Source organism: Musa acuminata, chromosome BXJ1-1 (assembly GCF_036884655.1).
Source record: "Musa acuminata AAA Group cultivar baxijiao chromosome BXJ1-1, Cavendish_Baxijiao_AAA, whole genome shotgun sequence".
Classification (NCBI taxonomy): Eukaryota; Viridiplantae; Streptophyta; class Magnoliopsida; order Zingiberales; family Musaceae; genus Musa; species Musa acuminata.
The window spans coordinates 16,839,890-16,911,978 of NC_088327.1; the positions used below are offsets into that span (position 1 = coordinate 16,839,890).

The window sequence follows — 72,089 nt, forward strand, 5'->3', positions numbered from 1 at the left end:
GGAGCTTGCCGGGAGTCCGCAAAATGGTTTCCGAGAGTTCGTCGGAAGACCACCGGAAATTCACCGGAAGCTCGCGCGAAAAAAGTCTTGACTTGCGAGCTTTGTAATAGCTTAGGAAATGTCTTTAAATTTGTAGTTAGCATATTAATTAGAGTTAGGATTAGGTGTTAATCCTATAACCAAAGTAGGGGCCAATTGGGCCTGAGTTCGGACTGATTTGGGCCAAGTTCGGAGCCCAACCAGTGAGCTGAAATAGTGTAGGCGGTGGCACCGCCCAGAACCCGAGAACTGAGTGGTGGCACCGCCCAGCACCCGAGAGGTCGGGCGGTGGCACCGCCAGCCTCGGGAACCTAAGAGAATTCAAATTTTGGAGCCCAAATTTGAATCCTCTTGGGGCCTATAAATACCCCTCAATTCTCAGTAGAGAACACAACCTTTGAGAAAGCAATAGATTGAGATAAAAGTCTTAGAGAAGTCTTTAGCAAGTCTTGTTCTCAATTGCTTGAGTGTTCACCTCCTTCTTTCTTTTCAAAAATTTGTAAGAGTGTGAACCATTTGTAAAAGGTTGTAAGAGGGGTATTTGTCCTTCCCCTTCAAAGAGATTTGTTAGTGGAAGTTGGGAGCCTCATTGAAGAAGGCTTCACATGTGGATGTAGGTCATTTGACCAAACCACTTTAAATTGGCGTGTTCTCTGGTTTGCATTTACTTATTACTATTTACCTTACTGCAAACCTTCATACGTGCTTTACTTTCTCATTACTTTTGCTGCACACCTTTATGAATACGCTTTCAAGTTAAGCACTTCCGAGTTCGATTTTTTATCGTACGAAAGATTTTCCAAAACCGACGTTTTAATCCGCTTCACTAATTCACCCCCCTGTTAGGACCCTTTTTCTAAGCTTTTGAATAATGTTTATTGAGTCTATTTAGTCCAGTTGTTTATTGAGTCGATTTGGTTTAGTTAGAGTCAAGTAGAGGTTTATTTAATATTTATTTATTATTAGAGTTCAAGTCTTGAGGGACTTTGGGTGGAACTCTATAAATAGGGATGTAACTGCTTCTTTTCGGTAATCTATGAAAAATACTATTGTCTTTGGACAAACCCTAGGAGGTCGATCCCCTCGAAGTGATCAAGGAGGGCCGATCCCCTCGAAGAGATCAAGGAGGGCCGATCCCCTCGAAGCGATCAAGGAGGCCGATCCCCTCGAAGCGATCATTATCATCCACATTTCTCCCTTTTCTTCCACGATAAGACTTTAGGGTCTTATCATTTGGTATTAGAGCCTACGATAAGACTTTAGGGTCTTATCATTTGGTATCAGAGCGACGATCCTCGGCGTTCTCGTTGCAGTTCATCATCTCAAAAAAAAAAAAAAAAAAAAGCAAAGAAAGAAAGAAAGAAAGAAGAAAAAAAGAAAGAAAGAAAGAAGAAGCAGCAACCGCAGCAACGCACCCCTGTTTCCCTTGCTTCCGGCCAGCCCGCCCGCCACCCGTCGCTGCTCTCCTGCCAGCAACCGACTCTGCCCCACTTCCGGCCAGAGTCCACCGCCGCCTCCCACCAGAGCCACCACCGCTGCCAGGAGATGACGCTGCCAGCGTCCCACTCCGCCGCAGCCCTCCTCCTCTTCTCTACCACCGCTGCAGGGCAACTCCTTCTCCACCGCCGCCGCTGCTTCCCGGTCGATCGATCACCGTCGCCCGCCTCCCAGCCGCAACCCTAGCCGTGCCCCCCCCCTTGGGTCGCAGCCCCTCGTTGCAACAGTTGCAGAAACAGAGTTCCTCTGTTGCCGCAGCCCTCGTCGATCGCGGCCGCGCCTCCACCAACTGCGTCGCCTCCAGCACTCCTCTTCCCCTCCAGCGCCGTCGCCGCCCAGCCGACTCATCACCGCTGCGGGCCACCATGCGACGACCGTCGCACGCCTCCCAGCAGCCGATCCTCCTTGCTCTGCATCCTTAGTGCCAAAAATAGGGCAACTCACCGGTTGCCCTTGTTCCCAACCGTGACACCGCCGACTCCTCCTTCTCCACCGCTACCGCTGCTTCTCGGCCGCACGATCACCGCCGCACTGCTGTTGCCAGCATCACCAGCGGCTCAGGCTATGGTGCGATAGAAACAGAGCACCCTATTTCCCATCTCCAGCATCGTAACTTCCCGGCCAGTGACGATGCTCGCTGCCTTTTTCTCCACCGCCAATGCTGCGCTCCGGCCAGCGACCACCGCTGCTGCCAGCCACCGCAGCCTTCTCCTCACTTCTCCTCAACCGCACGTGATCCTTCTAGCCAACTCCTTCAGTGGTGCGATAAAAACAAGTATGCTGTCTTACCTCAACCCCAGCTGCAGCCACATCAACGCAGTCGCCTTCTAACCCAGGCGCTCTTACCCCACGCAGTGATAGAAACAGGGCAACTACTCTTCCTCCAACACAACGACCGCAGCACTGCCCTTGGCGTCCACCTCCTCGGCAACTTCGCATTGACAGTGTTGATGCCCTTGACCGACACCAAAAATAGAAGTTGAGATTACAGATTTGCAGTCTTATGCAATGGCCACTGATAACTCGGTGAAAGCACAAATGGAAGCATTGGAAATCAGAATTGAGAACCGACTGCAAGAAACACTTAATAATTTCAAAAAGAGCCTACTGGAGAGCCTTAGCAAATTTCAACAAAATGGAGGCTCAAGTTCTACATTGCACAGATCTGAAAATACAGGAAAATGGCCCCAAGATTGTGACACAAATTACTCATACATGAAGATAGAATTTCCAAGATGGAAAGATGCAGATCTGACCAATTGGATCTCTAAGGCAGAAAATTTTTTTCATTTTCACAGAACCTCAGAAGAATCCAAGGTAGAAGTGGCCTTAATCCAGCTCGAGGGAGATGCACTCCAGTGGTACGATTGGTATGAAACTTTCCACAGAGTTCCTTCGTGGGAGCAGTTCAAAAGAGGGCTTCTTGTTCGCTTTGGCCCATCCAAATATGAGAATGTTGATTGCCAGCTCGCCAAAATTCATCAAACTTCTACAGTGTTAGAATATCAGAGTAGGTTTGAAAGATTATCAAATCAAGCTAGAGATTGGTCGAACCGACAACTTCTGGATACATTTATTGAAGGGCTTATTCCAGAGATCCGATGTGAAGTTAAGGCTCGTCAACCCCGTACTATAATAGCTGCGATCTCATTTGCAAATCTACATGAGAAAAAAATTAGCAAGGAAAGATCAGCAAGGGGTTTGTATTATGATGAAAAATGGAGTATGGAGCACCGATGTAAACAAGGGCAACTTTTGATGATTGAACCAATGGGAGAGGAATCGAAAGCTAAGAATGTGGACTCCGATCATGAAGGTATAAATTCTAATGAAGATGATGGACCTACCATATATACAATGCATGCATTAGCAGGCTACTCTAACCCGCAAACTATGGAAGTTGGCGAAACTCTGGAACATCAGCCTGTTATAGTTTTGATTGATATTGGTAGCGCTAACAATTCTATGGACAGTGAGACTGTTGACCGATTGGCCCATCACATTGAAGACTATGATAGATTCGAAGTAAAGATCGTTGATAGATGGATTTTCACTTGTGATAGCAAAGGTTCAAAGATAAAATTGATTATACAGGGCTAGAAGTTTCATGCAACGATTGCTACATTGAAAGACTGACTTGTTGCTTACACTATTAAAAAGTGGAGATCATACTTACTTGATCAATAGGTTGTGATGCGTTACAGATAGTCTATGGCTAAAGTGCTGAAAGAGAAGCTCCCAGAGATTAATGCTGCTCAGCCTTGAGGACAAGGCTGATTTGAAGAGGGAGGAACTGTTAGGACCTTTTTTCTGAGATTTTGAATAATGTTTATTGAGTCTGTTTAGTCCAGTTGTTTATTGAGTCGATTTGGTTCAGTTAGAGTTAAGTAGAGGTTTATTTAATATTTATTTATTATTAGAGTTCAAGTCCTGAGGGACTTTGGGTGGAACTCTATAAATAGGGATGTAACTGCTTCTTTTCGGTAATCTATGAAAAATACTATTGTCTTTGGACAAACCCTAGGAGGCCGATCCCCTCGAAGTGATCAAGGAAGGCCGATCCCCTCGAAGAGATCAAGGAGGCTGATCCCCTCGAAGCGATCATTATCATCCACATTTCTCCCCTTTCTTCCACGATAAGACTTTAGGGTCTTATCATTTGGTATAAGAGCCTACGATAAGACTTTAGGGTCTTATCACCCCCCTCTCTTAGTACCGCTCCGATCCTAACAGGTACCGCCTAGGTCAGTAGTAGTACTGCCCAGCAAGGCGATTATACCACTAGAGCCTAGGTTCCCAAGTTCCATTAGGTGGTGGTACCTCCTGACGTAGGTGGTAATATCGCTAGTACATAGAAAACCTAGGGATTTAAATTTTTAGCTCCACTATTGAAGCCATTTGGGATCTATAAATATTCATGCTTGCTTGATGAAGCAAGAAAAGACCAAGAATTCTTGAGGATAAAAGAAAAACAGCTAGCAACAAAGCTTTTTTTATCAGAAAACTTGTGAACCTAAAATATAGAGAGGGTGTTTCTATTACTGAGCATTTGAATGAAATGTAGAATATCACTAACCAGTTATCCTCTATGAAAATGTTTCTTGATGATGAGTTGCAGGCATTGTTACTTTTTAGTTCATTACCAGAAAGTTAGGAGACACTGGTAGTTTCCCTCAGTAATTCTGCGCTAGATGGTGTTGTCACCATGAGTCAAGTAACTAGCAGTTTGTTGAATGAGGAGTTGAGAATAAAGAATTCAACAACATCTCAGAATAATTCGCAGACACTTATCTCAGAGAATAGAGGAAGGTCAAAGTCTAGAAATAGTTCACACATGGGTAGGAGCAAGTTAAGATTAAGAAAAGATATTGTTTGCTATAACTATGGTGAGAAAGGACATTACAAGAACCAATGTAAGCAACCTAAGAAGAGCAAGAAAAAGGGAAAAGAAGTGGAGTCTATAGAGTCAAAAGATAATATCACAACTACAGGGTGGTGATTATTTGATTTTGTCTCCTTCTAATGATATTTTTTCTTGTGTGTGTCAGGATCTTGAGTGGGTGATTGACACAAGTGCTTCTTATCATACTACACCACGGAGGGAGTTTTTTGCTACATACAGGTCTGAAAATTTTGGTGTTGTCAAGATGGGCAACTATAACACAACAAATATCATTGGCATGAGTGATATCCATTTAAAGACTAACCTTAGCTGCAACTTGGTGCTTAAGGATGTGAGGTATGTGGTTGACTTGAGGCTAAATTTAATTTCGGTTGGAAGACTAGATGATGAAGACTGTGATAGCAGATTTCATTAAGGGCAATGGAAATTCAATAAGGGTTCTCTTATTGTGGCTAGTGGAAAGAAATGTCACACTTTGTACAGGTTGTAGGCTAAAGTTTATGGTGAGCAGTTAAATGCTACAGAGAAATACTTCAGCATGGAGTTGTGGCATAGGCGACTATGACATATGAGCGAGAAGGGGCTGCAAGCTCTTTCTAAGAAAGAGGTATTACCAAATCTCAAAGGTATACATTTGAACCATTGTTTGGTTGGTAAACAATATAAAGTTCCATTTGCTAGTACTGCTATGTTTAGAAAAATGCATGCCTTAGACCGTATCTATATAGATGTATATGGTCCTTTGAGGACAAAAACTCCTAGTGGATCTGTTGATGTTTCTGGTATAAGTGGTGCACTTTATTTTATTACTTTCACATATGATTTTTTTAGGAAAGTTTGGGCCTATGCTTTGAAGACCAAAGATCAAGTGATTAATGTCTTTAAAGAATTTCATGACAGGGTTGAAAGAGAGATAAAAAGATGATTGAAATGCATTAGATCAAATAGGTGGTGAGTATACAAGATTGTTTAATGATTATTGCAGGTCACATGTGATCCAACATGAGATGACAATTCTTGGTACACCTCAGCATAATGCAATTATAGAAAGGATGAACCGCACCATCATGGAAAAGATCAGATATATGCTTTCATAGGCCAAGTTACCCAAAAGGTTTTGGGATGAGACTTCGAGGACTGCAATTGATGTGATCAACTTATCACTATGTACAGCTCTAGATGGTGATGTTGCAGGGCATTTATAGTCAGGGAAAGATGTTTCCTACAAGCATTTTAGATTGTTTGATTATCGTGCATTTGCACATGTTCCAAATAATGAGAGGTCTAAGTTGGATGATAAGACTAAAGAATGTATTTTTCTTGGTTACTCACATGATCAGTTTAGTTACAGGCTTTGGGATCCAGAAAAGCAGAAGGTGTTCAGAAGCAGAGATGTAATCTTCTTTGAAAATCAAACCATTAAAGATTTGAAGAAGAAGGCACCAGGTAAGTCTTCTGCAGAAGGATTAGCAGATTGTGACCCAGTTATTCCTCCAATATATCAAGGTGATGGGGGAGATATGCAGGAAGATGGTGTAGAGCCTGATATTGATCTACCTACAGAACATGTTGAGCAAGAAAAAGTTGGAGAGAAACTTCCTACCGAACCTCAATTGAGAAGATCTTCTAGACAATGTAAACCTACTAGAAGGTACTCTAAAGATGAGTATGTGATGCTTACTGATGCAGGTGAACCAGAGAGTTACTAGGAAGCAGTTGAAAGTAAGTAGAAAAATAAGTGATTAGTTGCTATGCATGAAGAGATGGATGCTCTTCAGAAGAACCACACTTATGATTTGGTGCTACTACCAAATGGAATGAAGGCCTTGAAGAACAAGTGGGTATTCTAAGTTGAAGACTCAAAAATATTGTTCTCAACCAAAATACAAAACTAGATTGATTGTGAAAGGCTTTGGTCAAAAGAAATGTATTAACTTTGAAGAGATTTTTTCTCCTATTGTTAAAATATCTTCTATTCATATTGCTCTTGGTATTGCTGCTAGCCAGGACTTGGAGGTTGAGCAGTTAGATGTGAAGACAACTTTCCTTCATGATGATTTGGAGGAGGAAATTTATATGGAGCAACTAGAAGGCTCCAAAGTCAAAGGTAAAGAGAACTTTATCTACAAGTTAAAGAACAGCTTGTATGGGCTAAAGTAAGCTCCAAGACAGTGGTACAGAAAGTTTGATTCATTTATGACAGAAAATGGATATAAAAGAATGGCTTCAGATCATTATGTGTTCATCAAATAGTTTGGTGAGAATTTTATTATTCTCTTACTTTATGTTGATGACATGCTTATTCTTAGGAACGATATGTCTAAAATTGACAGGTTGAAAAAGAAATTAAGTAAGTCTTTTGTAATGAAGGACATGGGACCAGCAAAGTAAATATTGGGTATGCAGATTTTCCATGATAGGAAAAACAAGAAGATTTGATTATCATAGTAGAAGTACATCGAGAAGGTATTGGAAAGATTCAATATGAGCAATGCAAAACCAATTGGTTCTCCTCTTGCGGGTCACTTCAAGTTATGCTCAGAATAGAGTTTGTCAAGTGATGAGGAGAAGGAGAAAATGCAAAAGGTTCCTTATACTTCAGTAGTTAGAAGTTTAATGTATGCAATGGTATGTACGAGACTGGACATCACATATGCAGTGGGTGTTACTAGTAGATTTCTTACAAATCCAAGCAAAGAGCATTGGGCAGTAGTGAAGTGGATTTTTAGATATCTCAAAGGGAGCTCTAAGGTTTGTTTAAGCTTTGGAGGTAGACCACTTGTGTTGACAGATTATATAGATGCAGATATGGCAAGAGATATAGATACGAGGAAGTCCATATCAGGTTATGTACTTATTTTTGCAGGAGGAGCTATGTCATGGCAATCCAGGTTTTAAAAGTGTATTGCTCTCTCCACCACAAAGGCAGAATATATTGCTGCTATAGAGGTATGCAAAGAAATGTTATGGATGAAAGAATTCTTACAAGAATTGGGGCTGAAATAGAAAAATTATGTGGTGCATTATGACAGCTAGAGTGACATCCATTTGTATAAGAACTCAATGTTTCATTCTAAGTCAAAGCATATAGATGTCAGATACCACTAGATTCGAAATATATTTTAAGAGATACAGTTGCAGCTTCAGAAAATTCACATAAATGACAACAGAGCAGATATATTGATAAAGACCTTACCAAAAGAAAGACATGAGATATGCTGACAGATGGTCGGCATGGCTTCACATTGAGGAGTCTTGGGATAGCCTCCCTTATGGGCTAAAGGGGGAGGTTATTGGGCTGACAGCCCACATTCAGCCCATGGTGAGCTTTATTAGCCCACAGCTCACACCCCTAGATCTAATCCTAGATTAAAAGTTAGGGGTGTGTGGTGGCTGCGTTTTTTGACCGAGAAAGAGGTAGAAAAAAGACAACAGCGAGGGAGAAGGCTGCAACCACATGATTCCAAAGAAAATGAGGAGAACAAGGTAGAAAAATAAGAGAAAGAAATGGAAGAAGACAATAACAACATAGAGAGACTGTTCTCAATCATCTAGTAGTGCTTTCATCTCAGGTTAGATCAGATCTATAATAGATTCTTACTATGATTACTTGGGGAGAATTAGAGAGGATTTAGATATTATGCGCAGTGACGTGATCCTTGTATCACAGTTATTCTCTTGTGATTGTTTCTAGGGTTTTGGGCAAGAGATTAAGATTTGTATATTCATTATTATTATAGTGGATTATCTCTAGTTTGTCCCATGGTTTTTACCCTTCACATTGAAGAAGTTTTCCACGTATATCTTGGTATTCTATTTGATTGTGGTTTCATTTAATTCCGCTGTATATTATGGCCTGCTAGTATTTGTTTATATACAAAAGTTATTTCTCTTTATATCCCATCAAATCAATAGTATATAAGTAAGTTTTAGAGTTTTAAAGGTAGAGCAAAGATCTTATTTAGTCTTCAATAGTTCTAAGGTCAGCTTGGTGTTTCCCACTCACATCATAAACTATTGCTGAGACAATAAAGTCTAGAGATATCTAAGTATTTGTTTTCAATCTATGACTTCTCTTAATCTAAATGTGATAAATTATGAATGATAAGTTTACCTATATAGCCCATAAGGCTCTCATTAATCAAATAACAGCATACCTATGTCAAATCTACATTACAGCTCCCCACATAGAAGCTGAGAAAAGACACTAAAAAAATAGGTGTTGAACACTTTCATCTCCTTGGTAGAAAGAATAATTTATGCATATTCCCCATTTTATCAATTTATCTAAAACGGTCGACTTGTTTAAGCAAACAAGTAAAGAAATGAAAGAATATCATTTAGAGTAAAGACACAAGTGATGGAAGGCTTCCAAACTTGTAATCTTTCTAAGGAAGAGGAAGACTATAATATTGTTAAGTGCCATCCAAACTAGATTTAAGGTTAGGCAACAAGGGTTATCAACGACCCATAAACTATCCTTACGAATTTTAGAAACCTAGGCTAATGGGTTTGGAGAAATTTCATATTCAATATAACTCCTATTGGTAGACTTTAAAACTTCTTTTGGGTTATAAGTATCAAAGCCAAGAAAAAGTATCTTTTCGATTCCCAATTAGATGGAAGATCATGAATATAATAAGGATCCATGTTTGAAGTATATTTCTGAAGTTATAAGAGAATATACTTGCAGTATAAGCAGCCCAAATAGAGTTTCAGGTCAGATACCTCCCTTCCATCAGACCTAAAGAGGATCTCTTTTAGAAGCTACTACCCATATGATACATAACAAGGAGGCTCAAGTAAAAGTATAGATTATAAAAATTGAAACGATCTTCTTGTAGTGGTTTATAAATATTATGCCAAGCATCTTTGTGAAGACCTTTAAAATCCTCCCATTTCTCTAAGAAATAATTCCAATCAACGTAATATCCACGTTTGAAACACAACTAGTATACTAATAGAAACACAAATAACATGTATATATTGTCATTACTTAAGGATATGATTTGTGATATTCATACTTCATAAATATTATATATGATATGTTTATGATAAGTTATCAACTGTTAAAGTTTAAAATATATATTTTTAAAAATGTTATACACAGTTCTTTAAAATATTAGTTAAAAGTATATATAAGCATTGATGTCTATTTTTATACATGTTTTGAAGCAAAATGACACAATCCTCCTATGCAGTAAGTCAACGTATGTTAGTAGACTTGAGTATAAGGTTAAGTTATAGTAATATGTATACACACAATGATTAGAAGAGGAGATTATATTACAATAGCCATAAGTGATTCTAAGGGATTATATTTAAAATAAGTGACTTTAAGATTTAAAGATTATATGTGTGGAGGATAGCAAATTACTTTGCTTATGCATGGATGGAGTTGGGGTGTTCAAATTAAATTAAAAAGCTGAACCGAACCAAAATTGAACTTGAACCAAATCGGTCTAAAATCAATTCAGTCTTCACTAGTTCTATTTTGAAGGCTATAAACAGTTTCAGTTTGAGAGACTCTACTTTGATTCAGTTAACCAATTTGAACTGAATCAAATTAATTTAGTTAAAAAGATATCAATCTGATTATGTTTACTATTTTAAACTCTTAATTGGTTCAAACTGATTAGTAAAACTAGTTAAAAGGCCTAATTTTACAGATATCATAGGCTTAATTTCATAAATCTTATCATGCTAGCCCAATTGGATCAAGATTCTGATTTGGTTGAACTGAAATAAATCATTTCATTTAAAAATATTTTTTTAAAATTATAAACTGATTAACTGAATCTGATTAATTAGTTTTGAATTAGTTCAGTTAGGTAAGTTCAAACTCATTCCAATTCAAACTATCTTACTTTAGTCGAACTAAATCGAATCAAATAACTAGTTTAATTTGGCTCGACCTTAATAGTTTGGTTTGAGCTAGTTTGAACACCCCTAGATAGAGTAGTGAATGATTAAGTGGAGATAAGAAATCAAAGAAGAGTGCAATACTAAAAATATTAAGATTCCTAAGTGAGATTGAATGATAAAATTAGATTATTTTTTTATTTTTTTCAATCCAAATTAAGTTCACATTAAGCTATTTCAACACAAAATATGTTAAGAAAAAAAAACTGCATATGGGGCATAAAAGGATTGAACCCAACACTTTATGACCATCTCTTAAGCAACTCTAAAATTAGCTCATTTTTATTTTGGCTTTATCCTCCTCGGAAGCATGATCCTTCCCTAATTTTTCACGACTTCTCTCTCCTTTTCTCAACTTCTTCTTTGTTGAAGCCCAAAGACCCTAGTTCTAAGGATAATTAAAGTAAAAAAAGCCTAACCCTTCCATAGCTATACCTAAGGTTATAGTTTAGGACCTTATAGGTTGTTATTTTTTATTAATTTTGAGTAAGTTAAGGTTTAAATTAGGATCTAATTTTTTTATATGTTGTGTATGATTATGTTAGGATTCTATAGCTTATTGAATGACTTAATCTAAGTTTTATAGTTAAAGTTATAAATTTATTAATCTAAAGTACATAGAATCTCTTATTTTCTATGAGAGGATTGTTCTCTTCAAGTTGATTTGACACAAGAGTACTAAATTTACTATAATATACTCATATGAACCTTGTTGATGCTATGATATTATTTTCAACCCAAAATATTGACTCTTAATTTCCAACTCAGCCTGCTCAAATATAACAGCTCACTAGCACATTCCTTAGATAAAGTTACAGTTGTTTTAATGTACTTTTATTCATAACTAAGGAATGCATTAAAAAAATTGGTTACCAGTTGTAAAACACTTAATTTCGAAATTACCTAGACATGAAGGGTTATTTTATGCACTAGTATTTATTTGGTTGTTTAGGGCTTAAAAATAACTTTAGAAACTAATAATATTTTGGTAGAAGCTCTCTAGGAATGCTCCCTTAAACTCTGTATATCTTGGATGCTTCTTTGAGTGGTGAATTTTTTATTTTCAGTTCTATATCCTTGTTTATTATCCTTGGGGTGGTGATCTTTTTGTATCCCTTTGTGATTTTAAACTTTGTGGTGAGTTATTTTTCGATCTTATTGAAGTATTCTAGTGAGTTCGTTCATTTTCTATCCGAAAAATTATTTTATCGATTTTCTATCAAAATCTATCTTGCTTTACCCCCCCTAAATTCTATATCACCCCCTGTATCAATTTGGTATTAGAGCTAAAGGCCAAAGATCATGGCAAGGCGGAATGGAAAAGATATAGTTGGTGAAAGTAATGACTATGAAGATGATGATGAGTCATTGAGGCTGTAGCTATGAAGATTGCTATGTAGTCTACAAGAAAAAAAATAGAATAATTGAAGAACTTCGAAGTAGACACAACCAGCATAAAAATGGTGTCCAAGAATTTACTTCTGATGATGATACACCTTCTCATCCAAGGGAGTTGAGAAGATTTTGGGCAAGACATGCAGTCCAAGATGAGTGGTAGAATAAATATAACCCAAGATTGGATATTTCATAGTATAAAGGTAAAATTAATGTTGATGACTTTATTGATTGGCTTAATACAATGGAAAGAATTTTAGATTTTCATGAACCAACAGAATAAAAGAAGTAAAACTTGTGGCACTTAAACTTAGACGGAATGCATCTTTTTGGTGGGCAAATCTGAATAAACAAAAAAAATGTGAGAGGAAGAGTAAGATCGTAACATGAGAGAAAATGAAAAGGGAGTCGAAGAGAAAAGATTTACCTTATAATTATAAGTAAGAGATCTTTCTCAAAATCCATAATTTCAAGTAAAAAGATCTTAGTGTGGAGGAGTACACTGTAGAATTCGATAATCTCATATTAAAATGAGAGCTTGTGGAACCAGAAGAGCAAACCATTGCAAGATACTTCGAAGGTCTGAAATATAAAATTGGTAAAGTGGTTTAACTTGTGGAATCAGAAGAGCAAACCGTTGCAAGATACTTAGAAGGTCTAAAATATGAGATTGGTAAAGTGTTTCAACTGTAGCCATATTGGTCTTTAAATGATATGAGCAAGTTGGATTTAAAAGTTGAAAAGCAACAGAAATTTGAAAAGAGTTTTCAGTATGGGTCAAAAGAAGGCTATACAAAAGGAGGAAATTCCAAGCCTACTATCCAGAGCAAGGTATCAAAGGTGTAAGATAAGGGTGAAGGATCTGCTGGCAATAAACAAACACCAAATTCTTCTACCTCAAGTGGCCAAAAATATTTTAAATGTCACGGTTTTCGGCATATTGTTTTAAATTGTCCAAATAGAAGGATTGTTACTATGATTGGATATCATAGTGATGGAGGAGAAGATGAAGCCGATGAAGAATCTAAATACGATGATAATGAGGAAGAGATTACTTATACTGATCATGATTTGTCTATTGTATTTCAACATAGCTTACAAGTATCCTATATGGCCAAGGATGAAAGTTGGGTGAGAAAGAACCTGTTTTATACTAAATGTACTTCTCATAGCAAAGTGTGCTTAGTGATCGTTGATAGTGGTAGTTTTGAAAATGTGGTGTCTTTGGAGATGGCACAAAAGCTAAAGTTGAACACAATCTCTCATCCACATCCGTACCAATTATGTTGGTTGCAAAAAGGAAATGACATCAAGGTAACTAAAAATTATTTAGTTTTAGTTTCTATTGGAAAGTATTATAAAAATGAAGTATGGTGTGATGTTGCTCCTATGGACACTTGTCATTTGTTGTTGGAAAGACCTTAGCATTATGATAGAAGGGTGTTATATGAAGGCTACAAACACATTTATTCTTTTAAGGTGGATGAAAAGAAGATTATTTTGGCTCAATTACAACCTTCTAAAATCAGTGCACTAAAGAAGGAATTTAGTGCTTTCATGTCCTATGGTGAATGCAAGGGTGAATTAGATAGGGGTGGTCATATTTTGGCTCTAGTGGTAGTAGAGAAGAATGAACAATACAAGGAGACACCAGCAATCATGAAACCAATTCTAGAAGAGTTTCAAGATGTTATACTAGAAGAGATTCCATATGGCCTTCCACCTTTGAGAGATATCCAGCATCATATTGATCTTATTCCGAGGGCTATTCTACCTAATAAGGTAGCATACAGAATGAGTCCCGAGTATGAAGAACTTCAAGGGCAAGTAAATAAATTGATGAAAATGGGGTTAATTCAGGAGAGTATGAGTCCTTGAGCAGTTCCTACTAGTCATATATATCCAGCAAGCCAATCATATGAGTGATGACATGTATGACTTGACACAGTCTTTTTGCTTATTATATTTTAATATTTATCATTTTATATTGACTATTGTATATATACATGTATATATTGTGATGTCCTTAGATCTGTGCAATGAGAATCGGATCGTGATGAGATCATAATAATGAGACCGATTCACCCTTAAGCATAGATCCTAAATAATCCCAGTCTTAGGTTACTCAAGAGGGACATCGAGATAACTAGACAGACATGTGTATTGTATACCCATCCATATGATAGATGCAGCTGATCTCATAGCTACTCGTGTGGGGACACTAGAGATACAATACAGGTGCTCATTGGAGAATGAGTTCACTGATTGATCCGCTAACGGAATGTTGGATGGTTGATGATGCCTTATTATCAAACATCGATTCCGTAGTCTCAATGGTGTATCTAGTCCTTAGAATTGAGACACCAAGGATGTCTTGTGTGAGTGCTCCACTATTTGATACCAGACTTATAGGTTTAGATGTCCTATATTTAGTACAATCGATCATCGGGAGTGGTAGTCAACCTTATGAGGGTTATTGAGTGTTAATAGAGGATCATTCACTCTCGGTGTCATGAGAGAAATATTCCATGTGTTCTTGCTCAAACAAATCTTTGGCCAGAGTCATTCGTATTGAGAGAGAAATAGTTCTCCAAGAGAATCCGATTAGAGCGAGACTCGAGAAGAAATTGTATGGGTCTGACAACAACATGCTTAGTATATGGTCTTTGAGATATTAGATGGATAAGGGACTATAGGTACATAGTAACTAAGGACAAACAGGTCCAATGGATTAGATTCCCCTGTATCGTTTGGGGACTACGGCGTAGTGGCCTAATACGTCCGTAGTCGATAAGTTAGTAAATTATTATGGAGATAATAATTCATTGAGCCAGAAGGAGTTCTGATAGGTATGACTCACGGCCAGCTCGATATTGGGCCTAGAGGGTCACACACGTATGGTAAGCGTTGCGATGAGTAGAGGTTCGGATATGAGATATCCGCCAGAGCCCCTATCTTATTAGATATCCAATAAGCCCCTGAATTATTGGATCATATGAATGAGATCCAATAAGAGCCCTTGAGATATTATTGGATAGAGATATACTAATCTAAGAGGCTTGGGTAGTTGGATAGAGATCCAATACCCAATAGGGTAGGATCTATTAGGGTTAAGTTGACATGTGACCTCTATAAATATGAGGGATTCAGTGGTTCATAGGCTAGAGTCTTTGCTTTCCTCTCCTATTCTCCTCCCCCTCTCCACCTTAGAGCATGCTTGGAGTTTTGGGAAGCTTCATAGTAGACCTGCTGTGTGGATCACTGCTAGAGAGGAGGGCGCTTGACCTCCTTCACCCTCTCCTAGAGATATGTAAGGATTCAGGGATATACGATCTCCCTAGGTAACACATTCTTTACTATACATAGTTTTTTGTTTTGCGGATTTTACATATCAATCTTTGCACTATGATAAATAAATCTTTGGAAAATTGAAGATTTTATTTTTTATTTTTTCGTTATACATGTGATATCACCCCTAAGATTCCCAACAGTTCCAACCTTGTTGGTACCTAAGAAGGATGGTTCTTGGAGAATATGCATAGATAGTCGCACCATCAACAAAATCATAATGGACTATCATTTTCATATTCTAAGTTTAGATGATTTATTTGATCAATTGCGTGGTGCTTCTATTTTCTCTAAAATTGATTTGAGAAGTGGCTATCACCAAATAAGAATGAGGCCTGGAGATGAGTGGAAAACAGACTTTAAAAGTAGAGAAGGCTTATATGAATGGTTGGTTATGCCATTTTGACTATCTAATGCTCCTAGTACTTTCATGAGATTCATGAATCACATACTTAAACCATGCATTGGAACTTTTGTTGTGGTTTACTTTGATGACATATTAGTATATAGCAAGAGTGAAGAGGAGCATATGAATCATCTTAAAGAGACTTTTCTTATTTTGAGGCAACAGAAACCTTATGCTAATTTAAAGAAGTGTGATTTCTTTGCTCCTAATCTTATGTTTTTGGGGTATGTTGTTTCAAAAGATGGAATAATGATGGATTAAAGTAAGGTAGAGGCCATTTTTAATTGGCCAGCACCTACTTCATTACTTGGCATGTGAAGTTTCCATGGTTTAACTTCCTTTTATAGAAGATTCATCAAGGGGTTTAGCTTTATTGTTGCTCAAATCATAGAATGCTTGAAAGGTGACAAATTCAAGTGGATTAGTGAGGCTAATGATGCCTTTGAACATTGAAAAGAAATGTGACTGAAACTCCTATCTTAATACTACCTAATTTTGATAATGTGTTTGAAGTTGAATGTAATACATCTAATATGGGAATTAGTACATTTTTAAGTCAAGACAGAAAGCCCATTGCCTTTTTTAGTGAGAAGCTAAATGATACAAAAAAGAAATATTCTACTTATGATAAGGAGTTCTATGTCATTTTTATCGAGTTCTATCTCATTGGAGTTAGTATCTTCTTGCCAAGTCATTTGTCCTATATTTTGATCATGAAGTATTAAAGTTCATTAATCAACAACACAAGCTAAACAAAAGGCATGTAGCTTGGATGGAGTTCTTACAATCTTATAACTTTACAATCAAGCACAAATCTAGTATTCAAAATATAATTGCTGACGCATTAAGCAAAAAATATTCTTTATTATCAGTAATAGAAGTCAAAGTGGTTGGATTTAAGACATTCAAATATCTCTATAAGAATAATGTGGATTTCGGCTCAATATGACAGAATTGCAAATCAGGTTCTTTTCAATAATTTTCTATCTTTAATGGATTTTTTTCGAGTAAATGTTTTATGTATTCCATCTTGTTCTTTGAGATAAGTAATTCTAGCTGAAGCTCATGGTGGTGTTTTGGGAGGACATTTCAGTAGGAGCAAGACTATGGCTCTTGTTTAATCAAATTTCTATTGGCCTAAGATGTTATGAGATATGGAGAGACATGTAAAGCAATGCTGAGTGTATCATTTGGCAAAAACAAGAACTCAAAATTCTGGTTTGTACACTACATTCCTAGTGTCAAATGCTTCATAGGAGGATATAAATCTTGATTTCATTTTGGGACTATCAAGAACTCAAAGGAATAAGGATTCTATCATTGTTGTTATCGATAGATTTAAAAAATATCTCACTTTATTCCTTGCAATAAATCGAATGATGCATCTCATATTGCTAATTTATTTTTTAAGGAGATTGTTAAATTACATGGTATTCCAAGAACTATGGTATCTAATCGAGATTCAAAATTTTTTAGTCATTTTTAGAGAACTCTTTGGAGGAAGTTGGGTACTTCTTTGAATTTCAACATCTCTCATCATCTACAAACCAATGGGTAAACTAAGGTAATGAACAAAAGCTTGAGTTTAGAAGTTATGTTGGCAAGAACATTCAGAAATAAGATCTCATTCTTCCACAAATTGAGTTTGCCTATAATCATTCCATGCATCATAGCATTAGTAAGAGTCATTTTGATGTTGTTTATGGTGCTAATCTTACTGATTCTTTGGACTTAATTCTCCATTCTACAACTAAGCAATTTAGTGGGGATGCTGATGAAAGAACTAAGCAGATAAAGAAGTTGCATGAGGGTGTTAAAGCAACCATTGAGAAGCAAAATGAGAGGTGCATGCAAGCTGCCAACAAACAAAGAAAATATGTGGAGTTTAATGCAGGTGATTTGGTCTGGATTCATCTAAGGAAGGAGTGGTTTCCATCGAGAAAATTTAGAAAATTGAAACTAAAGGCAGATGGTCCATTCAGGGTGCTTAAGAGAATTGGTAAAAATACTTATGAGATCGAGTTATTTGAAGATTACGGAGTATCCCCAACATTTAATGTGACTGATTTAAGTCATTTTCATAATAATGTTGATGGAACAAACAAGGATCTGAGGACAAATCTTTTTCAACCAGGGGAGATTGACACGAGATTGTCTAATTTGCTACAATATGCTCATATGGACCTTGCTGATGTAATGGTATTATTTTCAGCCTATAATGTTGACTCATAGTTTTCAACTCAGCCCACTCAAATATGATAGCTCATTAGCACATTCCTTTGATGAAGTTATAACTGTTTCAATGTGCTTTTCTTCATGACCAAGGAATGCATTAAAGAAGTTGGTTACTAGTTATAAAACACTTAATTTCAAAATTTCCTATGCATGAAGGGTTGTTTCATGCACTAGTACTTATTTAGTTATTTAGGACTTAGAAAGAACTTTAGAAATTGATGATATTTTGGCATAAGCTCTCTTAGAGTGCTCCTTTAAACTCTCCCTTTGTGATTTTAAACTTGGTGGTGAACTATTTTTTAATCTTATTGAAGTATTCTCGCGAGTTCGTTCATTTTCTACCTAAAAAATCGTATTATCAGTTTTCTGTAAAACATGATTTGATTATCTTAGAGATACTATTATCTCTTGCTCCTAAAAATATTTTTGAGGGTTATGTAAGCTTTGAAATTTGGTGAATACTATTTCAGTATATCAAGATATGAGCCTGAGAAGACCAAACAACCTTAATATATTTTTAATAGAATATAATCGGTGATGGTGGTTGAATTAGGAGGGTACTTTAACTTGTAAATAATTCTCTTTCGAGCTGAAATTTTATATATGTTTAGTTTTGTATGCCTTATGGGTTTGAGTAAAATTTCATACAATACAAGATGTTTTACTTAACAATAATAGTGATATAAGATTTCTTTGCAAATTAGTGTAGTTGTTTGACCTATAGTAATTAGGTCATTTGATTATAAATTAAATTGTTGACAAATTGATAGTCGAATTTAAGTGAATTTATAGGTTGAATATAGTTTAATTCATAGAAGATCTACCAAAAATTTACTACAAATTATTATTTACATTAAAAGTTATAAATGATTTAAGATATAAGATTCTTAGTTTATGTAGGGTTAAGGTCTATCTTAGCCCTTGTAGTTTACTCGTGTCTAAAATAACCCTTATATATTTAAAAACGTAGTATATAAGCCCCTCTCGTTAAGTCTAAGTTAATAGACATAGTATACTTATATGAAATGCCTACTCATAATAAACTATTAGTATAATAACATATATAATTTAAGTTTAAAAAAAACTGAGACCGCCATCAATGGTAGGAGGAGGAAGCGTAGTCATGAAAACAACCACCAGTAGTAGTACCGAGCCATTATTGCCTAGTAGGGCATCATACACATGTAGCCTCTCCCACGTTGACAATAAGCTTAAGAACTTTCGATCCTACCTCAAGTGGATATACGTCGACTAGTCTGATGCTAGGTATACAATGCTCTTCTGGTCCCTCTTCCTCCTTTGGGTATCTTCGTTCCTACCACCTCCCACTTCATCCTCTCCTACGCCCCCACTCACCACATATACGATGTGGTAGTCTAGCTCTCTCTCAGTCTATCCTACCTTTGTCTCTCCGCCTTTGTTTGTCGCAACGATCTCCGTCACTTCCTCTTTCTCGACAAGATGAACTTTAACTTTTTCTAAAACTTAAATTATATGTATCATTTGTTGAATCTCGGATTTTGATGATTAAATCAATTGATATGTGTTATTATTTAATCTACGTTTTGAGTTATGTAGGATGCTTCGATCAGGATGAGACAATTAAAGCAGGAAGAATCATGTTATGCCGGAGGATAACATGTCAGAATATTAGACATCAAGCCAGAGGAACGATCGAGGTATGGACAGAAGGCTTCGGTCCGTGGATTCGGGCATCGGGCCAAGAAGAGCAGATATTGCGCTAAGGATATCAGAGTTGCAGAGTCAACTGGCCGATTGGGCAATAGACTACAAGAGAGGACGATGCGCCGAAGAATCGAACGAAGCGTCGAGAGACCAATGACATACCGGACAGCATGATTAAATGCTTAGTATTAATTGTCTAGATCGAAGTATGTTTTACATGTGCAGGATTAACTAAGATAGCAAAGCATGAAGCAAAATGAATTCCCGGAGTCAAGGACGCGACATCGTTAGGAGTTCGAGAGTTCGTACGAAGTCCGGACGTTCGTCAGAAGTTCTGGAGGAACCAACCGAGAAGTCTCAAAGCTTGCTAGAGATGTTGAATCTCATATTTTGATGATGAAACCAATCAATATGTGTTTATGTTTTAATCTGTGTTTTGAGTGACGCAGGATGCTTCAATCAGGATGAGATAATTAAAATAGGAAATATCATGTTGTGCCAAGGGAAAACATGTCAAAAGATTGGACGTCGGGTCGATGGAATGATCGATGTATTGACAGAAGGATTCGGGCCATAGATTCGGACATCGGGCCAAGTAGTGTAGATATTGCACCAAGGATATCGGAGTTGCGGAGTCAATTGGCCGATTGGGCAATAGGCCGCAAGAGAGGATGATGCGTCGAAGAATCGGACGAAGCGTCGAGGGACCAATGACATGCTGGACAACTTGATTATTGCTTAGTATTAATTGTCTAGATCGAAGTATATTTTACATATGCAGGATTAACTACAATGACAAGGCATAAAGCAAAATGAAGTCCTAGAGTCAAGGAAGCGACATCGTTGGGAGTTTGAGAGTTCGTTGGAAGTCCGAACGTTCGTTGGAAGTTCTGCGGGAACCAGCCAAGAAGTCGCGGAACTTGCTAGAGAAGCTCGTCGGAACTCGCCAAGAAGATCATCATGAAGTCTAGAAGCTTGCCGGGAGTCCACCGGAACATTGCTGAGAGATCATCGGAAGCTCGCTAGAAGAATAGACATAGGGACTTGTTTAGCTTAGCAAAATGTTTTAGGATTTCATAGTTAGCACGTAATTGGGCTTGGATTTGGGCCAACACAATTAGGGGCTAGCTAGGCCCATGTAAGGACTGTGTTGGGCCCAATAAGAAGCCCAAATAGTGCCCTAAGAAGTCTCACTGTCATGGCACAATCTTCGAGACTATGTCAGGCAGTGGTATCGCCCAGGACAATGTCAGTCAAACTAACACTAGGTGGTGGTACTGCCCATGCGCGAGGAACCCGAGATGGGAAAGTTTTAGGCACCAAGTTTGAATCAACTTGAAGCCTATAAATACCCCTCCCATCCCTAGTTAAAGAACACAAGCATAGAGAGTTTAAAAGTAGAGAAACACTATTGCAATTTCTTTAGAATTCCCTCCTCTACTCTAAGTGTTAGAAATCTATAAGAGAGGAGCGTGAGTACTTGTAAGGGTTATCTCCTAAACTCGGTAAAAGGAGAAGAGGGGTGTAAAGGATGATTGGCCTTCACCTATTGAAGGAAGGCCTCTAGTGGATGCCGGTGACCTCGTCGGAGGAGGAAGCCAAAAGTGGATGTAGGTCACATTGATCGAACCACTCTAAAACTCTGGTTTGCATTTACTTATTGCTATTTACCTTACTGCAAACCTCCATATGTGCTTTACTTCCTCATTACTTTTGCTGCACTCCTTTACGAACTCGCTTTCAAGTTAAGTTTCTGAAAACGGTTTTACGTCGGAAACGATTTTATCATACAAAAGTTTTTAAACCGTCATTATCTTACCGCTGCACTAATTCGCTCTTTTCGGCTTTCAAGAGGATCACTCTCTCATTCGTCCTCCCTTTTTTAATGGGACAGACTACATTTATTGGAAAACTCGAATGAGAGTTTTCTTGCTTTCGTTGAATCTCGATTTATGGAATTTAGTCGAAAATGGTTTTCAAATGTCTTCTCTTCTAATAAACCATTGGAATGATTTGGAGAAGAAGACATTTTCTCTAAATGCAAAGGCTATGAATGCCTTGTTTTGCATCTTAGATAGAAATGAGTTTAATCATGTTTCTACTTGCGAAACGGCTTTCGATATTTGGCACACTCTTGAAATAACACATGAAGGGACTAGGAATGTTAAATTTTTAAAAATTAATTTTTTAATACATGATTTCGAGCTTTTTTTAATGAAGCCGAGCGAAACCTTTGTTGACATGTACACCCATTTTACGGATGTCGTCAATGGTTTAAAAACTCTTAGCAAATGTTTTTCGAATTTTGAACTTGTAAAAAAGATTTTACGATCGCTTTCTAAAACTTGGAACTCTAAAGTAATGGTCATACAAGAAGCTAAAAACATAAACAACCGTCCGCTCAAAGAACTAACTAGGTCTTTAATGACCTATGAAATGAACAATGTGGTAAAAAGGGAACTCGAGAACAACTTTCCAAAGAACAGGAAGAATTTGGAACATCGAACAAAAGAAGACCACTCGAGCATAAGCTCAAGTGATGGTGAACTTACACTATAAATGAAACAAAAATTAAAAAGTAAAAATAATAGAACTACTTGTTTTGAACGCAAGAAGAAGAACACAAATTGGGATGAATTGAGCTCCTCCGAAGACGAGGAGAAAAACAACAAATGTGAGGTGGCAAACTACGCCTTAACTCCTTTCGACATTGAGGTAATCAAAATGCCTTTAATTTATTTTGAAATTACATGATGCTTTTCATAATGTATTTTCTTTTTTTAGTTTAGAATTAATTTTCTTGAAAATTACATGTTTAAAAATGAAAATGAAAAAATTATGATTATGCTAGTAATTTAGAAAATGATAATAAAAAATTTACATATTTTATAATAAATAAACAAATTGATTTTCATTGAAAATATGAAATCATGGTTAAGAAGTAATAATGTTTATCATGTTGATTTCCATTGTTATTTCTCGATTTTGATTAAATAAAATCATGTTTGATTTGAAGTAATGCATAATGATGGAATGAAAATATTAAATATTTTGATACCATGATTAACGATTTTATGCATGAGATTTTAAAGTTATACATGATGATTTTTGTGATTTATTGGTCTTGATGGTTTCTATGACGAAATTTATTTTTCGATCCTAAACGTTATTGCATGTTTTTATTTAGTATAAAAGAAAAGAACATGCATGTATAAAATAAATCACATGAATTAAAACAACAAAAAGGTGGAAAGATTTCTCCTTAAAAATTTTATTTTTTTGACTTTATCAATTTTTCCAAAAAGGAGATTAATGAATCTATTTGTATCACTTTTGTGAATCTTTTAAAAATGATCTTGATTTGATGATTTAAATTTAAATGAGCTTTATCTTGATTTTTTAAAATTGGTAAATTGAGATTTCTTATGCTTTAAGTCAAAATTTTATATGCATAAATTGAAATCCTATATCTCCTATGTTTCCTTTTATCATTTACTAAAGAGTAGATCTATAAAACTAATCATAATCTTGATAATTATATTTTGAAACTTTATGTAAATCAAGATCATTCACCATGACTTCTTGCATTTTATTAAAGAAATTATTTATCAAAATGAATCATGTCTTTTGTTATTTACACGATCCTTAATATTTTATCTCTCATGATATGATTTTTACAAATCCTATATTCATGAAATATTTATCTCATTACCCAACTAATTCTTCTTGATATTCTTTATGTGATGATATGAATGCATGAAATATTCATGAATTTGAAATGATGCATGTAATACTTATGATAATGATGTACATGATGTATTACATATGATGTGAATCATGATTAGAATTGCATTGACTTGAACTCAATCTAAATTCAAGGTTTATCTCAACTATGACATATTGCAATAAGAATGATACTTCATTTTTGTCATAATTTGAAAATTGATGAATTGCATCATTGTTTTTGTTATTCCCCTCTTTTTGCCAATGACAAAGGGGAAGAAAGATTTCCTAGCATGCACATCATGAAAAGAGGCAAACTTGCTAGCTTGCTAATCTCAAAAAGGAAGCAGGAAATGCTATCTTGCAAATCTTAAGAGAAACAATGTTTGCCAAGTTACACATTTCATAAAGAGGCAAAATAGTTCATCTTGCACATCTCAAAAGATGAAAATTTTGCTAACTTTTTTATGTGTAAAAGCTGATAGCTTGCATACTATAAATTTGGATACCAAAAATGCATCTTGTCTATCTCAAGATGTAAACTTGCACTTTACAACGGAAGCAAAATTGCTAGCTCAAACATTGCAAAGGAAGCAAAAATTTGCTAGCTTGCAACTTGCATATTTCAAGAAGAAAGAGTTACTTTCTTGAACATCTCTAATTTGCTAGCTAGCAAGATGTACAACTTGCTATCTTGAACATTATAAAGAAATGCTATCTTGCACATCGCAAAGAAAAGCAAATATGCCAACTTAGCACATCTTTAAATTTGCTAGCTTGTATGAAGTAGAACATGCTATCTTACTACCAAGCATATCTACGACTTGATAGCTTAAATGTTCTAAGCATCATGTAATACTTACTAAATTTGATAGCAAAATTGCATGATGATAAAAACTTGATATTATGCTTTTCATGCAACGATTTGAATCTATATTTCTAAACACATGAGAATTATACTTCTCCTTTTTGTTGATGACAAAGGGGGAGAAGTATGTTGATGTCATGCATGATTTGACCATGTCATATTACTTGGATTTTTGAATCCAAGAGTTTCTATCAATATGCCATATTGATAGGGGGAGTTTGTTTAAACTCCGGGAGTTAAGATTAACTCCGTCGTCGATTGGTTGTCATCATAAAAAAGGAGAAGATTATTGAATCTCAAATTTTGATAATAAAACTAATCAATATGTGTTTATGTTTTAATCTGCGTATTGAGTGATACAGGATGCTTCGATCAGGATGAGACAATTAAAGCAGGAAATATCATGTTGTTCCGGGGGAAAACATGTCAGAAGATTGGACGTCGGGCCAATGGAACGGTCAACGTATTGACAGAAGGCTTCGGGCCGTGGATTTGAGCATCGGGACAAGAAGTGCGGATATTACACCAAGGATATCAGAATTGCGGAGTCAACTGGCTGATTGGGCAATAGGCCGCAAGAGAGGACGATGCGCCGAAGAATCGGATGAAGCGTCAAAGGACCAATGACATGCCAGACAACTTGATTATTACTTAGTATTAATTGTCTAGATCGAAGTATGTTTTTCATGTGCAGGATTAACTACGATGGCAAGGCATGAAGCAAAATAAAATGTCAGAGTCAAGGAAGCGACATCATTGGGAGTTCGAGAGTTCGTCGGAAGTCCGGACGTTCATCGGAAGTTCTGTGGGAACCAGCCGAGAAGTCACGGAGCTTGCCAGAGAAGCTCATTGGAACTCACCAAGAAGATCATTGTGAAGTCTAGGAGCTTCCCAGGAGTCCGCCGGAACATTGCCGAGAGATCATCGGAAGCTCGCCGGAAGAATAGACATAGGGACTTGTTTAGCTTAGCAAATGTCTTAGGATTACGTAGTTAGCACGTAATTGGGCTTAGATTTGGGCCAACCCAATTAAGGGCCAACTAGGCCCATGTAAGGATTGTATTGGGCCTAATAAGAAGCCCAAAAGTGCCCCAAGAAATCTTACTATCATGGCACAGTCTTCGAGACTATGTCAGGTAGTGGTATCGCCAGTTTGGGCGATTGTACCGCCCCTGGCAGGGTACCAGGCGATGGTACCATCAGTCTGGGCGGTGATACCACCCAGCACTGGCCCCCAAGCAATGGTACCACCAGACCTGGGCAGTGGTACCGTCTAGGACAATGTCAGTCAAACTGACATTGGGCGGTGGTACCGCCCAACGCAAGCGGTGGTACCGCCCGTGCTCGGGGAACCCGGGATGGGAAAGTTTTATGCTCCAAGTTTGAATCAACTTGAAGCCTATAAATACCCCTCACATCCCTAGTTAAAGAACATAAGCACAAAGAGTTTAAAAGTAGAAAAACGCTACTGCAATCTCTTTAGATTTCTCTCCTCTACTCTAAGTGTTAGAAATCTATAAGAGAGGAGTGTGAGTGCTTGTAAGGGTTATCTCCTAAACCTGGTAAAAGGAGAAGAGGGGTGTAAAGGGTGATTGGCCTTCGCCTATTGAAGGAAGGCCTCTAGTGGATGCTAGTGATCTCGTCGGAAGTTTTAGAGGAACCAGCCGAGAAGTCTCGGAGCTTGCCAGAGAAGCTCGTCGGAACTTGCTAAGAAGATTGTCACAAAGTCCAAGAGCTTGCTAGGAGTCCGCAGGAAAATTGCCAAGAGATCATCGGAAGTTCGCCGGAAGCTCATCGGAAGAATAGACATAGGGACTTATTTAGCTTAGCAAATATCTTAGGATTTCGTAGTTAGCACGTAATTAGGCTTGGATTTGGGCCAACTAGGCCCATGTAAGAACTGTCTTGGGCCCAATAAGAAGCCTAAATAGTGCCCCAAGAAGTCTCACCATCATGGCACAATCTTCGAGACTATTTTAGGTAGTGGTGCCGCTAGTCTGGGCGGTTGTACCACCCTTGGCAAGGTGCCAGGCAGTGGTACCGCCAGTCTGGGCGATGGTACCACCCATCACTACCCCCCAGGCAGTGGTATCACCAGACCTGGGCAGTGGTACCGCCCAGGGCAATGTCAGCGTCAGACTGACACTAGGAGGTGGTACCGCCCAACACAAGCGGTGGTACCGCCCATGCCTGGGGAACCCTGGATGGGAAATACCCCTCTCATCCCTGGTTAAAGAACACAAGCACAGAGAGTTTAAAGAGGAAAAAACGCTATTGTAATCTCTTGTGAGAATCCTCCTCTTTGAGTCTAAGTATTAGATTAGTTTGAGAGGAGTGAGTGCTTGTAAGGGTTGTCTCCTAAACCCGGTAAAAAGCGAAGAGGGGTGTAAGAAGGAGGTTGATCTTCACCTAGTAAAGGAAGATCGTTAGTGGATGTTGGTGGCCTCAACGGAAGAGGAATCGACGGAGTGGATGTAGGTCATGACGACCGAACCACTATAAAATTGGTGTGTCCTCTGGTTTGCATTTACTTATTGCCATTTACCTTATTGCAAACCTCCATACGTGCATTACTTCCTCATTAGTTTTACTGCACACCTTTACGAACATGCTTTTAAGTTAAGTACTTCCGAGTTCGGTTTTCATTGTATGAAAGATTTTTCGAAACTAACATTTTTATCCACTGCACTAATTTACCCCCCCCTCTTAGTGCCGGCTCTTAATCCTAACAATTGGTATCAAAGCCATGGTTTTCTAATTTGGTTTAACACCCAAATAGAAATGGCTCTTTTCGGCTTTCAAGAGGGTCACTCCCTCATTCGTCCTCCCTGTTTCAATAGGACAGACTACACATATTGGAAAACTCGAATGAGAGTTTTCTTGCTTTCATTAAATCTTGATTTGTGGCACATAGTCGAATCTGGTTTTCAAATGTCTTCTCTTCCGATGAACCATTGGAATGATTTGGAGAAGAAGACGTTTTCTCTAAATGCAAAGGCTATGAATGCTTTGTTTTGCGTCTTAGATAGAAATGAGTTTAATCGTGTTTCTACTTGCGAAACGGTTCTTGATATTTGGTGCACTTTTGAAATCACACATGAAAGGACTAGCAAAGTTAAAGATTCAAAAATTAATTTTTTAATGCATGATTTCGAGCTTTTTCAAATGAAGCCAAGCAAAACCATTATTGACATGTACACCCATTTTATGTATGTCGTCGATGGTTTAAAAGCTCTTGGCAAATGTTTTTCGGATTTTGAACTTGTTAACAAGATCTTAAGATCACTTTCTAAAACGTGGGAATCGAAAGTAACGACTTTACAAGAATCAAAAGATTTGAACCATTTCCCTCTTGAAGAACTAATAGGGACTTTGATAGCCTATGAATTAACGTACAATGCACGTGAAGAACTTAAGAACCACCTTCCAAAGAATAGGAAGGATTTTAGACATAGAACAATTGAAGACCACTCGAGAATAAGCTCAAGTGATGGTGAACTTGAACTCACTAAAAATTTTAAAAAGTTAATAAAACAAAATTTTAAGAACAAAAAGAATGCAACTACTTACTTTGAACATAAGAAGAAGAACAAAAGTTGGGATGAATCGAGCTCCCCCCAAGACGAGGAGAAAATCAAGAAAGGCGAGGTGGCTATGCCTTAACGACATTCGACGATGAGGTAATCGAAACCCCCTTAATTTATTTTGAAATTACTTGATGCTTTATATGATGTATTTTCTTTTTATTTAGTTTAGAATTTTTTTTTAAAATTGCATAATGTAATGAAAATACAAAAATTAGGAATCATGCTTATCATTCTAGAAATTTTCAAAATAATCATGAAAAATACATATTTTATAATAAACAAACAAAATGATTTTTGACTGAAAATATGAAATTATGCTTGATAATAATCATGCTTAATGAGTTTATCTTTTAAAATGATATATGATGATTTTTATGATTTATGAATTATCGATCTTTGCCGTAATGAAAGTTCTTTTTCGGTTTTAAATGTTAATGCATGTGTTTACTTGGCAAAAATGAAATAAATCACATGAATTGAAATAACTAAAAAGAGGAAAGTATTTTTCTTGAAAACTTCTCAAATCCCTACCTTATCGATTTTTCACTAAGAGATAAATAAAATTATTTATGCCATTTTGAATCTCTTCAAAAGTAACGTCGACATTTTGATGATTTGACGATTTGAATTTAAACAAGACTTATCTTGATTTTTCGAAATTTATGACTTAAGATTTCTTATGCAAGAATCAAGATACTATAATATTTGATCTCCTATATTTCTTTTTGATATTTTTTAAAAAAAATAAGGAGATTTGTTGAAATAAATCATGTCTTTTATAATTCAAGTGGTCTTATCTTTGATGACATAATTTCTTTGTATTTATAATACGAATGCCTTGAAATGATTGAAATATTTTACACTTTTATGTTCTTCCCTTCTTCTTTCTTGTTTACAATGATAAAATGGGGAGACGTTTTGATCATGCATGGTAGGATATAAATTGATAAAATTGATACCATCATGATGTGAAACACTTATGATAATGATGCATGCAATGATGAAATATTCATGATAAAATAATAGTTTTGACATTCATGACTTTAATTTTCATCTATGATATTTACTTTTGTCATAATTTGAAAATTGATATAAAGGGTCTTCCCTTCTTTTTGACAATGACAAAGGGAGAGCAAAATTTGCTAGAAAGCAAATTTGCTAACTCGCACAATTCATGAATGAAGTAAAATTTTGCTAGCTTGCACTTTGTAAAGGAAGCAAAAAATGACACTTCTCAAAAGAGAAGAAAGAGCTTGCTATCTTGAACATCACTAGTTTGCCTATCTTAAGAAACAAAAATTGCAAAAGTGCTATCTTGTCTATCTCAAAGATACAAAAAATGCTAACTTGCACTTTGCAACGGAAGCAAAATTTCTAGCTCAAACATTGCAAAGGAAGCAAAAATTTGCTAGCTTACAACTTGCATATTTCAAGAAGCAAGTATTGCTTTCTTGAACATCTCAAAACTGCTAGCTTGCATATTCTAAAATATTGTAAAATTTGCTAGCTTGTATGAAGTAGAACATGCTATCTTACTACCTTACATATCTATGATGATAGCAAAATTGCATGATGATCAATTTGGAAATTATGTGTAATATGCAATGATTTTAAAACTGTTATGCCTAAACACATGAGAGTTGATGACAAAGGGGGAGAAGTATGATGTTATGCATAAGTTTATGGTGACATGTATGACATGTTGCTTAAATCCAAGAGTTTCTATCAATACGGCATATTGATAGGAGGAGTTTGTTTAAACTTCGGGAGTTAAGGTTAACTCCGTCATCGATTGGTTATCATCGTTAAAAAGGGGGAGATTGTTGAATCTTGAATTTTGATGATGAAACCAATTGATGTGTGTTTATGATTTAATCTGTGTTTTGAGTGACGTAGGATGCTTCGATCAGGAAGAGACAATTAAAGTAGGAAGAATCATATAGTACCAAAGGATAACATGTCAGAATATTGGACGTCAAGATGGAGGAACGGTCGACGTATCGATAGAAGGCTTCGGGCCATGGATTCAGGCATCAAGCCAAGAAGAGCGGATATTGTGCTAAGGATATCGGAGTTACGGAGTCAATTGGCCGATTGGGCAATAGGCCGTAAGAGAGGACGATGCGTCGAAGAATCAGACGAAGCGTCGAGAGACCAATGAGATACCGGACAACATGATTAAATGCTTAGTATTAATTGTCTAGATCGAAGTATGTTTTACATGTGTAGGATTAACTATAATAGCAAGGCATGAAGCAAAATGAAGTCCCGGAGTCAAGGACGCAACTTTGTTAGGAGTTCGAGAGTTCTTCGGAAGTCCGAACATTCGTCGAAAGTTTTAGAGGAACCAACCGAGAAGTCTTGGAGCTTGCCAGAGAAGCTTATCGGAACTCACCAAGAAGATCGTCGCAAAGTCCAAGAGCTTGCCAGGAGCCCGCAGGAACATTGCCAAGAGATCATCGGAAGTTCGCCGGAAGCTCATCGGAAGAATAGACATAAGGACTTGTTTAGCTTAGCAAATGTCTTAGGATTTCGTAGTTAGCACGTAATTGGGCTTGGATTTGGGCCAACCCAATTAGGGGCCAACTAGGCCTATGTAAGAACTGTGTTGGGCCCAATAAGAAGCATAAATAGGGCCCCAAGAAGTCTCACCATCATGGTACAGTTTTCGAGATTGTGTCAAGCAGTGGTGCCGCTAGTCTGGGCGATTGTACCACCCCTAGCAGGGTGCCAGGCAGTGGTACCGCCAATCTGGGCGATGGTACCACCCATCACTGCCCCCCAGGCGGTGGTATCACCAGACCTGGGCGGTGGTACTGCCCAGGGTAGTGAGTGCTTGTAAGGGTTGTCTCTGTTAGGATCAAGAGCACTAAGAGGGGGGAAGGGTGAATTAGTGCAGCGGAAAACTTTCGTCTGTTAAAATGACTTTCGTATGATAGAATCTGATTTCGATAAAAATCGATTCAGAAATATCTTTAAATTAAGAGCATGCGAAAGTGTAGTTGATGTAAAGCAATGAAGGCAGTTTGTAGTTAAGATAAAAAGAAGAAAGTAAATGCACGCCGAGATTTAGAGTGGTTCGGTCAATCTTGACCTACATCCACTTTTGGCTTCTTCCTCCGATGAGGTCACCAACGTCCACTAGAGGCCTTCCTTCAATAGGCGAAGACCAACCACCCTTTTACAGCTTTTCTCCTTTTGACGGGCTTAGGAGACAACCCTTACAAGTTTTCACTCCTCTCTTGAATGATCAACACTTAGAAAGAAAGAGGGAGAAGAACTCTAGCCTTTTAAAATACTTTTAAGCTCTCAAATACTCAAAGTTAAAATAAGCTTTCGGTACCCTTTCATGCAGGAAAGGGTGGGATTTATATAGGCCAAAATTAGTTTGAAATTAGAGCTCAAAAGTGTCTATTCCTAGACTTCCGAGGTCCTAGCGGTACCACCATCATAACTGGGTGGTACTACCGCCTGTCATCTGTCACTGAGTGGTACTACCGCTCAGTCTGGGCGGTACTACCGCCTGACATCGCTCGGAGACCAAGCTCAGGCGATACCACCGCCTAACAAGGGCGGTACCACCGCTGGCAGTAATAACTGCCAGCGGTACCACCACTTGACAGGGGTGGTACTACCACCCAGAACTCTTGGGAGATTGAGTCTCCTGGGCGGTACCATCGCCGGCCAGGAATTCTGGGTTCGAATGGGCTATTCCATTCGACCCAATTTGGGTCTGTTAAGGGCCCAGTTGGCCCCTGATTAAGTTAATGGGATCACCTCCCAATCCTAACTTAATCTATATACTAACTACGATAATTAAGATATCAATACTATAAATCTTGTTCCGGTGTGTCAATTGCTTCTTCTAGCGAGCTTCCGGCGAACTTTCGGCGAACATCCAACGAACCCTCGGCGATGCTCCGGCGGACTCCCGGCAAACTCCTGAATTTCGCGATGATCCTCTTGGTGAATAGTACTATATTTACTTGAACCCAAGGCTGCAGAATGAAACATTAAGTTCTTAACGGTAGAAACCCTAACAATCTAGTATTTAGAAGATGCATTAAGACCCCTAATATTTCATATATGAAAATTAATCATAAGGTTAGAATTTTGGATATTTACTCAGGGGTTTAGGATAGTAACCCTATATTTTTCTACACTCATGAAAATCTATCATTACCAATGGGGGGAGAATATATTTGTGGTGTTGCTTACACTAGGCCTTCGAACTGCTTTAGTAGTCTTAGCTGGAGGATCTAATTTTGAGTTTATGCATAATGACTCGATTGATAGGAGCTACAAGCTACTACTTGTCACACGAAACTTGAGCCCTTTTAGAGGGAAAGATTAAAAGTATTTATAATATCACATCCTTCTGAAGGCTGATCTCCCAACTTACCATCACTTTTAGTAACTGTTTCACATATATCTTTTGAAAGGCGTACAAAATCTGAATGTGCATTTGCTAGCACTCCCGATTCAACATTGTATTTTTGCGTTTGATTTTAAGCAATTCATTATTGCATGATAAAGCATATTGTACGGGGAGTAGTGTGCAAGATTTTAATTGTATTCAACGCTAATGATATAGTTATACTTGTCATTTAGAGTAATTTAAATAGAATCAATGAACTTTTTTGCATGCAGAAACCTCTATACCACTTATTATTGAACTAAGAAATTTAGACACTTCAAAAACAAAAGGTTTGTGTCTAGGAGATTGTAGAATCTTACCCATAGTGGGATAGCAGAAAAATTAATTTTTTTCAATTAAGAATCATAATTTCAAGGACGAAGAATGAGTAATTTGTTACGAATGTACCAAGGTTAAGATTCCATAACTCTAATAAGATCGTCTTAATTATCATATTTAAAAATAAAAATTTTTACTTCAAAAGAAAAGATTTGAAGAGATCCTACAAGTTTCCAAATAGAATTCATTGGGTTATTGATGGTGTGAAAAAGGAGGGTGTTACTAACAAAGTACCCGATAAGCAAGTTTTTTCAATAATTTTCCTTGGATACTTTTGATCTATGTAAAGCACTCCATCTTTAGAAAAACTCAGATTCCCATGATAAAGTGTATAATTTTTAGATCAATCTCTGTAACAACATGATGGATGAGGATGTGGCAACCACCTTATCAATACAAGATAAGATGAGGAAGCGATCTACTTTGCACCCATGTGTTAGGTGGTAGGATGCAATTCGGATGGAGAAGCTAAACCCAATTTGTGAAAGCTTCGCCTACTAACTAGCGGAGGGATGGGGTCCATTCCACGTGGATGAGGTGGGGAGAGTATGGCATCCATGCATGAAGAAGGAGATACACTTGGATTTTAGAAAAAAATCGCAGGCCAATTCTGGGAAGGAATCGTGGCATTCTCATAGTAGCTTCTACGTTGATCACTACAACGTTGGAAGGGGAGATCACTAGCGATGGACTGAGCTCTGACGAGCTACCGCTCAAACCAAAACATCAAATCCCGATAACATTTTCACACCAAGTATTTAAAACGCAAGGAGGGAGAGAGAGAGAGAGAGAGAGAGAGAGAGAGAAACATTAAGACTTGCCATACCCTGACATAAAATTAACATAGATACGCATATTAAGAAAACTGCATTCCGTCATGGGGTTAATAGTGACATAACGCGTTATTGGGTCAGTTTATGAGAGGGAAGTGTAACACAAAAGAAGAAACTTCAATGGCTTCATTGCTTATTCCGATTGCTCAGATTTGACTGCATAAGGGAAATGAGACGAACACTTTACCGGTGAAAAACAGCAGGCGTCGGGTTACCATCATTGATTGTAGCTGCGCAGATTGGGCGGCACCCATCGGGGGACGTCCGACGACCGTACCGGCCACTTTAGCCCGCTCTCATCGGTCACGTCCGAATCAACAACCTCGGTGATCTCACCACTTTCTAAGTTCTGAACTCCGACATTCCACAGCGACCTATATTCCCCCTGCTCAATCTCTTCTTTGAAGACGAAGTAGATGGCATTCCCCTGGAACCCCAAGTCCTCCGCGCCGACGGACACGGACGAGCTCTGGCTCAAGAACAAGATACGGTTGTCGATATCCTCCACTTCGATGGCCACCGCCGGCCTGTTTATGCCGCCTGTGTCCAGCCTGAAGACACGGAATCCGGGGGTCATCTCCCCGTCTGCAGTCCTATTGTAATCGAACGTAACCAGCAGCAGTTCTCCGTTCGATACAACCAAGTGGGTGGGGCGATAAGTGCGCGGCACGCAGGTCGGCATGCCGTACCATGCGGCAATCGTCGCCCTCCCCGGCGGACCTGGGTCAATCTGGAGGACCGCCAAGCAGTCGTTGCCGCCGTATATCGCGCACAGCATCCGGTTGCCGTAGGGAACGACGTCGCGCATCCGGGACGCAGGTTGCACCCCAGGATTCGCGTTTGTCGTCCATGATTCGTCACCTTGGCGCCACGTACACCATCCAATGTTCACGTCGCGTATGAAGAGGACAACCACAAAGTCGCGGTCGAGCGTGGGATCCGAGGATAATACAGCCTTCTCTACGACAATCGCGGCCGCATCGGCGTCCGGCGCCACATGATCAAACGGGAGACCATCAAGGGAGGGGAGCCGAATGTCCTCGGCGGTAACGGGGTTGAAGAGGTTGATCAAATGGCCTTCCATAGAGAGGAGGATGAGCCAGCCGAAGGAGGTGCCAATGCAGGACATATTGGCTGTGTTAGGTAGCGAGCGAACATTTCCGGTGGAGGCGCCGGTGAGGCGGAAGGCGGATCGGAATCTTGGTTCAGACGTGGAGACGAGGAGGAGGAAAGGGAGCTGCGTAGGGAGGTGATCCGGCCGGAGGGGGATGGCAGAGCGCCACGATTTGCAGACGGCGCGGAAACGCTGATAATCGTCGGCGCTCGTCAAGAATTGGGAGGTGAGCATGACGAGCTGCGATCGGAGCCCGGCCCACATCGCTCTTCTTGGGACTTCGTCGGCCATCGTGCGTCTCCCTTTCTCGACGTCACTTCCGCCCCTTTAATTCCTTTTTTATTGAATCTTCTTGGTTAGTTAATGATAAAAGATCTGATTAATCATGATAGAGATTATCTTACTCAATACAATATGGTAAGATAAGGAAAATATCTTACTCAATACATCTATAAATATTATTTCTTAAGTAAATAAAAATTATCTCTTTCCTCAATTCAATATGGTATCATAGCACATCGAGCAAGCCTTCCCCTTCTCACTATCTGATGATGAACAATCTCCTTTCTCCACTATCGATTATCTCCCTTCGATCCCTTCGCTCAACAATAATTTCTCTGTTGATTGGCCTACTGTCGCTGCAGCAATAATGGCCTATCTCTGCATCGAGCATTTCCCTTCTTACCTTCGTTGATCTACAGCAACAGCACCCATCCGTCAATCGATTTCCTCATCTATCATCGGTTGTAGCAAAACTTCTGGTCGACGGTCTTTCTCAGACTGAAACATCTTGCTCGGCAGAAGTAGTCTAATCTAATGATGTCAGTTTCTTTCAAGCTGCCTCTTCTACTCAGTGACAGACTCTACTTACAACCGCTATTGATTTAACTGGTGGATTTCAAACCGACGAACCTCAATCTAGGCAGCGAACACCGACAGGTTCTGGAACCGGGTTGGGATCATAAAACATCGGCGCTCCTACCCGACATACATCGCCCGCCCCAACCCATCCTCTTCATCGTGACACTGAAGGCACTTTCATGAAGGACCTGATCGTCCTTCTTCATCTATTGCCCTGAGTGTTATGGTAAGTAACTTTTTTAGCCGTGACCTCGGGGTCGACGCGGCTGGTTCAGGGCTCCGAATGGCTGGGATCAGACATGGCTCCCCTTGGGATCTCGTGGCGGCCGCTGCAGGCGGTCTGGCTGGAAAGTTCCGCGACGCCGAGTAGGGTCAGCTTTGGTCGAGTACCTACGCATAGGTCGGGTTGGTAGTTCGGCCCGACCCCTTCGACGATCAAGTTAGTGATTCGGAGTGGAGTTTTTAGGGTGAGATTGTCCTCCCCTGTCCGTTGGGATCCCGGGGGTATTTATAAGTGAGTTTGATGTTACCTGATGTGCCATCCTGCCAGAGCAGGGCTGTACCTCTGGTGGCGTCTGTCGTCGTCGTGGGCGTTGCGTGGAAGGCTGAGCCGCTGCAGGGTATGGGGGGCGTCAGTCGACGTCTTCCCCTGCCTCGGCCGGTCATGAGGGATCAGACGATGATGTCGTTCGGGTATGGTGGGTGTGGGTGCACACACTGTTGGTGTTAATGCTCGCTCCCTGGGGCAGTGTGCCGCCCAGGGGTGTCTGACGTGGGGGTGTATTACGTCAAATCTGGTGTGTTACGTCAAATCCATTTTTACCCCTATCATACTCCCCCCCCCGAAAGGAGCTATGCGTCGGTTCTTGCATGCAAGGGGTCCGACGCATGGCTTCTTACTTCCGGTGGGCTGGTCACGCGGATCGAGGCGTACGACTCAGGCGGGATAGCCGCGCGGACGCGTCTCGTGCAGTATGGGGCCGAGGCGCGCCACTTGGTCAGAAAACCGAGCAGAGATCGGGGTCTCGGATAGCGCATGACCGAGGAGCACGGCGCAGGCGGGCAAGCCGCGTAGGCGTGGTCTGGGTGGCGTAAAGCCGAAGAGCCAAGGGGCACGACGCAGGCGGGCTGGCCGCGCGGGCGTGACCTGGGTGGCGTAAAGCCGAAGAGCCGAGGAGCACGACGCAGGTGGGCTGGCCGCGCAGGCGTGACCTGGGTGGCGTAAAGCCGAAGTGCCGAGGAGCACGACACAGGCGGCTAGCCGCGCAGGCGTGTCTTGGGTGGCGTAAAGCCGAAGAGCCGAGGAGCACGACGCAGGCGGGCTGGCCGCGCAGGCGTGTCCTGGGTGGCGTAAAGCCGAAGAGCCGAGGAGCACGACGCAGGCGTGACCTGGGTGGCATAAAGCCAAAGAGCCGAGGAGCACGACGCAGGCGGGCTGGCTACGCAGGCGTGACCTGGGTGGCGTAAAGCCGAAGTGCCGAGGAGCACGACGCAGGCGGGTTGGCCGCGCAGGCATGTCCTGGGTGGCATAAAGCCGAAGAGCCGAGGAGCACGACGCTGGCGGGCTGGCCGCGCAGGCGTGGTCTCGGGTGCCGCGCGACCGAGGTGGCGGCCTCGGGCGTTATGCGACCGAGGTGGTGGCCTCGGGCGTTGCGCGACCGAGGAGATACTCGGTTCTTGGCCAGCGGTTGGTCGTTCGACCGTGCGTGGGCACGGGCGGCCAGGTTGCTTTTTTCTTGGGGAAGATCAAAGGGCCGCCCCTTTCGGGAGTCGCCGATTTTCGAGGCTGACATGATTAGCGGCTTCGTACTTTGCGCCGTGCCGCGACCAAATGCCGCGTCAGGCCATAGTTATGGCGGTGTGACGTTTGCGTCTTCGTAGCGCACCTCAGGAGAGGAAAGGTCGCTGTTTTGGCGGGCAGTAGGCTATAAATAGCGCATCGTTGGCTTCCCTTATGCTCTGGTACCTGCATTCTCTCGACCCCTTCTTTGAGCGACCTAACCTCGCACCCATCCGCCGCCCCACCTTCTTTTCCAAAGCTCGGTAAGGATGGCTTCTCCTTCTCTGTCCTCTCCTTCTTCGCCTCCTATTTCTGGTGACGTCGGCGAGGGGGCGGTGTTGGCGAGCTCCCGCTCGTCGTCCGAGGAATCGCTGATGTGGCCGCATGACCTCGACTCCACCGTGAGCGAGTCGTCGCTCGGCTCCCTTCAGGATCGTTATGGTATCCCGGCGGAATTCACGCTTATTGCCCCCGAACCGGGGCAGCGGGCGTATGATCCCATACCCAGGGGCTTTGCCCTAACCGTGGATGCCTTCGAGGCCGGGCTGCGCCTCCCGTTCCATCCAGTCATAACCTCCTGCCTCTCGTGGTGGCGCATCTCTCCTTCTCAGATGGCGCCAAATTCCTGGCGCTATCTGGTGGCATTCCTAGGGGAATGCTACTATGCCAAAATTCCCCCGAGCCGGTCTCTTTTCCTTTCTTGCTTTCGCCTATCCAAGGGGTCGGGGGATTATTACTTGTCTACCCGACCGGGTTTCCGGGTCAGCGGGGCTCCTTCCAGCAACAAGGGGTGGAAGGACCGTTTCTTCTACGTATGCCACCCGGAGAGTTGGGATTTTGGGCTCCGGTGGGCGGCGCGCGCGGTTGATAATACCGCCCCGGTCTTGGATGAAGGGGAGCTCCAGGCCCTTCGTAGATTGAAGGAGATCCTCCCGTCCTCCAGAGTCATCCGGATGATGACCGAGGCGTGGTTGGTCGAGGCGGGTTTGAGCCCGGTACCTCGAGGTATGCCTTAAAAAGGAGGTGGCGGTAGGCCTTCCTGTCTTATTTTTCTCTTTTGGAATACTAACCAAGCTCGATAAGTTCGTGTAGAAATGGTGAACCTTACTACGGTGCGTAGAGGGCGTGCTCCGTCAACTGTATCTCCGCGGTGCCCAATCGGCCAGGACGTTGGCACGAGGGAGGCGCCAGTGCTGCTCGAGGGCGACCGTCCTCGAAAGAAGGCTAAGGCTGCCGCTCCGAAGAAACCAGCTCCTCTGAAGGCTCAGGAATGTGAAGGGGCGACGGAGTCGGGCTCGCGCGGCCGGTGAGGAGGGCGAGGTCGGGGCGAGGCCGGCCCGAGCAATGAGAGGGCGGGGAAGGCGCCCAGGGAGCCCTCGATCAGGGATTTGTGTCGTCTGCCCGGGGGGCCGCCGAACGACTCCTACCAGGCGCACCTGATGGGCGAGCTTTCGGAGGGCCAACCCTCTGACTGGTTGGTAGCCCGCTGGGGGGCACTGACCCGCGGGACTGGGGTGTGGGCTGATGGGGAGACTGCAGCCGCGTTCATCGGAGGAAGGCTTCATCCAGATATGGCTCGCGAGCTCTACACCATGCCCTCGGATGTCCTGCTCGGTAAATCCATGAAGTCGTTGCTATGGGTAAGCGTCCCGCTGTTGGTTCCCGACCTACGGTTTGTCCGAGGGTGGTCCTGACCTTCCTTCTGCAGGGCCAGCACTACACGATGGCATTGGCGGATCGCGTACGTGACGCAGGTCGGGCCCTGGGCATCTTGTGCGACCGAAATGCCGAGCTGCGCAAGCAGCTCGAGGAGGTTAGCGCGGGGGCGCCTCCGGAGGCGGTTGCGGCGGTCGAGCAGCGCTCTTCGGAGCTGGAGGCAGAGGTGATGCGCCTCCGGACTGAGGCAGGGGTGACTGACCAATGCATGTCGGCGCTGGAGGCTGAGGTCCTTCGCTTGGAGTCCGAGGCGAAGGCGGTTGAGGAGGAGAAAGACGGTCTCCAAGGGCTCCTGAGGGGGGCGCAGACCGAGGCTCGCCTGGTCCGAGGCGAGGTGGCCACCTTGACCCAGAGATTGGAGGGGGCCCTGGCCGAGGCGAAGGGGGCCTCGGAAGCTCTGGTGGTCGAGCGAGAGCGGCGGCAAGAAAAAGACAAAGAAATAATTGAGGCCTATAAGCAATCTTCGGGCTTCCAGCTCGGGCTGGTTCGGTCAGGGCAGGTCACCTACGAGTACGGGTACCGGATTGCCCTGGGCCGGTTCCAAACACGCCATCCCGGGTTGGAAGTCGAAGTGGATCTGTTTGCCTCGCATCCCGAGGATTTAGATGTAGATATGCCGGATGAAGTTCCTTTCGACGATAGCGTCGGGGGTTCCGACGGTTAGGATAGAGTTTTTTGGGGCCGGCTCGGCTGAGCTGGGTTGAGTCCTATAATCTCTTTTGTAATCCTCGAGTCCTGTCGCAGTTGAGTCTTGTAATTCCATGTTTCTGAAATAAAGAAGGCTTTTTTCTCCAATATGTCGTTCAGCTTCAAAGAGTGCAAAGCTCCCTACTTGGAAGAGACTCTTTTTTAGCCGAACAATTCCCCCTAGGCAAAGTCTTCTTCAGACAAAAAACCTTTTAAGGTTCTGGACGTTCCATGTTCTCAGCAGGGAGGAACTGTCCATTGTCGTGAGCCTGTAAGTACCCGGTCGGACTACCTCGATGACCCGATAAGGTCCTTCCCATTTGGGAGCCAACTTTCCCTTTGCTCGGGTCGGGTCACTCACCTCGGTCTTGCGTAAGACCAGGTCGCTCAACTTGATCGGCCGGGGTCGTATCTTCCTGTTGTAGACCCTTGCGATGGCCTTCTTGTAAGAGAGGGCTTTCAAGTGGACCTCGGCGCGTCGCTCTTCGAGCATGTCGAGGTTGGCTCGAAGTCCCTCGTCCGAGGCTCTCTCGTCGTAGCCTTCTGTCCGAAGGGTGGCGATGGCTACCTCGGGTGGTAGGACAACTTCAGTTCCGAACGTCAGGCTGTACAGGGACTCACCAGTCGCGGTCTTAGGAGTAGTGCGTAGTGCCCATAGGACGCTAGGGAGCTCATCCGTCCAGGACGATCGGGCCACGGACACTCTTTTTTTGAGTCCGTCCAATATGGACCGATTGGTCACCTCCGCCAGCCCGTTTGTTTGAGGGTGGGCCACCGAGCTGAACCTTAGCTGGATGCCATGACCGGCACAAAACTCCCGGAACCTTCTGCCAGCGAACTGAGGTCCGTTATCCGTGATAATGGCTTTGGGCAACCCGAACCGAGTTACTAGGTTTCTCCACACGAACTTCTCCATTTGTTGTTCCGTGATTGCCGCCAACGGCTCGGCCTCGACCCACTTTGTGAAATAGTCCACTCTTGCGATGATGTACCTCCGCTGCCCCGAAGCCGGTGGGAAAGGTCCAAGCAGGTCCAAACCCCACTGCGCAAACAGCCATGCGCAATCGATGGGGCTGAGCGGTACCGCCGGCTGCCGAGGTGCGCGGGCGTGTTCCTGGCACGAGCCGCACCGCTGCACGTAAGCTTTCGCGTCCCGGCGCATGGTCGGCCAGTAGTAACCTTGGCGGAGTATTTTGTGTGCCAAGGTTCGCCCGCCGATGTGTTCTCCGCAGACTCCTTCGTGGATCTCGGCCAAGATCGTCTGGGCTTCGTCAGGCTCCAAGCATCGTAGAAGGGGGTAGGTGAAGGACCGCTTATAAAGCCGCCCACTCTCCTCAGTGTACCATGCGTGTGTACAACGTAGGCGCCGGGCCGCAACTTCGTCGTGGGGAAGGGTCTCATCTCGCTTGAAGCGTAGCAGCTCTTGTACCCATGTGATCGGCGCGCTGCCTGGAGCCGTAGTCGTTATTTCGACGGCGCGGGCGGGGAGCTCCTTGATCTTCGGCCATGCTTCGGGGGTTGGTTTTGACGCCAGCTTAGCTAGCGCGTCGGCTCGCTCGTTTTCCCCCCTCGGAACATTAGATAATGTAAAATAAGGGAACTTGGTACTTAGGTCCTTTACCCGTGCCAGGTATTTCGCCATGGTTGGGTCCCTAGCTTCGTATCCCCCGCGGAGCTGCTCGGCCACGAGCTGCGAGTCGGTGAGGATGTGTATAGCGGCCACCTGCATCTCAAGGGCCAGCCTTAGTCCTGCTAGGAGCGCCTCGTACTCCGCTTCGTTGTTAGTGGCCTTAAACCCGAAACGGAGAGAGCGCTCGAACGAGCGCCCGTCGGGGGCGAGAAGAACCAAACCCGCGCCGGCGCCTCTTGAGCTGGCCGAGCCATCAACGTATAGGGTCCAAGCCTCGGGGGTTTGCTCAAGATCTCTGTCCTCTATCTGAGTTAGCTCCGCGATGAAGTCGGCTACTGCTTGGGCCTTGATGGCGGTCCTGGGCACGTATCTTATATCATGTTCGCCGAGCTCCACCGCCCATTTGAGGAGCTGCCCTGCAACATCAAATTTTGTTAAGACCTGCCGAAGAGGTTGGTCGGTGATGACCTCCACCGGGTGTGCCTGGAAGTAGGGGCGCAACTTCCGAGCCGAGAGCACCAGGGCGAGTGCGAGTTTTTCTATCGGCGGGTAACGCTCCTCGGGTCTGCTCAGGACATGGCTGACGTAGTAGATCGGGAGTTGCTGGCCGGAGCTTTCCCTGGTCAGGACGGAACTGACTGCATGCGGGGAGGCCGCTAAATAGAGGCCCAGCTTTTCCCCGGGAGAGATAGAGGCAAGGCGGGGGAGGCCGGCCAGGTGCTGCTTCATTTGTTTGAAAGCTTCCTCGGATTCCGACGTCCACTGGAAGTTCTTCGGGTTCTTTAGCGCCTTGAAGAATAGGAGGCAGCGATCGCCCGATCGGGCGAGGAAGCGAGACAGGGCGACAAGCCTTCCGTTAAGTTGTTGTAGGTCTTTAATCGTCCGGGGGGACTGCATATTGATTATCGCCTGAACCTTCTCCGGGTTGGCGTTAATTCCTCTTTCGTGCACGATGAACCCAAGGAATTTCCCGGAGGTGACGCCGAAAGCGCATTTTGTGGGGTTGAGTCACATGCCGAACTTGCGCAGTGTGGCGAATGCCTCGGCTAGGTCGGCAAGGTGCGTTCCGGCCTCTTGGCTTTTCACGATCATATCGTCCACGTAAACTTCCATGTTCCTCCCGATCTGATGGGCGAACATCTTGTTCACCGTCCTCTAGTATGTGGCCCCAGCATTTTTTAGCCCGAATGGCATGACCTTATAGAAGTATACCCCTTGATCGGTGAGGAAAGTCGTATGCTCTCTGTCTTCGGGCGCCATCCTGATCTGGTTGTACCCCGAATAGGCGTCCATAAAAGTGAGGCGTGCGTGTCCGGCCGTTGCGTCGACCAGCTGGTCGATCTTCGGGAGGGAGTAGCAGTCTTTAGGGCATGCATTATTGAGACTGGTGTAGTAAACGCACATCCTCCAGCTTCCATTGTGTTTTTTCACGAGGACTACATTGGACAGCCATTGTGGGTATTTGGCTACTTCTATGAAGCCTGCTGCTAAGAGTCAGCCCACCTCTTCTTGTATGGCGCGTTGTCGGTCAGGGGCCTGCCGCTTGGGTTTTTGCTTCACCGGGCGATCGTCCGGCGGGATGTTGAGATGATGCTGTGCGATCCCTGGGTCGACACCCGTCATGTCCGATGGGGACCAGGCGAAGACGCCGGCATTTTCTCGCAGGAGTCCAACGAGCTGCTCTCGTTCCTGCTCGGGCAGTTCTGAACCGATCTTCACCGTCTGGTCCGGCTGAGCTTCTCGCAGAGGTATGTCAATGGTGGATCCCCTTGGCTCGGGATGAGGGGTCAGCTTCTTTGTTTCCCGCGGATCTTCCAGTGGTGGCTCAGTCCTAGCCCTCTTGCGTAAAGAAACGGCGGTCAGGTAGCACTGCCTGGACTCTCGGGGGCTTCCCGTAACTTCTCCGACTCCAGCGTGAGTCGGGAACTTGATGGTTTGGTAGTAGGTCGAGACGACGGCTCTGACCTTGTTGAGGGTCGGCCGACCGAGTATGGCGTTGTAGGCAGTGGGAAAGTCGACCACCAGGAAGGTGGTCATCACCGTCTTCGACCTCGGTGGGGCCCCCAGGGTCAGGGCAGAGTAATAGCCCCCAGGGGCGATATCGAATCTCCTGTGAAACCGGTGAGCGCCGAGCACATCGGGCTCAGATTCTCCCTAACCAAGCCAAGCTTCTGGAAGGCGTCGAAGTAAAGTATATCGGCCGAGCTCCCCGTGTCGAGCATGATCCTTCTCACCTGCGCGTTGGCTACCCTGGCCGATATCACAAGGGCATCGTCGTGGTCGGGTCGCTCGGACACTCCGGTCGGGAAGGTTATCTCGGGCTCGGGCTCGTGTCCCGAGGCTTCGTCTGGAGCGGCTCGGGCATACGCCTTTCTGCCCGACATGGAGCCTCCCCCTGATGCGGGACCACCGGCTATCATATCGATGTGTCGTTCGATGGGGCCCTCCGGGCGAGGTGACAGCTCTTTGTTCGGCCAGAGATATTGGCCGAGGTGACCTTTGAGGATGAGCTCCTCAATTTGCCTCTTCAACTCGCGGCACTGCTCAGTGTCGTGCCCGTGCTGCCGATGGAATCGGCAATACTTTGAACGGTCTGCGAGCTCTCACGGGTTCCTCATCGGGTGAGGGTCCTTGAGTAGCCCCTTCCCCTTCTCGTGAAGGAATATTTCGGTTCGGGACGAATTCAAGGCGGGGAGAGGAGGCCTTGGGTCGGATCTGTCCAACTTTCGCCGGGAGGAGGCGGGTTATTGCTGTCGGGGTGGCTCCGGCTTGACCTTTTTGTGCTCCTCCCACTTCCCAGCCATCCAAGTCTCCGCGGCGATGAACTGACCAGCACGCTGAAGCATCTCGGGGGTGAACGGGGATCCTTGCTGTCTGTCCGCCCCGAGCTCTCCTCTTGACTTACGAACTTCCTGTTGTACTTCGTCGAGTCTTTGACTGACGAGGCGCAACTGAGCTCGTAGGGCATTTGTTGAGTCGGCGGTCGGAGCCTCGGGCTCGGGGCGGCTCGCCGTGTCTTCTGCTTCCCGGCTCCCGGGCCGAGTTATCGGGTTCCGAGGTGAGCCAGGAAGCTCGGGAAGTGGTACGTGAGTCCGGACGGGGGTCTCCCGTCACTGCGAAGGCCGGGTTGCATGCGGAGGGGTCCGCTGGGAGACGATCGGAATGATAGTCTGCACCATGCTTGTCAGGGCTCGGACCTGATGAGCGAGGTCGTGAAAGGCCTCGGGTGACACTGGCAATGGGCCAGCGGGTGCGCTGTCGGGAGGCGACAAGCCTGGGTCGTTGAACAATTGCCAGTAGCGTTCTGACGCTGCTGCGGGGCATTCGTCGCGGAATTCATCATGCGGGGGGGTGTTCCCCCGGGGTGGGGAGCCTAGCGGTTGTGGGCCCGCCGATGTGGGTTCGCTGATCGCTTGACATTCGGATCGGCCCTCCTTCTAGCGCCAATCTGTTATGGTAAGTAACTTTTTTAGCCGTGACCTCGTGGTCGACGCGGCTGGTTCAGGGCTCCGAATGGCTGGGATCAGACGTGGCTCCCCTTGGGGCGGTCACTGCAGGCGGTCTGGCTGGAAAGTTCCGCGACGCCGAGTAGGGTCAACTTTGGTCGAGTACCTGCGCACAGGTCGGGTCGGTAGTTCGGCCCGACCCCTTCGACGATCAAGTTAGTGATTCGGAGTGGAGTTTTTAGGGTGAGATTGTCCCCCCCTGCCCGTTGGGAGCCCGGGGGTATTTATAAGGGAGTTTGATGTTATCTGATGTGCCATCCTACCGGAGCAGGGCTGTACCTCTGGTGGCGTCTGTCGTCATCGTGGGCATTGCGTGGAAGGCTGAGCTGCTGCAGGGTATGGGGGGCGTTAGTCGACGTCTTCCCCTGCCTCGGCCGGTCATGAGGGATCAGACGATGATGTCGTTCGGGTATGGTGGGTGTGGGTGCACACACTGTTGGTGTTAATGCTCGCTCCCTGGGGCAGTGTGCCGCCCAGGGGTGTCTGACGTGGGGGTGTATTACGTCAAATCTGGTGTGTTACGTCAAATCCATTTTTACCCCTATCACTGAGCATTGTTGTTAACAAGCTCACTCCGACCACCATCCCCACATCTTCCTCACCAGCGAATCACTAGAGGCAAGCATTGTCGAGAAGAAATAGGAGGTAAGCGCCCCCTTCCTCCTCACTATGATCGCCCATCACAAGGAAGTCTCAAATTGTTGCCTCTTCTTCCATTTTTTTCTCTCTTGATCTCCCTTGATGTAGCATCCTTCTACTCCCTACGCCAATGATTTTCTCTAAGATTGCCTGCTCCAACAGCTTCCTTCCACTCCCTACACCCACCACCAACCCCCCTTCTTGCTGCTACTCCATCGGTGGCCTCCTCTCGTAAGCTTGTCTTAGTAATAAAAGATATAGATTATCTATTAGAACATCTTTCATATCCCATTTCAATCCATTTGAAATTATCTACGCTGATGTCTAAAGCCCTGTCTAAACCACTTCTTTTGATAATTTTAAATTTTATATCATCTTCATATATTCCTTTACTAAATAGAGCCCTACCTCAACCACTTCTTTTGATAATTTTAAATTTTATATCATCTTCATAGATTACTTTACTAAATATACATAGTTATACCCTCTCAAACATAAATATGAAGTCTCCATAATTTTTACTCATTTTAAAAAGTTAGTCGAGAACTTCTTCTAGTCTATCATTAAAACGGTCTATTTTGATAGAGGAGATGAATACCAAGCCCTAAAAACCTATCTTTCATCTCAAGTCACCATCACATACTCCTCAACTAGTTACAAAACATCGATATATAGTTGAAACTGGTCTCACCCTTTTACATCAAGCCTTTATGCCACCAATTTTTTGATCAATAGCCTTTCAAATTGTAGTCCACCTCATTAATCGCATGCTTACTCTAGTCTTACAACTATAGTCACCATTTGAAAAACTATTTCATAAAATTTTAAACCTTTAATAACTTAAAGTATTTGGTTGTTTATGTTATCCCTAGCTATGCCCCTATGCTTCATATAAGTTAACACCTAGATCCATGCATTGCATCTTCATAGGGTACTTACTCTCTTGAATATAATGTTTTTCGATGCTATGATCCTCAAACTCAAAAAATCCTTATATCATGTCACATTGTTTTTATCAAGTCTATCTTTTCCTTCCAAAATCATGAGTCTTCAGTAATAGGAGCCACTCTAACAATCTTACATCACTGGATTCATATGAATACACCTCATACCCCCTTAAACAAATCTATCACCATGCTAAGTAGTACTTCTTATCAAAACATACACTCCCTTACTCTAATTCTGTTGAAGCTCGGATTTTGATGATGAAGTCAATTGTCATTTGTTGTCTAATGTATGTGTTGAGATAAGTGTGCAGGATTAACTACGATGAAAGTAAGACATGCAGCAGGAGTTGCGCCAGAGTCATGACAATGATCACGTTGGGAGTTCGAGAGCTCGACGGAAGTTCGGACAGTCGTCGGAGGTTCTGTGGGAACAAATCCGAGAAGTCCAGAAGCTTGCCAAAGGAGCTCATCAGAACTTGCCAAGTGGATCGTCGCAGTCCAGGAGTTTGCCGGAAGTCCGCAGGAGCATCACCGAGGGTTCATCGGATGATCGACGGAAGTTCGCCGGAAACTCGCCGGAAGAAGCGAGTGACGCACCAAAGCAAGCTGCAGAATATGTCTTAGGAAATAATCGTAGTTAGCACTTTGATTAAGTTAAAAATGAGAGGTGATCCCATTAGCTTAATCCTGGGGCAATTGGGCCCCTGAAGAACTCAAATTGGGTCAAATGGTTCAAACCATTCGGACCCAGGTTGCTATGGGAGGTGCAACCGCCAAGGCAGGGAGGTAGCACCGCCCAGGCTATGTCTCCCAGCGAGACTAAGTGGTGCAACCACCAAGGGCTCAGTCTCCGAGCGAGACTGGGCGGTGCAACCTCCTCTGTCAGGAGGTAGCATCGCCAGAGCTCAAGTTTCGAGCTCTGCCAGGCGGTTCAACCTCTCCAGTCAAGCGGTGCAACCGCCTGAGCTCGGTCTTCGAGCTCTGGCAGAGAGGTGCAACCGCCCCTGACAGAGGTAGCACCGCCCAGAGGCTCAGTCTTCGAGCTCTGCCAGGCGGGGCAATCGCCCCAGTCAGGAGGTGCAACCGCCTGATCCCGGAATTCCAGGATTTGATCGTTTTGAGCTCCAAATTTGAACTGGGTTGGGGCCTATAAATACCCCACCCATTCAGCACTAAAAAGAAACAGACACACACCGAATTCTTGATCTTTTCTGTGATTCTAAGAGCTCAAATTTGTGTAAAGTCCAAAAGTTCTCCTCTTTCTGTTCTTCAAGTCTTGAGTTGTAAAGAGAGGAGAGAAAGGTTCTGTAAGGGTTGTCTCCTGAGCCCGTCAAAAGGAGAGAAACTGTAAAAGGGCAGTTGGCCTTCGCCTATTGAAGGAAGGCCTCTAGTTGACGTCGGTGACCTCGTCGGTGGAGGAAGCCAAAAGTGGAGTAGGTCAAGACTGACCGAACCACTCTAACTCTCTGGTTTGCTTTTATTTTTAGCACTTTATCATTACTGCAAACCTCCTACATAGCTACTGCTCTTTGCGCTTTTACGAACAAGTTTCTAAGTTCAGATCTTTCCGAATCTGCATTCAGACGTAAATCGGTGTTTTCGTACGATCTTTACATTGCAGTTTACATTTACGTTTTGATTCTATTTATAACTGCAAACTGTCTTCTGCGCTTTTACGAATGAGTTTCTTTGCAGTTTACGTTTACGTTTTGATTCCATTTATAACTACAAACTGCCTTTTGCGCTTTTACGAACAAGTGTCTAAGTTCAGATCTTTCCGAATCTGAGCTTAGACGTAAACTGCGCTTAGACGCAAACTGTGTTTAGATGCAAACTGCGCTTAGACGCAATCTGCGCTTAGACGCAAACTGCGCTTAGACGCAAACTGCGCTTAGACGCAATCTGAGCTTAAACGCAATCTGCATTTAGACGCAAACTGCATTTAGACGCAAACTGCGCTTAGACGCAAACTGTGTTTAAACGTAAACTGCACTTAATCATAAGTAATCTTAGAATCGGCTTTTGTATCAAAATAGTTTTTATCGAACGAACGTAGCTTTCGTTTTTAATCGCTGAAAGATTTCCGCTGCACTAATTCACCCCCCCCCCCCCTCTTAGTGCTCTCGATCCTAACAATTGGTATCAGAGCCCGGTTAACTCTCAAACGGATTAAAACCCAAGAGAGATGGCTTACACCGGAAACCAAGAGGGCCATTCCATTACACGTCCACCCATGTTTAATGGGACGGACTACACCTATTGGAAGACCCGAATGAGGATCTTTCTTATTTCTATGGACGTTGAACTCTGGAATCTTGTCGAGAATGATTTTTCAAAGTCTTCTCTTCCAATGATCGATTGGAACGATTCGGAGATGAAGGCTTTCGCTCTTAATGCAAAGGCTATGAATGCCTTATTTTGTGCACTTGATAAAAACGAGTTTAATCGTGTTTCGATTTGTGAAACTGCATTTGATATTTGGCACACACTCGAAGTGACTCATGAATGCACAAGTAGAGTGAAAGAGTCAAAAATCAATCTTTTGTTACACTCTTTCGAACTTTTTCGGATGAAACCGAGTGAGACTATTGGCGACATGTTTACCCGTTTCACGGATATTGTCAACGGTCTAAAAGGACTCGGAAAAAGTTTTTCGGATTTTGAGCTCGTAAATAAGATTCTAAGATCCCTTCCTAAGAGTTGGGATCCTAAAATCACTGCTATTCAAGAGGCAAAAGATCTAAACAACTTCCCTCTTGAAGAACTAATTGGGTCATTAATGACCTACGAGATGACTTGCAAAGCTCATGAAGAGCAAGAAGATATCCTTCCAAAGAATAGGAAGGATATGGCACTTAGAACTTTGGAAGATCACTTGAAAGAAAACTCAAGTGATGAGGACTGTGATGATGACTTGGCACTTCTAACAAGAAAATTAAAAAAATTCATTAAAAGAAACAAGTTTAAGAATGACACTAAAAGTAAACTTGAACCCAAGAAAGACCAAGTTATTTGCTATGAGTGCAAAAAGCCGGGACACTACAAGAGTGATTGTCCCCAAGCCAAAAAGAGAACAACAAAAAGGAAGGCGCTCAAAGCAACATGGGATGATTCGAGCGCGTCTGAAGAAGAGGAGTCCAACACCGAGCAAGTTGCTCATTACGCCTTAATGGCCATCGGAGAGGAGGTAACGAATTTATTAGATGCTGATTTATCTTTCGATGAATTATTAAATGCCTTCCATGACTTATTTGATGAATGCAAGATTATCAATAGAAAATACAAATTGCTGAAAAAGGAGCATGATAGTCTTACTTGTGATTTTGATAAGTTAAAAATTGAATATCATTTTAGTTTAAATTCATGTATCAAATGTCATGATCTAGAAACTCTCCAAAAAGAAAACCTGCTACTTAAGGACACCTTGAAGAAATTCGAGGTTGGTAGCAAGTCATTGAACATGATCCTTGCAAACAAGGGTCACGTTCCAAAAAGAAGTGGAATTGGATTTGTGAGAATTCCTCACCTAAATCCAACCACCTTTATAAAAGGCCCCATCTTACATGTTCAACACTAAGCAAAATGTAACTTTTGTTGCAAAATTGGACACAAGACGCATTATTGTCCATTCAAGAAAATTAGTCCAAACAAATTGATTTGGGTTCCTAAAGGAACCATGATAAACTCTATGCAACATGATAAACAATGTAGATCTATCTTTGAGGCACCTAAAAGCAAATGGGTACCTAAAAATCATCCTTTCTTATAGAAACCCACACCATCGCAAGCTAGGAGCAAGAGATGGTACCTTGATAGTGGATGCTCAAGGCATATGACCGGAGATCCATCTCAATTCTCTAAGCTCACTAGCATATACGAAGGCTATGTCACCTTCGGAGACAACAACAAGGGTAAAATCATTGGCAAAGGAACCATAGGTAACAAATCCAACTTCTTTATTGAAGATGTTTTGTTAGTTGATGGTTTAAAACATAACCTCTTGAGCATTAGTCAATTATGTGATAAAGGATACACTGTCAAATTCGAATCTAATGCTTGCATCATTGAAAAACCACATAAGAACATGTCTATGATTGCATTAAAACAAAATAACGTATACACTATTGACATCAATGATTTATGTGATGAAATGTGTTTTGCGGTTATGAATGAGGATGCTTGGCTATGGCATAGAAGATTAGGTCATGCTAGCATGAAACTAATCACTCAAATATCATCTAAAGAACTTGTAAGAGGAATTCCTTATATCAAGTTCATCAAAGATAATGTATGTGATGCTTGCCAATTAGGTAAACAAATTAAGGGTAGTTTCAAAGCTAAGAATCAAATAAGCACCTCTAGGCCCTTACAATTGATCCATATGGACTTATTCGGACCAATCTCTACATCGAGTCTTGGAGGTAGCAAGTATGCCTTTGTCATTGTTGATGACTATAGCAGATACACATGGACCTACTTCTTAAAACAAAAGAATGAATGCTTTAAACATTTTACCAAGTTTTGTAAACTTGTTCAAAATCAGAAGGGTTCTATGATTTCATCAATTAGAAGTGATCATGGTGGAGAATTTCAAAACCATGACTTCCAAGAATTCTGTGAACTCAATGGATACAACCATAACTTTTCTACTCCAAGAAATCCTCAACAAAATGGGGTAGTAGAAAGAAAAAATCGAAATCTACAAGAAATGGCAAGAACCATGTTGAATGAACATAGCCTACCCAAATATTTTTGGGCCGAAGCCGTAAACACTGCATGCTATATTTTGAATAGAGTTCTAGTAAGACCCTTACTCACCAAAACTCCTTATGAGTTATGGAATAACAAAAAACCCAATGTCTCATATTTTAAAGTCTTTGGGTGTAAATGTTTTATCTTAAATGAAAAGGATAACTTAGGAAAATTCGATGCTAAATCTGATGAAGGAATCTTTCTTAGTTATTCTTCGGTTTCTAAAGCTTTTCGTATTTTCAATAAAAGAACTTTAATTATTGAAGAATCCATCCATGTTGTTTTCAATGAGATTTCCGAAATTAGGAAAAATGATCTTGACGATGATGTTAATTTTGATTCTTTGAATTTAAACGCAACCCCGTCTCCAACTAGCAACTTGGATGCATCCACTTCCCAGATTTCCTTACCCAAGGATTGGAAGTATGTAGATGCTCATCCTAAGGAGCTAATCTTAGGAGACACATCAAAGGGGGTTCAAACAGGATCTTCTTTTAAAAATTTTTGTGCCAACGCCGCCTTTCTCTCCCAAATTGAACCCAAATGTGTTGATGAAGCCATGAAAGACGATTCATGGATTATCGCAATGCAAGATGAATTGAATCAATTTGAGAGAAATGAGGTGTGGATGCTTGTTCCTAGGCCAAATGACCATTTAGTTATTGGTACTAAATGGGTCTTTAGAAACAAGCAAGATGAAAATGGTATCGTGGTTAGAAACAAGGCTAGATTAGTGGCCAAAGGTTTCAACCAAGAAGAAGGTATCGATTATGAAGAAACCTTCGCTCCTGTGGCTCGATTAGAAGCCATAAGAATGCTCCTTGCCTACGCTAGTAGTAATAATTTTAAATTATTTCAAATGGATGTTAAAAGCGCTTTTCTTAATGGCTTTATTTCCGAAGAAGTCTATGTTGAACAACCTCCTAGATTTGAAAATAATAGTCTCCCTAATCATGTGTTTAGATTAACTAAAGCTCTCTATGATTTAAAACAAGCTCCAAGGGCTTGGTATGAGAGACTTAGTTCTTTTCTTATTGAAAATAATTTCATAAAAGGCAAGGTTGATACTACATTATTCATCAAGAACTTTGAAAATAATTTTCTCATTGTTCAAATTTATGTTGATGATATTATCTTTGGTTCTACGAATGAATCTCTTTGTGAATCCTTTGCTAAAACTATGAGTCTTGAATTCGAAATGAGTCTAATGGGAGAGTTAACATTCTTCTTAGGTCTACAAATCAAACAACTAAGCAATGGCATCTTTATTAGTCAAACTAAATATGCTATGAGTTTACTAAAGAAGTTTAATATGAATAACTCAAAAGCTATTAACACTCCTATGAGCACCTCCACTAAGTTAGAAATTGATGAAAGTGGAGAAAGCTTCGATCAAAAAACCTATAGGGGTATGATAAGAAGTTTACTTTACCTCACTGCAACTAGACCAGACATAATGTTCAGTGTAGGATTTTGTGCTAGATTTCAATCAAACCCTAAGATATCTCATCTCAAGGCAGTTAAAAGAATACTCAGATATCTTAATGGTACCACAAATCTAGGATTATGGTACCCAAAATCAGAGAAGCTTGAGTTAATTGCTTATGCTGATGCGGACTTCGCTGGCTGTAGATTAGATAGAAAAAGCACATCAGGAACATGTCAATTCTTAGGACATGCCCTTGTTTCCTGGTCATTTAAGAAACAAAACTCGGTTGCACTATCAACAACCGAAGCTGAATATATTGCAGCAAGTGCATGCTGTGCACAAGTTGTTTGGATGAAAAATACCTTAGAAGATTATAAAGTTCATCTTAAAAATATTCCCATTAAATGTGATAACACAAGTGCAATATGCCTAACAAAAAACTCTATACAACACTCAAGAACAAAACATATTGATATCAGACATCACTTTATACGAGATCATGTTACGAATCATGATGTAATCATAGAATTCATTGATACGAAATATCAACTAGCTGATATCTTTACAAAACCTCTAAGTGAAGAACAATTTGATTTCATAAGAAGAGAATTAGGAATGTTGATGTGTCCGAATACTTAAACTAGTTAAAATTATTTTTCGGACGTTATTGATTACTATTACATGCATTGGTATCACTTGATCAAATAACATGTTGGAAATTATGTGACAAATGTTTTTGAAAATCAGTAGCTTACTCATATCCGAATGCATGTAAGAAGTTCATCTTATTTTCGGTTTGAATGCTAAAAATAGGATTTTCCTGTACACTCTTATGAAAACTTTTTGAAAAATGAGTTTCCTCCTTCAAGCAACGAACTATAACATAACAAGGAGAAGAGATATTCAAAGCATTATATGTGTCATGCCTTCCTTTATGTGCTTGATAACCTGCTGGAATCACATCTACCATGCTTTTTGATAATGCTACCATGCTTTTTGTTGATGACAAAGGGGGAGAAAAATATGAATTGATATGGTTGCTATTACTGATGTTATGATTAGGCCATACCTGCTATCACTGATAATGATATGGTTGCTATTACTGATGTTGATATGGTTGCTATTACTGATGTTATGATTAGGCCATACCTGCTATCACTGATAATGATATGGTTGCTATTACTGTGTTGATATGGTTGCTATCACTGATGCTATGATTAGGCCATACTTGCATCACCAAGAAATATATGATTGCCATATGCCCTGTATCAAGATATCAAACAAAAATTTGCATCGTACGAACTGATATCTTACCATGTGATGCAATGCTACACTTGCTAAAATATTCGAAATGTGTACATCATGTAATGATATCAAAATCTTGCTTCACAGCTTTACATGTCGATATCTTACAATATGATGAATTGCTACAATAACCATCATTCAAACTTGTTATATTTGAAAATGTATGTCAAGCCTTGACATCATCTTCAAAGAGATACATTATGATAGGAATCATGATGGGAATATGTCTCTTGAATTTATAAAGTTTTTAAATTCAAGAAGTATGGCATATAGACAGGGGGAGTTAATGTTAACTCCATTATCAATTGATTGTCATCATCAAAAAGGGGGAGATTGTTGAATCTCGGATTTTGATGATGAAGTCAATTGTCATTTGTTGTCTAATGTATGTGTTGAGATAAGTGTGCAGGATTAACTACGATGAAAGTAAGACATGCAGCAGGAGTTGCGCCGGAGTCATGACAATGATCACGTTGGGAGTTCGAGAGCTCGACGGAAGTTCGGACAGTCGTCGGAGGTTCTGCGGGAACAAATCCGAGAAGTCCAGAAGCTTGCCAAAGGAGCTCGTCGGAACTTGCCAAGTGGATCGTCGCAGTCCAGGAGTTTGCCGGAAGTCCGCAGGAGCATCACCGAGGGTTCATCGGATGATCGACGGAAGTTCGCCGGAAACTCGCCGGAAGAAGCGAGTGACGCACCGAAGCAAGCTGCAGAATATGTCTTAGGAAATAATCGTAGTTAGCACTTTGATTAAGTTAGAAATGGGAGGTGATCCCATTAGCTTAATCCTGGGGCAATTGGACCCCTGAAGAACTCAAATTGGGTCGAATGGTTCAAACCATTCGGACCCAGGTTGCTGTGGGAGGTGCAACCGCCCAGGCAGGGAGGTAGCACCGCCTAGGCTATGTCTCCCAGCGAGACTGGGCGGTGCAACCGCCCCAGCCAAGAGGTGCAACCGCCCAGGGCTCAGTCTCCGAGCGAGACTGGGCGGTGCAACCTCCTCTGTCAGGAGGTAGCACCGCCAGAGCTCAAGTTTCGAGCTCTGCCAGGCGGTGCAACCTCTCCAGTCAGGCGGTGCAACCGCCTGAGCTCGGTCTTCGAGCTCTGGCAGAGAGGTGCAACCACCCCTGACAGAGGTAGCACCGCCCAAAGGCTCAGTCTTCGAGCTCTGCCAGGCGGTGCAACCGCCCTAGTCAGGAGGTGCAACCGCCCTAGTCAGGAGGTGCAACCGCCTGATCCCGGAATTCTGGGATTTGATCGTTTTGAGCTCCAAATTTGAACTGGGTTGGGGCCTATAAATACCCCACCCATTCAGCACTGAAAAGAAACAGACACACACCGAATTCTTGATCTTTTCTGTGATTCTAAGAGCTCAAATTTGTGTAAAGTCCAAAAGTTCTCCTCTTTCTGTTCTTCAAGTCTTGAGTTGTAAAGAGAGGAGAGAAAGGTTCTGTAAGGGTTGTCTCCTGAGCCCGTCAAAAGGAGAGAAACTGTAAAAGGGCAGTTGGCCTTCGCCTATTGAAGGAAGGCCTCTAGTTGACGTCGGTGACCTCGTCGGTGGAGAAAGCCAAAAGTGGAGTAGGTCAAGACTGACCGAACCACTCTAAATCTCTAGTTTGCTTTTATTTTGAGCACTTTATCATTACTGCAAACCTCCTACATAGCTACTGCTCTCTGCGCTTTTACGAACAAGTTTCTAAGTTCATATCTTTCCGAATCTGCATTCAGACGTAAATCGGTGTTTTCGTACGATCTTTACATTGCAGTTTACATTTACGTTTTGATTCTATTTATAACTACAAACTGTCTTCTGCGCTTTTACGAACAAGTTTCTTTGCAGTTTACGTTTACGTTTTGATTCCATTTATAACTGCAAACTGCCTTCTGCGCTTTTACGAACAAGTGTCTAAGTTCAGATCTTTCCGAATCTGAGCTTAGACGTAAACTGCGCTTAGACGCAAACTGTGTTTAGACGCAAACTGCGCTTAGACGCAATTTGCGCTTAGACACAAACTGCGCTTAGACGCAAACTGCGCTTAGACGCAATCTGAGCTTAGACGCAATCTGCATTTAGACGCAAAGTGCATTTAGACGCAAACTGCGCTTAGACGCAAACTGTGTTTAGACGTAAACTGCACTTAATCATAAGTAATCTTAGAATCGGCTTTTGCATCAAAATAGTTTTTATCGAACGAATGCAGCTTTCATTTTTAATCGCTGAAAGATTTCCGCTGCACTAATTCACCCCCCTCCCCTCTTAGTGCTCTCGATCCTAACAAATTCAACAACTCTTCACTCCTTCTACAACTTCTCCATAATTCAACCTATAATGCCCAATGAAGCATCACCCTTAGCACCATAAATGATGTCTTTAACCTCTCCTTAACTAAGTAAAACCGAAGTGCATCAACCTAATCAGGTACATGTCAATGACCCTCCACCAATTTCTATACCTATGACACAACCCAATAATATAATCACACCAAGACATCATACGACAACACGCTCCAAAAGTGATATTTTCAAACTATATCAAATCTTTGACTCTCATGCTACCATAAACTCTCCACCTGAACCTATTTAACCTACAACAATCACTTAAGCCCAAAAATCTCCACACTAGTGTAAAGCCATGTGTGAAGAATATGATACTGTACTCTATAATGTCACATGAACCCTTGTACTATTTCATTACACAATATATCATCGGGTGTAAGTGGATCTTTCAAATTAAGTAGAATCCAAATAAATTCATTGTCAAATACAAAGCATGTCTAGTGGCCAAAGGATTTCACTAATGACTAGGTGTTGACTTCACAGAAATTTTTAGTTTAGTTGTTAAATCATCAATAATCTGAATTATCTTAAGTTTGGCTATCATAAAAGTTTGGCACATACAATAACTAGATGTTAATAATACATTTTTACAAGGGCCTCTAACTAAATATGTCTTTATGCAATAATCTCCTGGCTTCATCCATCCTCAATATCCAAGTTATGTTTGTAAATTATAAAAAGCTATTTATAGATTTCGTCAAGCTCCAAGAGCTTGGGATACCGAACTTGGCTCATTTTTATCGTCAATTGGCTTCATCAACTCCAAGTCTGACACATCATTATTTCTGTGACAACAAAAAGGAAGTACTATATATTTACTGATATATGTGGATGACACTATCATTATCAGCAATAATCATATAGAGATCAAGGAATTCCTTAAGCAGTTGATAGATCGATTCTCCATCAAGAATCTAGGAACCTTAAGCTACTTTCTAGGAGTAGAAGAAGCATTCACATCTTCTAAACTCTTCATATCTTAAAAGAAGTATATTTAAGATCTATTATTAAAGACAAACATACATAATACCAAAGAAGTTACAACTCCACTTATACGATGGCAGTAAGGAGTACTTATCCCTCACATGTTCAAATATCTCATTTACAGTCAATAAATTATCATAATTCATACATCGACCCTCCACTACGCATTGGCCTATAGTATAATGAGTCATACGGTATCTAAAAGTGACTCTGGATCATAGATTTCTTCTTCATAAATATTTATCATTTCATCTTCATGCCTTCGTCAATGTTGATTCGGTAGGTAACATTGATAATAAGCCTATATCGTCTTCCGTGGAACAAATTCAATAAATTGGAGTTCTAAGAAACAAAAAACAATTGTGAGGTCCACCACTAAAATTAAAAACCAAGCCATTGCCATCACTATTGCAGAACTCAATTAGGTCACCAACTTGCTACATGAACTTGACATCAACTCCAAATTCACTTATACAATATGTTGTGATAATGTCAGTGTCACCTACCTATGCGTCAATCCATTTTAGAGATGTCAATCCATTTTAGAGATGTCTGATCAATCCATTTTAGAGACGGCATAGATGCAATAAAACTCTAACTCTGTTACCGATTTCATTACTCTCAGAATTTGCCTGTAAAATCATTTTAGAGATGTCTTCTTTCACTAATATTCATGAAATCGATTAATTAATGGATAAAAAGCATACGGTATTAGAGCAACATTTTTGGTATACATGACTGACCAATCTATACTCGAACGTCTCTGCCTCAACACTACTCGAATCAACATCTACGATCACACCATTCTCTAGCTTCAGCACCTGACACCCAACATTGGCACACTTCTTCCCTTTACACTCTCGTGCCCTTGATGACGGAGTAGATGACATCCCACGGAACCTAGCGAAATCTCCGGTAGCAATGGAAACAGAACAATACAAGCCCAAGAACAACACATACTCGATATCCTCCACTTCCACAGTTATCATTGACCTATCTTTGTCATTAGGGTCGAACCTGAATACATGGATGTGAGGAGTGGGATAGATGTTTGTTTTACATCTACCAGTCAATGAAGTAACCATCAGTGGCGTTTGAGTTAATGACGAATTTGAAAAGACGTTATCCATGTCAATATGTCGATGTTATTCTATGGGTGTGATTTGATTGATTGCTTATATGAGATTGGCATTTCCCTTTGCCCCACTGCCTCTTGTGTTGGAGAGGGAAGGATAATAATTAAAATGTGATAGTACTTTTGATTAATATTTTATTAAAAAATAAAGTAAATAATTTATTTTTAGTAGAACTAATCATTAGTAAAGATTTGATAACTTTTATCTATCACTATATCTTTTTGGATTGTATTTGAACGACCATAAAACTCCTCTACTAAATAACTAAGAGAATTGGGTAATTTGGCTTTATTCATTCTCTTATGAGTTGAGAATACAAAATTTACTTGATTTCACTCGCCTCCGTAGGAATTATACTTTATGAACCAACTACTTCATGTCTCAAGTTGGTTCCTAACTTTCACTTACTTTTTTTAAGCACCCGAAGCAAGTCTCAAGTAATTAAGGCTCACACTTCTAAGGCATAAAGTGTTCGCTTGAAAAGTGTTTGCACACTCTTTTGAATTGTATCATCTTCTCTATCATATTTTTTGCTTGAAAAAAGTAAAATTTTACCCTAACTAGAGCATGTCTATATTAGTTTTGGTCATCTTTGGAATTGTATCATCTTCTCTATAATTTTTATTGTTAACTCCTTTGAGCAACAAAGGTATAGCTCTAGGTACTACCTACTCTATTCCTTAGTTAAGCATTCTTGTGTCGACCCGAAATCCCCCATTTTCAGGTTGAGAAGCCCATCGACATAGATCTTAAGAAGTTTTCTAATCTTTGCCCTTTTGTCTTATCTTGGTACTTAGAGTTTACATTTGTATTCTTTATCTCCTCAGCTCCTTCCATGACTATGTACTCTTCCTCCATGAGAGTAAGGAATTAATGCCAATGACCCTAATATTGATTATCTCATATCTACGTCCTTTTCTTCATGATCAATAGATCTGATCCTATTATTATTTACATAAATGGATTTACTTAAGTCATGTGGTACCCTTATATGTTTGTCTACAAAAAGTAAACCTCCTTGTAACCCCTTAGCATCCCCCAAAGACTTGCAAAAAAGAAAATAAGTTAGAAGAAGCACTATACTCGAGATCCCATAAGCATATATTTTAACAAACACTTGATAAATAATATACATTATAAACATAGACTTTATAGGATCTAATCGATCACACGACAAAGGGTCCGATGAGATCTACTGTGATAAAAAATCCCCATATTATACTATTACGAAATAAGGTAGCGAACTAACCCTAAACATATTATCCCAAAGACCCATCGAGTCATGTGCTACCCAAGTACCTCTAAAGTGTTATATCAGCTAGTATTTTGTACCACTCTATGGAGTCAGAAATCATTCAAAATGGTTGCTTAGATGGTATATTTTTAGGTAGTTTTACCTCTGTATAATGATCGCACACAACCTACATGTCCAAGACTGAAATAATCATAAAAGTTAATTAAAATGGGGTTATCAAGCTTACTACAAGCCCTCTAGACACTGTACAAATCATCAACAAAATTGAAAGATACAAAAACAGAAACATCATATCGAACATTAAGTGTACAAACTTATCTGTGACATTTTCTCCTATTTGTTCCTTCGAGGTCCTCGCCAAAGCTTCTATGGATGCTACATCTCCTTATCTTCATAAAATCTTCAATATTCTGCTTAAGCTACAGTATACCTATCTCAGTTTCTAATTGCTCTCCATCGTTGTTGCTGATGTTACAATCAAACCGGCACTAAGAGAGTGGGTGGGGAGTTGAATTAGTGCTTACGATAAAAATCACGTCGAGTCGGAAAACTTAGTACATTCGATGAAAATCGATATCGAAAATGTTTAACTTTGAAAATGTTCATAAGAGTGTGCAACTAAAGTAATATAGAAGCAAAGCAGTTGCAAAGTAAGTAAATGGCATAATAGAAATGCAAACCGAGTTTATAGTGGTTCGGTCATTGTGACCTACGTCCACTCCCGATTCCTCTTCCATCGAGGCCACCAGTATCTACTAACAGTCTTCCTTCAGTGGGCAAAGACGAACTACCCTTACAACTTTATTCTCCTTTTAATAGGCTCAAGAGAGAACCTTTACACCCCCACTCACTCCTCTCTAAATAGAAATCACACTTACACTAGAGGATGAGAACTCTCACAAGATTACAATAGATTTTTTTCTTATTTTTATTTTTAGTTCTTGTGTCTCTGAGCAGGGATGAGAGAGGTATTTATAGGCCCTAAATGGATTCAAACTTAGAGCCTAAAGGTGTTTCATCCCCGATTTTTGAGTACTAGTGGTACCACCACCTATGCCAGGTGGTACTACTGCCTACAGCACTAATATTGGGTAGTACCACCGCCCAATCTAGTAGTACCACCACCTGACATAATCTGAGAGACTGTGTTTGGGTGGTATCACCACCCAGACTGGCGGTACCACCACCCAATCTGGCGGTACCATTGCCCAATCTAGCAGTACTACCGCTTGACACAGTCTTGGAGATTCTGTCTTGGAGACTGAGCCACTGGCGATGCCATCGCTTGACATAACTTTTGGGTCACTGAATTGGCCTTTCTCTTGACCCAAAATAGTCCGAATTCGGGCCAGTTGGCCCCCAATTGAGTTAGCTTAATTACATTCTAAACTAACCCAATTACAACTAAAACTACTTCGATCTAGACAATTATTACAAGAATACTAAGTTGTCTAGCATATCATTAGTTCATTCGGTGCTTCGTTCGACCCTTCGGCATATCGTCCTCTTCTTCAACGTATTACCTAATTGGCATATTGCCTTCTCGCAACATCTGATCTCCTTAGCGCAATGTCCGATCTTCTTGGCCCAATGCCCGAACTTATGGCATGAAACCTTCTGCTGACACATTGACTATTCCTCCGATCTAACGTCCAATCTTTTGATATGTTCAATTCCGGCCTAACTTCTTATTCTTTCTACTTTAATCAATTTGTCTTTCCTAATCGAAGCTAGTACTGTGTCACTTAAAATGTATATTAGATCATAATATTATCAATTAGTTTCATCATTAAAATCTGAGATTCAACAACTGAGAAGTCAAACTTTGATCCACCAATGCTGCTTTAACTCGTTAGTGACTCTAACTTTGATGTGGAGTCAGTCAAGTTATGTTGATCTTTACTGATTCTTGTAGATTCCTCAAATAAAAGAAAAGACTTTTTCTCTTGTGTGCAAGACTTTTAAACATCTCGTGCCGCTTGAACTGGATGGATGTCTGTTGAAGCTTTAACGAGCACCGTCTCATAGATTTAAAAGGTTTTTTAATATCTTTTCTCTACAAAATTTATCCATTAATTCCTCTTTTGCTCAATTGTGCCTCTAAGTAGGTTCACATCATCCTCGCTTTTGAATGATATTCTATTAGGTAATGAGTTAGACAATCTACTTTTAGTAGAGTTGATCACCATTGGTGATGATTTGATAACTGTTATCTTCCATTAAGTCTCTTTGAAAGGTTTTTAAACATATGCATAGCTCATCAGTTGGATAAATAAGAGAAAAGGGGTATTCAGTTTTGTCTATTCTCTTAAAAGTTAAGAAAGCAAAGATTACTTGACTTCGCTTACCTTCTTGAGAGTTGTACTTCACGTATAAAGCTATATACTATCCTTTTATTAATCACATTTTCAATATAGATTTTATCGTTCAAATTTTTAAATTGATTAAAATTGCTATAGCATTAATTCACCCTCCCCTCTAAGTGTCATTACAATCATAATAATTGGTATCAAAGTATGATTCTCTTAGTTAGATTAACACCTAAGAGAGATCTAATGACTTTTTCAAATAATCAAAAAAATCACTCCATTACTCATCCTCCTATGTTTAGTGGGACGAGTTATACCTATAGGAAAATCTGAATGATAATTTTTCTACTTTATATGGATTTCGATTTTGGGAATGTCATCGAGATTGGTTTCCAAAAATCTTCTAAACCAATGAATAAATGAAATAATTTTGAAAAGAGAACGTTTTCTTTAAATGCTAAAGCTATGAATGCTTTGTTTTATACTTTAAACAAAAATGAGTTCAATCGAGTTTCTACTTATGATACCCCAAATAATATTTGGTATATACTCAAGATTACTCACGAAGGCACAAATAGAGTAAAAGAATCTAAAATTAATCTTTTGATTCACAGTTATAAATTATTTAAAATGAAGTCAAGCGAATCTATTAATGACATATACTTCCATTTTAAGAATATTGTCAATGATTTAAAAGCTCTTAGTAAAAAGTTTACTAATCTTGAATTGGTGAGTAAGATTTTAAGATCTCTTTCTAAAAGTTAGGATCTAAAGGTAATAATATTTAAGAAGCTAAAAACTTGAACAACTTTCCTCTTGAAAAACTAATAAGATTTTTAATGACCTATAAAATGACGTATAAATTACATGATGAAGAAGAGAAAAACCTTCCAAAGAAAGAGAAGGATATTGTCCTCAAATCCAAAGAAGAATACTTAAGTAAAAACTCAAGTAATAATGATGATGAAATAACACTCCTTACAAGAAGATTCAAAAAATTCATGAGGAGAAACAAAACAAATCCTACAAGATAAGAAGGTAAGAATAAAAATAAACCTAAGAAAGATGTAGTCATATACTATGAGTGCTAAAAGCTAGGACACTTCAAAGAGCAATTGAAAAAGAAGCTATCAACCCAAAAGAAGAAAAAGGTACTCAAAACAACATGGAATGAATCAATGAGTCAGAAGTCAAAAAGCAAATTAATAAAGAAGTGGTAAACTGTGCCTTAATGACCTTAGGTATTTGATTCTCCCAAAATATTTTTATCATGTAATAAACTACTTGAAGCATTTCATGATTTATATGATGAATTTAAAAATACTGATAAAAAATATAATTTACTAAAAAATGATCTTGTCTCTCTCACTAATGAATTTGATGTATTAAAAATTAAGTATGACAACTATATGTCAACATCTTATACTAAATGTGAAGAATCACTTAAAAAGGAAAATATATTATTATGATAAACATTAGAAAAACTTAAAATTAGAAATAAGTCACTGAATATGATTCTTGCTAACCAAAGTTATATATCAAGAAAAAAAGGAATTAACTTTATGAATAGTAACACTCATCAAAAGCTTACAAAATTTATAAAAAAACCCACACTATATAATCCTCCTAAAGTTAAATATATATTTTTTATGAAAAATTTGACCACTATACTTATTCATGCTCTCTTAAAAGAATATAGTTATCATAACATAGTTTGGGTTCTTAAAGGAACTATAGGCAATTTGATGTCAAAAGTCAAGAAAGGTAGATCTAACCATGAAGGACCCAAAGTTAAATGCGCACTTAAAGTAAATCTCTCTTTCTTGTAGGTATGTCTCTAAACAAGAGCTAGAAGCAAAAGATGGTATCTTGATAGAGGATACTAAAGACTTTTGATTGGAGATTCAATATACTTCTCAAAACTCACTAGTCGAGATAGAGGATATGTTATATTCGAAGACAATAATAAAAAAAAAATCATTGACATTAAAAATATTGGTAACAGATCAAATCTCTTGATTAAAGATGTACTTTTGGTAGATAGTTTGAAACATAACTGGAAAAACATTAGTTAACTTTGTGATAAGAGATATAATATTAAATTTGAATCTTATGCTTACAAGATAGAAATACCAAATAAGAATTAATCTACGATTGCTTTAAGAAGTGATAATATTTATACTATTGATCTTGATGATTTTTGCAATGAAACTTGCTTATTGGTTTTGAATGATGATACATGACTTTGACATAAGAGACTAGGGCATGCTGGTATGAAATTAATCTCATAAATTAAAACTAAAAAACTTGTAAGATAAATACTTAAAATTAAATTTATTAAAAATAAAATTTATGATATATGCCAACTAGGAAAACATATAATGAGTAGCTTCAAACCTAAAAACCAATTGAATATCTCTAAACTATTACAACTAATTCACATAGATTTATTTAGACCTATTAATATCACAAGTCTAAGATGTAGCAAATATGATTTTATGATTATTGATGATTATAGTAGATATACTAGGACATACTTCTTGGTACATAAAAATAATTATTTTAATTATTTTACTAAATTTTGTAAACAACTTCAAAATAAAAAAGGTTTTATGATTTCTTCTATTTGTAGCAATCATGGTAGTGAATTTAAAAATTATTAGTTTTAAAAAATTTATGATTTGAATGAATATGACTATAATTTCTCCATCTACAACAAAATGGAGTTGTTGAGAAAAAGAATAAGAGCTTACGATAGATGACAAGGACCATACTTAACAAACATAACATACTCAAATACTTTTAGGTTAAAGCTATTAATATTGCATGCTATGTCATAAACAAGGTTTTTATAAGACCGTATCTATCTAAAACTCCTTATAAATTATGGAATAAAAAAAGACCCAACATTTCATATTTTAGAGTTTTTGAATGTAAATATTTTATTTTAAATGAAAATGATACCTTAGAAAAATTTAATATAAATCCTATGAAGATATTTTTCTTGGATATTCCTCTATTTCCAAAACTTATCGAGTTTTTAATAAGAGATCCTTAGTTATTGAAGAATTTATTCATGTTATTTTTAATAAAACTCTAAAAGTTAAAAAAATAATTTTGATAATGATTTTAAATTTAATAAATTAAATTTGGCTGAGAATTCTACTCCCCGAAGCAACTTAGATATATCTATTTTTAAATAATCCTTACCCAAATACTTTTGGGTTGAAGCTATTAATATTGTATGCTATGTCATAAACATGGTTTTTATAATATCGTATCTATCTAAAACTCCTTATAAATTATGGAATAAAAAAAGACCCAACATGTTATATTTTAGAGTTTTTGAATGTAAATATTTTATTTTAAATGAAAATGATGCCTTAGGAAAATTTAATACAAATCCTATGAAGATATTTTTCTTGGATATTCCTCTATTTCCAAAACTTATCGAGATTTTAATAAGAGATCCTTAGTTATTGAAGAATTTATTCATGTTATTTTTAATAAAACTCTAAAAGTTAAAAAAATAATTTTGATGATGATTTTAAATTTAATAAATTAAATTTGGCTGAGAATTCTACTCCCCAAAGCAACTTAGATATATCTATTTTTAAAGAATCCTTACCCAAGAAATGGAAGTATGTAGATATATATCCCAAGGAGCTAATTATTATAGAGATATTAAAAGGTATTCAAACTCGTTCTTCGTTAAAAAAAATATAAATACTATTTTTTATTTCAAATTGAACCTAAATGTATTGATAATGCTCTCAAAGATGACTCATGAGTCTCAACATTGAATAAAAAATTAAATCAATTTGAAAGAAATAAAGTTTAGATGCTTGTTCCTAAACCTAGTGATTATCTTATGATTGTCACTAAATAGGTTTTTAGGAATAAGCAATATGAATAGGATGTCATGGTTTGAAACAAAGCTAGATTAATAGCCAAAAGTTTCAATTAAGAAGAATATATAGATTATGTAAAAACTTTCGCTCTTATGGCTAAACTTAAAGCCAAAAGATACTTCTTGCTATGTTTTAAAAATTCTAAATTATTTCAAATAAATTTCAAAAGTATTTTTCTTAATAATTTTTTTCAAAGAAGTTTTCATTGAGTAATCACCCGAATTTGAAAATAATTTTTTTTCAAACCATGTTTATAAATTATCTAAAGCTCTCTATGGGTTAAAGTAAGGCCCTAGGACTTGGTATGAGAGACTTAGCTCCTTTGTTATTTAAAATAATTTTTTAGAAGATAAGTTTGACACCACATTGTTTATTAAATATTTTAAAAATAATTTTTTTATTATTTAAATGAGTTTATGTGAATCGTTTGTAAAGAATATAAGCCAAGAATTTGAAATGAGTTTGATGGGTAAATTGATATTTTCTTATGATTATAAATTAAGTATTTGAATGATGATATTTTTATTAGTCAAGTCAAGTATATTTTGGATCTATTAAAATAGTTTCACATAGATAGTGTTAAGGCTATTAACATACCAATGAGTATTTTACTAAATTAGATATAGACAATAATGGAGAATGCTTTGATCAAAAGACTTATAGAGGTATGATAGGTAGTTTATTATATCTTACTATAACTAGACTTAATATAATATTTAGTGTTGGGCTTTATGTAAGATTCTAGTCCAATCTTAAACAATCTCATTATAAAGTAGTTAAAATAATTTTTAGATATATGAAAGGAACTTATAATCTGGGATTATTGTATCCTAAATTTAAAAATTTTGATTTGATTGCTTATGTCAATACTAACTTATAATGATGTAAAATAGATAGAAAAAGTACCATTGGAACTTATTAGTTTCTAGGTCATGCACTTATTTTTTGATCTTCCCAAAAGCAAAACTCTATCACATTATCTGCAGTAGAATCTAAATATATTGTAGTAGAAGCATATTGTGTGTAGATAATTTAGATGAAAAACATTACACTTTACATAAAAAATATTACTATAAAATATGACAATACTAGTGCAATTTACTTATCAAAGAATCCTATTCAACATTCATGAACCAAGCATATTAATATTAGATATCATTTTATTAGAGATCATATAAGCATTTATTACATATTTTTGTGTTTTGTTGATACAAAACATCAACTAACAAATATCTTTAATAAACCACTTAGTAAGAAACAATTTGATTTTATTATAATGGACTTAGACATGTTAAACCAAAATGACTGAATCTTGATAAGCCTAAAAAAAATTTAAAAAAAATAAGGTGGCCGAAAATATGGGCCCAGCGATGACATTGCTAGACTGGCAGTACTTCCACTAGTACCCACTAGCCAATGACGATAGCATCATCCATGCTATCAGTACTATCGCCAAAAAGCTTACCTTAGCCCTATTTAGTTAGGGCCGATGGTAGAACTGTCCTAACTCATTTCTCTCCTTAGTCGACCTCTCTCTCTTTTAATTCCTCTCTTTCTCTCTCTAAACTTTCTCCACAACCCTCTTTCTGTTAGGATCGGAGCGGCACTAAGAGGGGGGGGGGGTGAATTAGTGCAGCGGATTAAAACTTCGATTTTAACAAGGTCTTTCGTACGATAAGAACGGAACTTGAAAAGTTTAACTTAAAAGAGTATTCTTAAAGTTGCGCAGCAAGGGTAATAAGGAACTAAAGCAGTAAGAAGATTTGCAGTAATGTAAATGACAATAATAAAATGCAAACCAGAGATTACGCCGATTTTTAGAGTGGTTCGGTCAAATGACCTACTCCACTTGCGATGCCCCTCTTCGATGAGGCTCCCACCTTCCACTAGCAAATCTCTTGAAATGGAAGGGTAAACACCCCTCTTACAACCTTTTATAAGCAGTTCAACCTCTTACAAATTTTCAATAAGAAAGAAGGAGGAGAACTCTCTAGCAAATTGAAAACAAGACTTGCTAAGACTTTCTAAGACTTTTCTCTCAATCAAAATGCTTCTCAAAAGTTGTAACCTCAGCTGAGATTTGAGGGGTATTTATAGGCCTCAAGAGGATTTAAATTTTGGGCTCCAAAATTTGAATTCTCTTAGGGTTCCCGGTGCTGGCGGTGCCACCGCCCAGCCAGGCGGTGCCACCGCCTGGCTCTCCAATTCATTTGTTTGGCTTAATTTTAGCCCAAACCAAATCTGACTTTGGGCCCAGTTAGCCCCTAACCAGGATATAGGATTATCTCTTAATCCTAATCCTAATTACAGGTGAACTACATAACACAAAAAAAAACATCCTAAGCAAGTTTTTTAACCGCGAACGTCAAGTCTTGTTCCGGCGAGCTTTCCGACGAACTTCTTCCGACGGACTCCCTGCAAGCTCCCAATCTTTGTGATGACTTTAACGAGTAGCCGAGCCTTCTCGGTGATCTCCGCGAGCCTCCGACAATTTCTTCGGCGAACTTCCGACACGTTCCCGATTTCTTCTCGGTTGGTTCCGACAGCATCTCCGATGATTCTTCGGTCTCTTAAACGTCCATCGAGCTCGACTCCGGTATCCTTGCTTTATGTTTTCTGGTTATCGTAGTTAATCCTGCACACTTAACTCAATAATATGGATTAGATCAATTAACCCACCAATTGATTATATCATCAAAATCCGAGATTCAACACTTTCATCCTCTTACTACTCAAAATCACTCCTCCTCTAATCCACCCTCTAAACCTTCCCCAATCTCTCATTAAGAACTTTTCTTCTTCTAAAGCCCTAGGACACTCATCCCTCCTCCCTCTATAAGGCTAAGGATCAAGTTTAGAACTCAATCAATCCTCTTAGTGATCAAGGAAGAGGTTTGACTTGGTAAAAAGCTAAACTACAAGAGTAACCTCTACATCCTCCTCTTATTCTTAATTTATTATTTGATCTTGTCCTTATTTTTGTAATTCATGTTATATCCTTCATGGCACGTAGAAGATCCTTAAAGGACAAAGGAAAGAGAAGAATATATAAAATCTATGACACCACCCTTTTTTATTCCTATAAACATGCTCTTAGATTTTCAAACATTGAATCTATGATTATCTAGAAAAGAAATTATATAGATATAGAAGATTTAGGTAATTTAGAAATAATTCAATGGTTTGCTGACTTAAATGTCCTACCTATTCTTCAAATTAGTAAACATATCTATCTTAGAATAGCTAAAATATTCTATAATAATTTGCATGTATATGAAAATGATAGGATATTCACTTATCTTCTAGGGCATCATATATCTATCACAGATGGCATAATTTATGATCTTATAAAAATTATTAAAAAAGATGTTATTTTATAGGACAATGGGACACCGAGTCAGTTGGGGTCATATGTTCTGAGGCAATTGGCATTATTTTTTAAAACTCTAACTTATATATTGTTCCAAAGAGTCGTAAGCATCTTTTACCATTTAACACAAAATTACTTCACCGTATCATGATTAGTATTTTACTTCCTAAATAATACCATATTGATGAAGTTAATACTTTAGAAATAGGCACCTTGTATTAGATTATGACCAGACGTGATTGTTATTTTGGATATCTGATACGTTAAAACATAATTGATATATCTAATAAAGACATGATACTTCCATATAATGGCCTGATTACTAAACTACTGCATGCAAATGACATAGTCATCCTACCAAACGAAGAAATCATGAAACTAAATAGATTCAATATCATTAATAGAAACCTATTAAGATTGAGGTGCATTGTAATTAATGGAATATGGACTAGATAACCTAGAACAACTTATTCTCCTCCACTTGAGCCTGAACCAGAAACACCTATAGATAAAGGTAGTCCTTCTCCTCCTACTAGTCCCTTTGAGACGAGACCTCTAGCGAATTCGGCACTCTCTTAATCTTTTGCCCATAGCAGTCCAATTGGATCATCTTGGGCTTTATCAAGACCAGATTTTGACTGAGATGCAGCATATTCATCAGTATCTTAAAACTTTTGATGTACATTTTCGTACTCTATTTAAGAATTTTAGATTGTCACCACCTAAGTAGCTTGTATATTTCTTCTTTTTGTTGATGATAAAGGGGGAGAAATAGTCTTTACTTTTTGATGACATGGTAATTATGTAGGTTAAACAAGAAAGATTATGTTGTTTTAACTTATGATGATGATGATATTCTTTGATATTTTGATTGAAATTTTACATATGACTTTTGCATTGATTGTTATTGAAAATCAATAGGATTTATGATCAAATTATTTCTAACTTGAATTCAGTATAAGCATTTAAAATGATATATGATGATTTGAATTCAAGTTATCATAACCTTTCAAAATGACATATAGACAAAGGGAGCCTAGTTAAAACTCTATCATCAATTAGTTGTTATCATAAAAAAGGGAGAGATGGTTGAATCTCATATTTTGATGATAAAATCAATTGATGAGTTTATGGACTAATATGCTAAGTAATGCAAGAAATACTTTGATCATGAACTCGAACTATCAAAAGGCAAATTGTCGAAATAGGAAAATCAAATATTGTGTCAAAAAAGGTATTATATCGAAAATTGGATATTGAGTCAAGAGATTAGTCGATGTACCAAATATTAGACTTTATGCTATAAGTTCAAGCATCGTACCGAAAGGATTGGGTATTGTGCCAAAAAATCAAATATCATGAGAAAGTTGATATGCCGATAGATCGGGCGATATGCCAAAAGAAAGGACAATGTGTCGGAGGTTCGAATGAAGTATCAAAAGATCGGATGACATTCCGGAATGGCATATAATATGCTGAAAGCTTCATAATTGTACCAGACATGTGGTTTGATTATTAAAGTCTTGATTGAAGTCTTTCTGGGTCAAATTATGTCAGTATTAGGTTGAAACCATACCAATTTATCGAGAAAGCCACTGGACTTGAATTCGGGCTGAATTTGGCATGTTAAAAGGCCAAACTAGTAGCCTAATATAGGCCTAGGTGGTGGTACCACTTGAGTTAGTCGATAAGCACAAACAGTGCTTGTCAATGCTGTCGACCATGGTATTGCCTACTTAAGTAGTAATATCGCCTAGGGCAATGGTAGTTCTGCACAAAATTTAAAAATTATGATGATAGTACTAACCAAAAGTTTGAAATTGTGATGTTAAAAGTTACGACGGTAGTACTGCCGTGTATTAGTGATAGTACAGGTCATACCCATAAATTTCAGAGATTTAAAATTTTTAGCTCTATTTTTGAAGTCTCTTGAGGCCTATAAATACCCTATTCAAGCTTAATTGATAAAGTATTAAATTTCAAGTTTATGAAAGTTTGTAGCTCTTACTTTGAGCATTGTTTGAGTCTCTTCCTCCTTCTTAAGTTTAGAGGTGGTTCTAAGTTGTAGGAGATGATATATCTTATAAAAGAGTGAATGTGGCGGTTCTCTTCTAAGCGTGTTAAAAGGAAAAAGTTATAATAAGGGTAGTTGATCTTTGCCTATTGGAAAAAATATCAGTAGTGAAAGCTGATAGCCTGGAGGGAAGAGGAATCGGGAGTGGACGTAGGTCGACAACATCAAACTACTATAAATTGGTTTGCATTCCTCCTCTTGCTTTCGATTTGTTATTATTTACTCATTTACTTTACTCACAACCCTTACTCACACTTTTTGTTAATCACATTTTCGATATGAATTTATCGATTGAACTTTAAAATTAGTTAAAATTGCTATAGCACTAACTCATATATCCATGTGCTACTCGAGGAGCTCTAGGGTGCTATACTAACTAACACTCCTCACTACTCTATAAAGCCAAAAATACTTTAAAATATATTTAAATAATATTTTTTTAGGTAATTTTATCTTTGCATGACAACCACACTCAACCTATGTGTACAAGATTAAAACGACTATAAAGTCAACCAAAATATGGTTGCTAAGTCTATTGAAGACCCTCTACTTGCTATGCAAAGTATGAATAAAATTGAAATACTGACATAGAAACATCACATTGAACACCTTGTGTATAGACTTGTCCATAACATTGTGGCATTATCATACT

General features: G+C 40.0%; 2 protein-coding genes across 2 annotated transcripts; both read right to left on the reverse strand.

The window, feature by feature from the left end:
- Positions 1–33,915: 33,915 nt before the first annotated feature.
- LOC135679377 (probable F-box protein At1g44080) lies at positions 33,916–35,103 on the reverse strand. The gene has a single exon (XM_065193068.1). It carries the CDS (start codon positions 35,101–35,103, stop codon positions 33,916–33,918), a length of 1,188 nt encoding a protein of 395 aa, XP_065049140.1.
- Positions 35,104–43,555: 8,452 nt separating this feature from the next.
- On the reverse strand, positions 43,556–44,332 carry LOC135679384 (uncharacterized). Its single transcript, XM_065193084.1, has 2 exons — positions 44,261–44,332; positions 43,556–44,047 (listed from the first exon to the last, which is right to left on the reverse strand). Exons 1-2 carry the CDS (start codon positions 44,330–44,332, stop codon positions 43,556–43,558), a joined length of 564 nt encoding a protein of 187 aa, XP_065049156.1.
- Positions 44,333–72,089: the final 27,757 nt, after the last annotated feature.

Excerpts from the sequence above, each read along its gene's own strand:
- LOC135679377 (XM_065193068.1), bottom strand. The coding sequence starts at position 35,103 with ATGGCCGACGAAGTCCCAAGAAGAGCGATGTGGGCCGGGCTCCGATCG.
- LOC135679384 (XM_065193084.1), bottom strand. The coding sequence starts at position 44,332 with ATGCTTCAGCGTGCTGGTCAGTTCATCGCCGCGGAGACTTGGATGGCT. Across the intron at positions 44,048-44,260 it reads AGTGGGAGGAGCACAAAAAG|CACGGGCACGACACTGAGCA; the intron begins GTCAAGCCGGAG and ends TTCCATCGGCAG.